The following is a 70,655-nucleotide window of genomic DNA, read 5'->3' as shown; positions in this document are numbered from 1 at the left end:
CAAGCTCGGAAAGCTAGCCCCCAACCATTCACTGAATCAGGTCTCTCAGGCAATTTGCCCAAGGTTATCCAAGAGTTATTTTGCTTGTCATACTTCCTAACCTCCTTTTCTGCATAATCAGCTGCGTATAATTCATCATTAACTACTGCAACGAGCGGAGGTGCCCCGCTAGGGCCGTTCAGCCCCTGAGACATATTGGGAATGATTCTCCAGGTGTGTTTCTCGATATCGTATTCTTCCCCACATGTTAGCAATTCTGTAGGGCTACTCATTCCGCCAATCACATAGAACTTGTTTTCCATGAACACACCTGAACACATCTTCCTCGGTTTATTCATGCTAGGAAGACTAACCCAAGTTTGTGTATCAGAATTGTAGAGTTCTGCAGAATCCAATATATTTCCTCGGGCATCTATGCCACCGGCTACGATAGCTCTCTCTCCGAAACTGGCAGATCCAAACAGACACCTAGGGGAGTTCATCTCAACACCTTGGGACCAAGAATTTGTCAAAATGCTATACCTCAGCACGATATGAGAAATACGAGATGTGTAGTCTCTTCCAAAAACAAGGAGCTCTGTGCCGACGGCCAACGATTCCTTATCAGAGCGCATGAAGAAATCATTAGGAGGCATTCTTGGCAAAGAAATCCATCTGCTACAATAAGGATCATATGCTTCCCATTCAAGTATGTTGCAAGAGAAATATACCCAATGTTCAATGATGCCTGCCTGCCTCCTCAGTTTGTAGAGCTCGCCGGTTCGTATGAGAGAGTTAAAAGCTCGGTTCAAGGAAGCAAGGATGCCATAGTTTGATCTGGAGCAATGAAGGAGGCACTTGATAGACATATCACGACCAATTTGACTAATGAGAGAAGTTGTATCAGAGAAACCATCATCATCACCACCACCACCGCCACCAATAGGGCAACTGGATTCATCAAGAGGCAATGTTGTCTCTTCCCTAAAGGGAGGAGGCTCAGTGGATCTTTCCCGTTTCACTTTAGCTTCTTGTAGCTCTAAGGATTCCACGGACGGCGGGCGTTTGTTGGTTTTAATCTCAAGGAGCTGGTAGGTCATGTAAGCCCACTCGGATTCTTGCTCAAGGGAGCTCCTCAATGTTCTTCTGGTCAAACAAGACTCATTCTCTATCATTTCCTTCCCCCCTTACCAAGAACGCCAGCCCTTCCTTAGGAACACGTTTGAGCAATCTGTCATCCGAAAGCTAAGAGCGAAATTCCTATTGCAGAGGAGATAAAGGAAGCAAAAATTAGCAACAATTTAAAAGGAACAGATAGTCAAAAGTTTGTTCTCAGCAACGAGTCAAATTCTTCGATCGATCAAAATAGAATTGGTCTTTCTTAGCAAAAATGGCGAATTCCCACTGAGAACTAATTTGGGGGAACTAACACAAGATCGCCACATACAAGAAAACACAGGAAGAGAACAACAGCATCCGATCAATCCAATTAAGCTATATAAGGAAAAAAAAACCACTAAGTAGAACAACAGCATCACGGGGAAAAGGGGGGAGACTTTGACGAGCTAAACCCTAGAATGAGCTTACCAGACCCAGATCCCCCAACTCCCACTGCAAGAAAACCATAATTACAAAGTATTTGCACGGAACCTAATCTATATTCAGAAATTCCAAGACTTTCCACCAGAATCCCACAAGCATAGATCACACAAACATGTAAACATCATAAAATCCCCCCTCAAAATTTCACCTTCACTGAATATCAGCACGGGAGCATGAGAACCAACACGGAAATAAGGATCGAAATTAAAATTTTGAACATACGTGAGCATAAACAGCGAGGAGGAGGAGGAGGAGACGAATCACGGACACGGAATAGCCAGAGACGGCAAGAAGAATCGAAATCAGCATGGCCGTTCCTCCGGCTCTGGCTCAAGTTTGGATGCGTCGATACCCTTGTTCTATCTCCTCCTCCTCAGGGCGGTTACCTCCTGCTTCTGCTTTGGCTTCGATTGGTGCCGGCGATCGACGAGGGGCCAAAATTCATAGCGATTGCTGTGGTGCGGGCAAATGTCTTCACGAGCTGCTCATTCTCTCTTCGCTCTCGCTACCCTTTTTCTTTTTTCCTTTTTGGCCCCGGGACGCCTCTCAAGTCTCAACTCCCCCACCGCCCCTTTTTATTCCTCCCATGGGCCTGGGTGTGTGCACCATGCCGGGCCGCTCATGATCCGACCTGGTTGGGTGGCGTCTAGCGCGGCTCGGTTCATATTCGGCACGACCTGAGTTGTCTCGCGCGCACCGTCCCGACACACCTAGTAGATCCGAGCTAGGCATCAGAGTCGCAGCCTGCGGACCCAGCTTGGTTGGACACAGATTAAGCATTCGGGCTCGTACCGAATGGAGCATGCTCTTTCTCCAAGCATACTAAGCGCAACCCATTCGGAGTTGTATCGGACCAAGCATAATATGATCTGACCAAGTTGGACAGGAGAGCAGATCTTCTGAATTACTTTTTACGATTCAGGAGATGATCTCTAAATATGTATTGATGGAATACATGGTCGTTACTTATAAAATAGGTGAGGGTCATTTATCTCCTTTAATACATGTTTAGAGATCATCTCCTGAACCATAAAAAAAATGATCCAGAGAATTCAGGCTCATTTGACAGTGCCTAACATGGTTCGGGCCATACTCGGCATGAACCGAATGGTCTCGTGCACACGATCCAACACACCTAGTAGATCTGAATTGGGAATTAGAGCCGAACCTACAGACCTAGCTTAGCCGGACAAAAATTAAGTCATGCTAGGTCACCATGTTCGGGCTCGTGCCGATTGGAGCATGCTTTTAAAACATCTTTTAAATTTCCTCTAAAAATTTTATAAGAATTAAGAAAAATCTTTAACACCTTTATTATATTATTAAAATATCCTTCTCTAAAATTTAAAATATCTGCTTTATTCTTTATATTATCATCCATATTGCTTAATGGATGTTTTAAAAATTACTCATAGAAAAATCTCATTCATTTTATTTTGTAAAATGCCCTTTAAAATTCTAAAATAATAAAAAAATATCTGGAATATCTACTAAGATGAACTTTATAAAGTGAAGATTAATTTGAGCCAAAATAGATATATTACTTTTTATAAAATATAAAATTAAGATTGACTCTCTTTGATTTTTTGTTTTTTTTTTCAAACAAGAGCTCATTTTGAATTTGAATTTTGTTCTTGTGAGATGTTGTCAAATGTCAAAGTTCTTTTTAGCCGACACATTATTTTAAATTTAAAAATCATAATAAATATTATATATATTTTTATTTTCGGTACAATTATGAGCAAAATAATTTTGTAGGGAAAAATATCTTTCCTCCCATTTTAAAAATAAATAATAGAGCCTTTTTTTTACTTTATATATTTTAATAAATTTATCGTGTGTTTTGTTTTGAAATTTAAGTAATTTATTATATGATTAAAATTCATTATAATCATTGAATAATAGAGCTTTTTCATATAAAAAAAACAGTAGTCTGAATTCATGAAAAAACAAACAAAATTTGATTAGGACTTTAAGTTTCGTGTCAAACCTTACTATTATCACCAAATTAGAATTTCTCAGTTTGACGAGGAGAATCGGGTCAACCAATTGAAATATTGGTAAGAAATTTGACTTTTGTAGCAGTCAACGTTAGATCTCGCCTTTTGACTACTTCTTTGGATGAGTTGCCATTCTAAAAATTTATTAATCATCTGGACGTGCTGTAAATCACATTAAAAACAATATTTGATATTTATTTTTTAAAATTTGAGATAAATAAATAAATAAATAAGATATCTCCTAAATACATTTTATATATAATAAATATTGAGTAAACATTAAATGACGTCTCAAATTACATTATAACAGCTATGCTTAAAATAATATTTCAATCAATAAATTAATACATATGATCTAAAATAATCTCAATTGTACCATGATCACTCGAAACACATGGAACGAGTTCAAACTAATTTGACATCCTAATCCTAGGTTAGCCTGAATACAAGTCACCCTAACTCAAGAGCAAAGTCACTTATGTCCTCTCAAAATAGTCTAGTGATTAACATATGAAGTGTTATTATCATGAGATCTAGGATTCGAAATTTGACATAGTCGAGATAAATGTCTCTTTACATGTTAGTCACTGTTCCAAAAGTTATCAGTCGTCCATGATTTACCTTCTTTATATTGATCCTGAAATAAATTAACGGAGATGTTAGAGGCGACAAACATATTCCTCTGGAGAGCTATTTTTTAAATTACCCCGGCTACAGCCTGAGGGATCCACGACTTGATAAAGGAGGATAAATCGAGTAGAAGTCAGTTGGAAGATTATTTTTTTCTATTAATCTGGATAGATTAGCTCGATCTATTTAGGGTCGCATCGAGCTCGTCATTCATGGAGAAAAAAGAACTTAATGACTCGCTTCCTAGTCATATTGACGTTACTACTTGACTCAAACACGTAGATACTTATCACTTGAATAATTTAAAAAATAATTTGTTATTTGAAAACGGACACTAGAAAAAACAAAAATTGCAAAGCAGTAAATAAATAAAAAAATAATTTAATATTCAGTGAAAAATAAGGGCTTCAAGTGTCGAAATCAAGTCAGATAAGAATTAAAGAGGGCCATCCACTTTTTTTTTAAATAATAAAAATAATTATTATTTATTATTTAGGGTATGTGTAATTGCTGTTATTGGGGAAATAATCAAAATTCCTTTTTGGAAATTAATTGGGAGAAGCACAAAAGTGGGGGAATTGATCGAGATGGTCAACAATGTACTAAAACGTAAATCATGGATTTATTTTGTTTGATTCAAATAAATTATAATATCTTGTAAGTATATCAGACTTTCACATGTGAATTTTTAGGTCACATCGGCTTCTGTCGAGTCATAGTTTATCGCAAACAAAGAGTTCGAAGGGTGAATAACTTTTTTTTCACTTATTCAATGATGATTTACAGTAAATACTTGAAATGAAAATCTTGACAATGGAAACATCGTTGATTTTATATGATATTATCTTCTTAAAGTGAGTAATCTAAATGCCCATTCATTACAAAAATTTCTTAGTTTACCAATGAAATTTTTTTATCTAAAATTCATTGATATATTTGTTATATCGATGGAATTTTGATGAAAAATTATTTGTTAGAATATTATTGGTCGAAATAGAGATTTCCGATGAAAATTAAAATTCTGTCATTATTTTTTTTGATGGAATATTTATTCCGTCGGTACACACCATCGGAAACACTGTTTGTCATAATCAGAATTACTGACGGAAAAGTGTTTCTTGTTGTAAATCAGTAGCCGACTAGAAGGGTTGAATAGCTAAGTCACTCCTAATTCGATTACTTATTTACAAGAAGGTTAGTGTGTAGTGGATTATACTAAAACAATGAAAACAATAAAAAAAGAATATAAACGCTAACAAGCTCGATGTAACGTGGTTCGAAGATTGTTTGCTCCTACTCCACGGCTTATCCTTGAGGTGGACGATCCCTTAATCCTTTGGTGGGTTAGTTCGTGACAATCTCCGGCTAGAGCTTTCTCTTTCTCGGTGGAACAAACCTCTCATAATGCTCTCTTTTATGAAACTTAGGTTTGGAGAGGAAGATAATACTTGGAAGCTTGGAGGGAAAGACTAGGAGTATGCAATTAGATCAGTAACTATTGGTGTAATTTGCACTAAAGGTCTAACTCAGATTTTGATTAATGACAAGTAAGTTAAATTAGGTTCTGTTGTGATCTAACCACTTGATTAAGTGTGCAGTATGAAGTTCAGATAAGTCGATGGGCTGACCGGATATCTAGCAGAAAATCTAGCTAGGTCAACGGGCCGATCGGATAGCTGGTATGAAGTCCAGATAGGTCGATAGGCTGATTGGATATCTGGCGAGAAGTCCATCTAGGTCAACGGGCCGACCGAATAGCTGTCATGAAGTCCAGACAAGTCGACGGGCTGACTGGATGTCTGACAAATTGGTAAGTTAAGGTAAGTCACTGGAGAAGAGTGACTAAGTGAGGACAGATCCCGGTTGAGGGGGCATTAGGCGTCGGTCTAGTTTAGGTCCATTTAGAATCCCTAAACTGAGACCTTGACTAGTTTATGGTCCCGAGAGGACATGAACTAATTACTACTCTTTATTATTAATTATTATTGTTCTAATACTTGTGTTGCAGGTTATTTGGATTAACGTTGTTTTACAGAAAAAGTGCAAAATTGCCTTCGGATGAACAGTGTCTGAAGGCGCCTTCAAGCAATGAAGGCGCCTTCGTACTATTCATAGAAAGCGTCTTCCATGGCTATAGAAGGCGCTTTCCATGGCTATATAAGGTGCCTTCCGCACGATAAATTTTTGACTTCGCCGCGGATGAGTGTTTCAGCTATTTGGGATCAAGTTTCACAGGTTGGAGGTGCCTTCCAAGCCTATGGAAGGCGCCTTCCATGCCTTATATAAGTGGGTCTTGAGAAGGCTTCAAAATAGAATAGATATATGAACTACTACGCATTCGATTGGGCTTTCGATTGTTTATGCTTTCTACTGCTACTCTAGAAAGTCTGTTTGCCTTCGAGCTATGCTTCCGGGACGTCTGATCATCTCCGGCAGACCAACAGCAACATACCAAACTCTCCAACTTGTTGGTAACCTGTTATTAATGTTGCATTTTTTTAATTCTACTGCTTTAATTCTTGTACTTGATTCTCTCTTCCAGAGGTACTGGAAGAGGCTTATAGTGAATTACCCATTGATAGGTCTGCGGACCTGGGTCTTAGAGTTGGAGTCGCCGAAGGCTCTGAACCAAGTAAACTGTTCGTGTTTTTTTTTGTGCTATTTTTTCTTTTTCGCTGTGTTCATATACTTTAAATTTTAAAAAGATAAGAAGAGCTTCTGAAAACCACGTGATTCATCCCCCCCCCTCCCTTCACGTGCGTATCGGTCCAACAAGTGGTATCAGAGCGACGTTTTGCTCTGAATTGGTGCAACCACCAATCAAGCCGGGGGAATCATCTTTAGATTTTTCTTTTCGCATTTTATTTCAATTGGTAAAACTTTACCTATTCAGATAATTTTTTTGTTCGATTTTAACTTGAAGTTGGTGCAACACCTCTCAAATTGTTTTATATTTTTTTTATATCTCAAACTTTGCTAATCCAAGACTAAGTCTTGGCATCTTTTTTTTAGTTTTCTATCTACAGTTGTGAAATGACCCAAAATGAAGGATGCAGTACCGTTCGTCCCTCACTCTTCAACAGGACGATTTCCTATACTGGAAGAAATGGATGGAGGTATACCTGAAAACGGAGTTTGACTAGTAGTTCAGCGTCACCAAAGGGTACAAGGCACCAATGGACAACGTTGGAATTCCAATGAACCCGGAAAATTAGAATCCGAAAATGAAGAAAAAAGTACAAATTGACTTCAAGGCCCTTAACACAATCCAGTGCGGGCTAACAAAAGAAGAGCTGAACCGCGCCAAACCTCACCAAAACGCCAAAGAGTTATGAGACAAACTCATAGAACTACATGAGGGGGCCAACGACGCAAAGGTAACAAAAAGAGACTTATATCTAAATAAATTATTTAATATAAAAATACAAGAATGTGAGACTGCTAGTCAGCTGCACGCGAGGATAAAGGATATCCTCAACGGATTTCACACCATCGGCCACCATATGGAGGACCGGGATCTAATCAGGTATGCTCTAAATGTGTTTCCTCGAAATTCACTATGGGCATCCATCGTGGATGCCTATAAGACTTCGAGAAATTTATCAAAATTAAAATTAGATGAACTCTTTTATGAATTAGAGCTACATGAATAGACTAATGCCAAAATTGATAAAAGTATTGCTCTTGTTGCAGGAACGTCAAAAGAAAAATCCAAGACCAAGCTGGAACCTGAAGTCGAGTCTAACCCAGAGTCAAATGATGAAGAATACTTGTTGAACTTGGTAAGGACAATGTTCACTAGGAGAAATAAGAACTTCACTAACAAGGATCTGCAGAAGATCAACTCCACCTCCAACTCGAATAGCAAGAACGTGACATGCTTTGGATGCAATAAGAAGGGGCACTATAAGACCGACTGCCCAAGTCTCAAGAAGAAGAAAGCTCTAAACGTGACTTGGGACGAATCGTCCTCAGAGGAATCGGACAACGACGAGCCAAGACACAACAACTACCTCGCACTGATGGCGTATGGACCAAAATCGGAGAGTGAATCGGAAGACGGGTCCGAAGCCGAGTCAAGCCATGAGTCCGTACTCATTTCAGAAGGTTCTGATGGGGTATATTTTGATTTAACTAAAAAGTTTTTAAATCATTTCATGTTTAAATAAGAAATTAACTACTTCTGAAACTAAAATAATTGAACTAACCCCAAAAAATAAAATACTTAAAGAACAAATAAAATCAAGTTCAACAACTGAACCAATTCAACCTGAAATCCCAACTCAAGTTGCAAAACTTGAGGAGGATAATTTCAGACTGAAAAATGAAATAATTGAATTAAAAGAATTACTATAAAAATTCATAACTAGATTCAAGTACCTTGACATGATACTTGGATCACAAAGAGCTGTGTACAATAAGTCCGGACTCGGATACAAGTCCAACTCAACCAACAAAACCTTTATTTCTTTAGTTAACCAAAATAAAAATCAAATTAAGGATTGAGTTCCAAAAGCGTGCCTAATCACGTAAGTAGGACTCAATCAATATTATATACCTAAAGATAAAATTCATTACATAAATCAAAATAAATCAAATGACCCTCCCTTAAATTCTAAAATTAAAACTTCAAAAATAAATATAAATTAAAAGAAAAACCTTAAGTTAATTAAACCTAACTTAAATGAATACAATATAAACACAAACTATAACTGTATACTATAACTATAAAACAAATCGACGTAAACCTAAAACTTAAACCCAAATGTTCAATAATTCAGGGGAGGCTCCAAATTAGTTGACATCTCCAAAAATCAATAACTTACCTAGGTGGGTAATTAGGACTAGTTTAAATATGGACAAAAGTTTAACTTGACCAACATTATTAGTGAAGTTTTGGATGATAGTAAGTTAGAGAAATTCTGTCTATGCATATCTAGGAAGATATGCTTCGACTTGGTGCATTTGGCTTAGTGGAATTAACTGAAGCTACCCCTTATGGATCCTAACTAGTTAAACCAAAGTTTTGTACTAAGTTCAGTGGATAGGACTATTTGAAAAAGCTCGAAGGCATGATTACTTTAATGATGTCCAGGTGACTCACCATAACCCAGAAGTTTATCCAAAGAATGCCTATTTGGTGAACTCAAAGCTAAACTTAAATTTAACACAAAGTTAAATTAAATCCTGAAATTGAACTTAACTCATCTCATAAAATTATACGATTTCCTGATTGAAAACATAGATAGGGTGCGATTAATAAGGATCCAAATTAAATTTTATTACATCAAAACAAATATCAATATCAATCTAATTAAACCCTAAATCAAAATTGAAATTACTTTAAAAGTCATTTTACTTTAATTTTTTTTTAAAAAAAATATTTTAGAAATTACTTTAAAAATCATTTTACTTTAAAATTTATTTTAAAAATTCTTTAAAAAATTATTTTAGAAATTACTTTAAAAATTATTTTAAAAAATTCTTTGAAATATTATTTTTAAAAAATTACTTTAAAATTTATTTTACTTTAAAAATTATTTTAAAAAATCTTTAAAAATTATTACTTTAAAAATTATTTTACTTTAAAAATTATTGTTTTAAAAATTAATTTAAAAAATTATTTCAAAAATAACTCCACTGGGACTTTCAAATTAAATTAATAAATAAACTAAACTAAGTTAAGACTTGAAACTAAATCTAAAACTTAAAATTCAAATTCAAATTCAAGATAATCTATCCAATTGATAAATAAATTTCTATTTTTTTTTAGGAAACAAAGTGAATATTGGATAGTGGATATTCCAGACACATGACTGGAGATCACACCAAGTTTACCCCAATTAACTTACAAAAGCTTAGGAACAGTTACCTTTGAGAACAACGACAAACTCAAGATAATTGGGATAGGTAATATCGAACTCAAAACTAACTTTATTGTTAAAAAAGTGTTATTAGTTGATGACTTCAAATATAATCTACTTAGCATTAGTCAACTGTATGATTCTGAATATAAGGTTAGATTCTTATCTTCTGAATGCTTAATCAAACACTTAGATAACCTTAATATAAATCTAAAAGGGTTTAGGAAGGGCAACATCTATGCAATTAATCTAACTATCTCTTCACTCAAGTGTCACCTGACACAAAAAGAAGAAACTTGGCTATGACATAGAAGAACGCTCCACACAAACTTTAATAACCTAACAAAATTAAATGGTTTAGTTAGAGACTTACCAAAATTACCCAACTTAGACGCAACAATCTGTAATGCTTGTCAACAAAGAAAACAAACCAAATCAACTCATAAATCAATTAATCAAACTCAAACTAACTCAATACTATAATTACTGCACTTGGACCTTTTTGACTCTCATGGAATCAAATCCATAAATAAGAGTCTCTATTGCCTAGTAATAATAGATGATTACTCAAGATTTATCTGGGTAAAATTTATTAAGAATAAAGATGAAACGTTTGAAGTATTCAATAAATTTTGCAAACTAACTGAAAATGAAAAGGATCTAAAAATCAAAAGAATCAAAAGTGATAATGAAGGTGAATTTAGAAATCGCAACTTTAATCAATTCTGTCTTGAAAATGGTTATCATCACGAATTTTCATGCCCTAAAACTCCCCAATAAAATGGAATAGTAGAAAGAAAGAGCAGAACTCTACTTGAAGCATCTAGGACAATGCTAAATGAGTATAAACTACCAAAATATTTTTGGACAGAAGCTATTAGCACAGCCTGCTATGTACAAAACAGAACCATAATAAATAAAATATATAATAAAATCTCATTTGAACTCTATTAAAATAAACAACCTAATATTAAATTCTTTAAAGTATTTGGATGGCCAGCCTGCATACTAAACACAAGAGAATACTTAGGAAAATTCTCCTCAAAAGTAGAAAAATAAAATCTTTATAGGCTATTCATTAAACAGTAGAGGTTACAAAGTATATAACAAAGTTACACTAAAAATTGAAGAAACCTCAAATGTAAAATTTGAAGAGACCAACCAAAACTTAGAACAAACTCAAACTCAAACAATTGATTTTGTTCGAGGTAACAGTAGTCAAGGGGGAGCCAGTGACAACCTAAGTCACAAATACGAAGAAGAAGATCAACCTCAAGTAAACCTACTAGAACTGTAAGAGTTAACCCAAACCATTCAATTGACTAAATAATTGGTGACCCAGATCTAAGAGTTCAGACTAGATCATCCTTTAAAAATTTAAGTCAAATATCTTTGATCTCAAAAATAGAACCCAAACTAATAGAAGAATCCTTACTTGACCTACACTTGATTATAGCAATGTAGGAAGAACTAGCCCAATTTAATCGATTACCACATCGACCAGCTGTCTAACAACTTGCATAACGACTATTTTTTAAACCCGTAATCGATTGGTGAGTCATACTAATCGATTCGGCAACTTCTAATCGGTTGCCCTAATCGATTCAAAAGCTTTCTGTTCACGAGAGAAAGTACCTAATCGATTGCTCAATCGATTCTAAATCTCTCTATTATCTTGCGACAAAGGCCCCAATCGATTGGGAAAGAATGAACCAATTGCCACATGTGATTCACCAAGCCTTCGTTTTCTCGCGAATCTTTCATGAGAAACCCTGTCTAATTAATTGACCAAATCAATTGGGTGATTCCCCAATCGATTCCAACTCTCATTGTATTTTCGCAAAACACTCCCAATCGATTAGGCACTCTGTCTAATTGATTGACCTTTGGCTATTTCGATTGATCTAGTTGATTACCCAACCTTAACTCAATTGATCTGAGTCTAGGGTTCCTTTACCCAACATCCAATCAACTGCAACTTGTTGGGACTTCCCGTTGCCTAGTATCCGGTCAACTTTGACCTACCAAGATTTATTCACCAAGTGTCCGACCCTCCATCACTCACTTGAACTTTCCCTTGTTAACTCCCATTGGACTTCCAATCATCAAGTGTCCGGTCAACCTTTGATCCACTTAGATGACCTACTTAGACTTTCTCTATGTCAACTTTCTATTAGACTTCTGATCACCAAAATGCAGTCTTCCTTCACTCACTTGGATTTTCCTCTTGCATAACCTCCAGTTATGACTAGTCACTCAGTAGACTTCCACCCTACCTAACTTCAATTAGGGCTTTTCCTTGCCTAACTGTAGTTAGGGCTTTCCTTTGCCAACGTGTGATCTTTCTTGACCCACTTAGACTTTCCTTTGCCAACGTGTAATCTTTCTTGACCCACTTAGATTTTCCTTTGCCTAATCTTAGTTAGGAATAGGCACTCGGTAGACTTCCACCCTGCTTAACCTCAGTTAGACTTTTCTCTTGTGTAACCGCAGTTATAACTTTTCTTTGCTAACGTACGATCCTCCTTCACCCACTTAGACTTTCCTTTGCCTAACCCCGCTAGAACTTTCAATGTCTAGCCCCGTTAGGACTTCCACTGTCTAGTTCCCAACTAAGGCTTTACTGTCGCCTAACCTCCCGTTAGGACTTTTCGTTGCCTAACTTTCAGCTAGGATTTTCCCAAACAAGTATTCGGTCACCCTTTGACCTACTTTACTTCTCTTTCACATGTTGTCAAACATTGAAACTCAAGCTTAAGTCAATTTCAAACTTAGTCAAACTAGTCAACCTTGACCTGACGATGATTACACCAACATTATCAAGTTGGTGAGCGATCAGACTGCCTTTGAGTCAAGCAATGAGAAGCGGGGATTGTTTGGTGCCAACCTAAGTTGCAAAGGGATGACCCTCGAAAGGAAGTTTAGCTCTAGTGAAAATAAATGAAAATGTGATTATCGGACGAGCAAGCAAGAACCTGCAAGGACCAAGTAGAATTAGAAAGGGGGGGGGGGGGCGGGGGCTAAAGTAGACCTTGATGAAATCAATCCGAAGTTGAAGTCAAACACATAAAAAAAACAAAAAAAAAAAAAGAGAACTTAAGAGAAAATGAAGTCGATAGCTAGTAGAAAATAGTTTCATGTATCTACGCCTGCTTATACGCGTATTCTTTTATAACACACACTCAAGACACTCCTCGTACGTCAGTCCACATTGTCAAAAAGTGTCTTAACTACTCCCCCCCTCACCCATCGACCCAACTGAGCCCTTTTTCATGCTCAATTTAGTTTAGACTATAGTTAGGTGATTCCACCTTTAGGTCCGCCGATTTGACCCTATGTAAGTAATATAATACATCTAAACAAAATCATAGTCAATGCAACAAATTGAAACCAAAACATTGACAACAAAAGGATTGATCTGGATCCAAAATCAATGTTATTGATTCCCCTACTTGTTGCTAAAGAAGGTGATCCTGCCCAGAATTTGAGAAGATGAAACTGCCAAAATGATGTAGCTGGAATGTTGATCGTATCTCCATGACCCGGAGCGAAGCGAGGTGATGAATTGTCTTCTTTGTTGACCAAGTCGTCATAAGTCTTCTGGTCGACATCACCTGCAGCCAGTGACCGGGTTGCCCCGATCCCCGTACCCCGATACTCGAGGTAAACCCAACAAATATATAAGAGACCGAATGCATAGTAGAGTAGTGAAATGCATATAGAATAAGAATGGAGAATGTACCCTGGCCCCGGGGGGCACCCTCTAGTAGATGGTGAGCTGATCATGCCGTTGGATTTGACTGCGCGGAGTCGGACAAGGCATGGATCAGGAAGACAACATGCAAGACAGGATATGACGTTGGCATGTAGGCCGAAATATAATGACACACAGGTCGGAATACAACGCACAATAATGACTCATAGGTCGACTAGTAACAACATCTCACAATCATAATAGTGGTACGAAGGGCAAAACACAGCGACTCAATGGCTGGAAACACAACAGATGGTTGGAAACACGGCGGTGAATCAGATGCCAGATCTGCGTCGAAAGCAAATTATAGTGCGAACGCCTAGGAGGACGGCAGCTGCTGCCCACAAGGGCTACGAAGAAGAGGGGTAGATCGGAGATCTGCCCAGCGCTAGTCGGAGTCTAGGAGGCAGTGCGGCGTCTGAGGTCGGAAGGAAGAGGTGGCAGTAGGCGGGGAAGGAGAGACCACCAGTAGGCGGTTGTGGGCGCTGGAAAAGATGGAGTTAGAGGTGGCGCTTGGCTGTTGATAATCGTTGGAAGTTGCGGCCGTTGGAAGCGATGTCTCGGAGAGCAGTGGCCGCCGAAGGCGACGATGGTGACAGTGTACAGGGGGGAAGGGGTGGCAGCACCAGAGGTGATGCGTGGGTTGCCGGGGCCTGTAGGGCGGCGGATGCTAGAGTTAGTGCGAGCCTAACCTCGCGACGACGGCGTGTGTCTGAGAGGGAGAAGTCGGCGGCGTCATCGTCGAGGTTGTGTGATGTGCGTGAGGTTGAGACGGCGCGGTGGCATTGGCCTGGAGCGACTTGGAGGGATAGAGGCCGCTGATGTACCAGCGAATCCAGGCGGAGGTGGCAACGCCAGCGCCCAGCGAGCGACGGCAGCAGAAAAGCACGAAGGAAAGAAGACCTCTCTCTGGCATGAACAGTTCCCCCTCCTTAAAACCAAAGCCTACTAATGTCAAATGACCAAAATACCCTCCCTTCCACCTGTCCTCATCTCATCACCGCATCACAAGCCTCTCCTTTAAATCTAGTTGAAGGAGACACAAGTCCGACTGACTAGATAGTCTGTCGCAAAGGTTGAATCACTCTCGATAATAGATTCAAATCGCTGAACCCATCATATAATGCCACACAAGCAGTCGCTATAGTAATGGTGTCCCATGAGAGATGGTAGCGATGCCGAGCATACTATGAAAAAAGTACCAAGTCGATAACCGGGCAGATGCCAAGCATGCGACAAAAACATCAAATGAGCGATGAGTAAAATGATAGTCAACAGAGCAACATGCGGGATGCCGAGCTGAGTGATCGACCGAGCGAGCGATGCCGATCGGGCATCCGAGAAAATGCTGACCTGTCAATCAGAAGGATGCCGATCAGGTGAAGACATTGGGCGAGCGGTACAAATCGCGCGACCGCGAAGATGCCGATCGAAGGATCGAGAGAATGCCAATCGGGCCACCAAAAATTGTTAACTGGATAGCCGTAAAATACCGTCCGGGAGACCATAAGGATGTCGAACGATACAAGCAAGTGGTTGAGCGAACGGTCGAGCGATAAGGATCAGGTGGCTACAAAAATACCGACCGAGAGGTCGAGAGAATGTCAGCTAGTCGATCGTAAAATGCTGACCAGACAATCTAGAGAATGTCGAGCGTTCGACCGAGTAGTTCAAGTGTGTGGTCGAGTGGACGACCAAGTAATGTCGGTCGGACAACTACGAAAGTGCTAACCTAGCGGCCTAGAGAATGCCGATCAAACGATCGTAAAATGCTGGCCCGACAATCAAGTAGTACCGAATGGGACGATGCTGAGTGGGATACCATCCCGAGAGATCGAAAAGCACAACATCAGTGTCCTGGTGGGTGCCAGGCTCATGCGACCGAAGGGCATGGAACCCGTGGGATACCCTGATCTGAGACCAGTGAAGGTACTCCGGTTTGACACCAATGGCGATGCTATGATAAGTTGGTCTGTGACCAGTGGAGACTGCTCGACCCTTAACGGGGGAGATAAGAGATCCGATATGCTGGTTCGAGACCAGTGAGGACCGTTCGACTCCGAATAAGGGAGATGAGAGATAAGGGATTTAATATGCTGGTCCGAGACCAGTGAACACTGCTCGACCCCGAACGAGGGAGATAAGAGATCCGATATGTTGGTCCGAGACTAGTGAAGAAGGTTCGACCCCTAACAGGGGAGATAAGGGATCCATTATGTTGGTCTGAGACCAGTGAAGACTGCTCGACCCCAAACGGGGGGAGATAATTAAGAGACCCGATATGTTGGTCCGAGACTAGTGAATACCCCTCGACCCCGAACAGGGAAGATAAGGGATCCGATATGTTGGTCCGAGACCAGTGAAGACCGCTTGACACCGAACGGGGAGATAAGAGATCCGATATGCTAGTCTATGACCAGTGAATACCGACCCCGAACGGGGGAGATGAATGCTTTGATATGCTGGTCCATGACCAGTGAAGGCTGCTCGACACCGAACGGGGGAGATGAATGCACTGATATGCTGGTCCGTAACCAGTGAAGACTACTCGACTCCGAACGGGAAAGATTGATGCTTTGATAAGCTGGTCCGAACCAATGGAGATGTCTCGACTCCGAACAGGGGAGATAGATACATCAAGCTAGTCCGAGACCAGTGGAGATGGCGTAGATATGGATTTATAGTCGTCGCTCGACTTCTAGAGCCTATGGCTCTAATATAACTCAAACCTGACCGATCGACACGAGAGTCTCTGACTCAAAGGTTTATAGTCGCTGCTCGACTTCTAGAGCCTGTGACTCTAATATAACTCAAACCCAGCCGATCAACACGGGAGTCTTTGACTCGAGGGTTTATAGTCGTCGCTCGACTTCTAGAGCCAGTGATTCTAATATAACTCAAACTCGGCCAATCGACACGGGAGTCTTTGACTAAAGGGTTTATAGTCGCCGCTCGACTTCTAAAGCCCGTGGCTCTAATATAACTCAAACCTGGTCGATCAGCACGGAAGTCTCTGACTCAAGCATTTATAGTCGCTGCTCGACTTTTAGAGCCCATTGCTCTAATATAACTCAAACCCGGCCGATCGGCATGAGAGTCTCTGACTCGAGGGTTTATAGTCGCCACTCGATTTCTAGAGCCCATGACTCTAATATAGCTTTATAGTCGCCGCTCGACTTCTAGAGCCCGTGACTCTAATATAACTCAAACCTGCCTGATTGACATGAGAGTCTCTGACTCAAGGGTTTATAGTCGCTGCTCGCCTTCTAGAGCTCGTGACTCTAATATAACTTAAACCCGATCGATCGGTACGGGAGTCTTCGACATTGAGCCCGTGACTCATATATAACTCAAATTCGGCCGATCGACTTGGGAGTCTTCAACATTGAGCTCGTGGCTCAGATATAACTTAAATCCGGTTGATTGATGCAGGAATCTCTGATCGGGGAACTATGACAGATCCTATGACCGAAAGAAAAACTATAACGGAAAAACTATGACTGGATTTGACCCTATGTAAGTAATACATCTAAATTAAATCATAATCAACGCGATTGAAACCAAAACATTGACAACAAAAGATCTGGATCCAAAATCAATGTCATTGATTCCCGTGCTTGGTGCTGAACAAGGTTTTTGCAATCATAGTGAAGAGTCTTCGGTAGGAGCTCGAACAACAACCTTACTTTTAACTCAATTGGGAGAGGAGAGACACGAGGAAGAAGAGGAGTCAACAATTTAACATCACGCCCATAGGGAATTTTGACTTCCTCTTCTTATAGAATCCCATATCTCATACCTCGTTAAACCATCCATACGTTAACGAATTGGATTATTGAATCTACATAGCATTATACATTTGATAACTTAAACCCTTTGATTATTTGACAAAGTTAAATTTTTTATGACAATGATGTGTAATAATAATTAATCCTCCAAATGGAGACTTAATCAATCATTCAGAACTCTATATTGGTAAGACCCTGCTGTCTTTACTCTATCAATCTCAATCATTGCCAAACGTAAAACAGAAATAATAAAAAAATAAAAATATAATGAGTTGTTTTAATTTTATTTTTATGCAAGTTATATATATATTTTGTTTTTGTTTTCATCTGCTCATTGTGTTGTAGCCACGCGGAAGGAATATTTTTTTTTCCAAAATATTGACCACGTGGTCGAAACGTATAACTGTTCAACTGTGGGAGGTGACGTTTTGTTGGATGCGTGAAGGGCATTTTAATTGTTTTAATATTTTCTTTGTTTATTCCCGTTTTTATTTTTTTGTTATAAAAAGAAAGGCTCGTAAAAGAATTTACAAACTAACTTACCCAACGCCTGACGATCTTATTCTTAAGCCACATTAAATGTGAAGCACCGTTTTGTTTGGTATTAAATCTCAACATCTAAACAAGTTCATCATTGGGCTTATATTATGCTCAACTCGATTCATCATTTTGCTACAATTATATTATGCTCAACTTGATTGATTATTCATCGGTTCAACTAATTGAATCAATTTGAACATAAAAATATGTTGATTTTGTATATGGTCGACTTCACTCTGACAAGTCTAACATATTAAAATTGGACATGATCCACACATGACCCACAATCTTTGAGATCTAATAATTAGTTAGGATTTGAAATAACAATCCTCTATAAATATTAAAGTCTATCGTATGAGCTGGAGAATTCCCGATATTTAACCTTAATCATAGCTTTTTCTTATTTATATTTCTACAATTCTATTTTTTTATGGCATTCATAGGGACCTCGTTGAGATGACTCCCGCGACACCTCTGACATGTGTTTATTCATGTAGAGAGGGTACTTCATCATCAATCTCCAACGAAGCAGCATATTTTGCCGCATCATTCAGCTATGAATTTTGAATGGAGAAGGCGGCCAAATGAACAACACAATGAACCTAGCCATAATTATGGCTTGAATGGAAGATAAGGAATCCAAATCTATTGACCTTACCTTTCCTCCATGTATGTCAAAATCTTCTACCAGATTTCATTCCTCCATCATCCAAGTGCCTAGTGTTGCTGCTCAAATTGTAGCGATAAGAATTCCATTACCTCCACATCAAAATGAGAATCAGCTCCTACCATGGAAATACATTACAAGGACACTTGAGCACATTGAAAATGGCCTCTTGAGAACATCGAAAGGACTTTACCTACAACAACAAAGATCGTGAGACTCGAAAGTGTCTAGTTTCAATGAATGTAGTAAAGATTCAATTAGAAACTTAAACTCTATTAATCTTAACCTGTAGAAAATAGTTCAAACAAACAGGCTTAGCTGAAGAGAATCAACACTTTTTTAAAAAAGTAAACAATATCCATGGTCAATACTCTAATTTGATGTCGAAAGTCAGTAGGTTAAGATGTATTAGTAAATGCTCTTGAAGAAATGAGTAAGAGGCCTGCCTATAAATAAGTCCTAGGAACTGGACAGATGATAACAAGAACAGTTGGATGTCCTCTGGAGTCCCTCAAACACTTCAGAAGGGCTTCTTGAGCCCAAACCTGTAAGTAGGATAAGCTGGCCTTCACTGAAGTGTTTGGGGGAACTCTGGGTGTCACTCAACAATGAGCTCTCAAGCAACAGTTCTTTATCATATTGCTTATTTCACAGTACTCATCTTCCATATTTAATAGCTAGTTCTTGGGAAAGTCAAGGGAAATTATTTAAGTATTTACACATCTCTCTTCTTGATATAATCATCACTGCTCGTGCTCAATTGCTCCAGCATATCTATCTACAGATAATAGTGCTGCTACTTGTTACTTAAATTCATGAGCTCTTGAAGTCTTACTTCGAGTATTTGTCACCTGCTTTGATGGTGAAAGTGTATGTAGATTGAGGGACGTTTGCTTTTTTATATCTACTTTATTGCTTCTTTGCATCCTGGAACTAAATGATGTTAAAAATGTAATAACAGGTTACAAGGAAAAAAGAAATTCAAGCTCTGGTGGGGAAATCTACAACTGATGCACAGAATTGAATTGAGCACCATGTCAACACCTCAAATACGAGTCAAACATACAACAGTCCTTAGTATTAGCTGTTTGATACATTTCCCAGTAAACATTGTATATCCGCTACTGATTATTGCAGGATACTCAAACGAGTAATAAAGAAAATTAGGATTAATAGATCAGGCTAAAATCAGGAGACCTAAGGATTGCATGGAGTGAGGATTAAACTAAAGATGCTGCATGTAGATGAAGTTTCAATGTTGCGGCAAAAGCATTCAGTAATGTCATGAAGATTTCGAATTACCAAATAATGTTGGATCAGAGAAGATTGTTGGATGGCTAAATAGACTTGGAGGATGTCATGAAATTGCTCCAGTGGCCCAGGTACATTTTTCAGCATTACAAGATATCATCATCAACTATGATTCATTCAATGATGTCCAGATTGTAATGTTATGGTCATTTGATGGCATATAGGCTATGAGTCTATTACTGCTGAATCTGAATTTGCAGACGCCCTTTGGCACCTGCTAAAGGATCAAGTGACCATGTGGCAAGGCAACAATGCTGCTGTGGGAATATACCTAGATTATCATGAACAATTTATCTGATGGATGAAATATAGGGATGGTGGTGTTAACGTAAAAGCCAGACGAAGAAGTAAATCCCTCCATTTGGACTCAGCATTACAAGGTGAGCCCCCTCATGGGCAAGTTGAACTTTCAAAGTGACCCCTACCAAGTGCCTTGGCATTTAGGGATGAATTCAATCTTCCATTTCTGCTTCCATGTTGCAGCAAAGCCAGCCCCTCACCTCAAACAATGTCTGGACTGATGGTGCAAATTAAAGGAGTAAAAGGAAGTGCAAAAACTGCTATAATCTCATGTTGCTAAGTGAGGCACTCTCGAGTATGCTAAGTATCAAATAGACTCCTGCCTAAGTGACTTGGCGTAATGAGTTGGATTAGGGAGGAGAGCTACATGTAGTATCATTCTAGCTATGAAAATGTAGGAAAGGGAAAAGAACATTGATGATAACTATATGGAATATGGTGCAAAAAGAGTGGAAAAAAAAAGAGTAGAGGGAGGGAGGATTAATTGGCTTTGATACTAAATTGGTAGTAAAAATACTTTATAATGTTCCGAAACACTTCATCAGGCATTGGGTTTAGTGCTCTATCACACACAGGCACAAATTAGTGGTAGCTAGAGAATCCTACTAATAGAGCGTACAATCATTGCTAAGTTCCAAGCTAACTAATCCTGCCATTGGTGGCACCCAGATTTTCCCAAACACTTGGTTGGTCTATCACTGAATTTTAAAGCCTTAATGAAGCGTCTGAAGCACTGAAGGAAACAGTTAGTTCTTTCACAAGCTAAAGGTTCATTAAGTTGGCCTCCAAATAAACTTCCCTAACATAACTTGAGTTAAGGACACTCTTAACCAACTTCCTATATATGAAGCTGGACTGAACATGAGGCAAAAATATAGCTAGGATGTAAATGAACTATGCAGCCAAAATAAACAATACATTGAACGTAGCCATAATTCTGGCTTGTGTGGAGGATAGGGAATCCAAATATCTTGGCCATACCTTTCTTCCGTCTCTGTCAAAATCTAGCACAAGATCCCATTCCCCCGAAAGGTAGGGTGTATTGCCGGATATTCCTCCATCATCCAAATGTCCTTTGCTGCTGCTCAACTTGCAGGAACGCAGATTACCTGTCTTGCACATCAAAACAAGCAAGAATTACCTTCTAAATTCATGCATACTCCATCAAATCTAGGTTTTTCTATGCATTAAAGGGTCTTGCATGGAAACCAAGGTTGAAAGGAGATAAAGACTCAGGCCGAAACGATAGCAAGAAGTCAATGTCCTTTTGATCACATTAAAAGTTCTATTCTCATGAAAACCATGAGACTCCAAAGTGTCTAGTTTCAATGAATGTAGTTTAAGAATAAGAAAAAGAATATTGGGCAAAAATTAAAAGGGTGCCCCATGTTTCCAAAATATCAAAAAGACACCATGACCTATTTCATAATTTTGATAAATTATGAATTTGAATTTAGATAATAAAAAAGTTTTTGTACAATATGAATTTTCTAATACACTCACAGAAATTATGATTCTAAATATTTATAATAAATTAAATGTTGATATTATAAATGTGTTTTTCTATAACTAAAATCTGAATTGTAATTTTAGAAAATTCAATTTTTATAGTTCAGATTTCATAAATTTGACAAAAATGGATTAAATTATTGGGACAATTGGATCATCAAACACAGCGTACTGTTAAGGAAATAAGCAGACTCCAAGCCTATATATAGATAGGTCATAGGAACTGGACAGAGGATAAGAAGAAGAGTTGGATGTCCTCTGGAGTTTCTTATCAAACACTTCAGAAAGGATTCTCGCGTCTAAACCTACAAGTGTGATAAACTCATCCTTACTGAAGTGTTTGGGGGAACTCCGGGTGTCACTCGACAGTTAGCTCTCATTTACCAATTCTTATATTGTTTCTATCCCTGTAGCTCATCTTCCATCTCTGCTAGCAAATTCTTGGTTAAGTTTTGTAAGAAGTAACACAGTTCTCCTCTTATTTTTATCTTAGTTACAAGTCACGTTCAGTTTTGCCAACTTATCTATCCACAGAAACCCCCCTCAATCATCAAATTGCATTGCCTATAGAGTAGTCATCTACCTAATACAAATCATGAATGTGATGCTTCACTCCCCATCATTTATTTAGTTGCAGTTCTATAGTTATTGCTTATCATTTTTTTTCATAATTTTTTAAAGAGAATATCAACACATCGAAATAATACTGCCATTTTTATTTTAATTCATTAGGTCTTGCTGTTATGAGTTAACTACGGTATGAGGAAACTACCATTGCCTTTTTGTATGACACTAGTAAACTACGGTATGAGGAAAGTAGTTTTTCTCTTTAAGTTTCTATTTTACATCATGGAAATTAAACTACAATAGGATGCCAATATGTGAAACAGAAAATTATTCATAATCATCATCAACCAAGCTATGTTTGTCAGAACTATTTGGGTCAGTTACATAGGTTCTCCACTGCACTCAACACCACTGTTAAATTTTTTATTAATTAAACAATTTGTTAGTATACTTACTAATGCTTTCTTTGGTTTCCTCTACCTAATAATCCCTAGCTTCCACTCTAATAGATATTACGAGCCATTGTTTAGGAAATACTATTATTTTGAAAATTCAATTAATAAATTAATGGGCTTGGAAAAAGGAGGAGAAAAGTCAAATGCAAGTGATCATCAAAGTTAAGTAGTTATTTCTTCTTTTACTATTTACATTGCAGCATTTCATTCTTGACATAATTTACAAATGCCCCATTTGTGTTCCTTTTATGGAATGTTAGTAGTTTCTGTCAATGCCTATGAAAGTTACATTTTTCCTACGAGGAGACTGGACATATGATCTTTGAAGATACTTAACCATTCTATGACAAAGAATCTTTTGGTATGATCCTAATAAGCCTAAATATGTCTTCTGGCCAAAATTTGGATTCTGATTTCTGAAAGTAGGCATGCATCTGATCAGAAGTTATTCAGCTTCCCACAGGTATCTGCCATTTTAGTCCTATGTTTTGAATTGTGGCATTAAATAACATGAGAAAACTTTAAATTATTTTTTTTAAAACAATGTAAAACTGAAAGGAAACATGATAACTTGAGAGTTGAAGACGCTGATCATAGAGAAAGTGATCAAATTATATACATAAATATATATAGAGAAAGAATGGTTATAATTCTAGACTGAAAATATTTTTCAAACAATTTCCAAGGCACTTTGATATCATCAATACAGTACTTTCTGTTGACAATTCAAAGTTACCCTCTTCAAAATTAGTAGACTCCGTGTTTTGCTACATTAGTAAAGCCTACATTAAGCTTCATATATTACAAGTAGAAACCACAAGATAAGAACATGTCTAATTCGTCATCTAACAAAACTAGCTACTTTGTATGGCTAGAAAAGTGCATATGTAATGTAGTTAAAAGGCTAAAAGCTCTGTTAATAAACCAAATTACCATCATTAGCTTGTCACAGATTGAATCTTGCTTTTGAACCTACATACAGACTTCAACTAATAGAAACGTGAGAGGAAACTTGTCCCTGCCATCATGACTGCCAAGTGCACATTTGTGAGCAAACTTAAAGAAGAATTCAATCCATTGATTATAAAACCAAATTGCATATGGCATGACCAATCTTGACCTTGGAGTAGACGTGGCAGTATAAGAACTTGTTCTAATGTGCATATCCATGCATAAAGTATTTCCAATGTCCACTATGAACATGGCCAATTAGCATCTGGATGAGTTGGATAGATATGGATGGTTGAATTAAGTCTCAAAACCAGTGTGCTTCACTTCATAGTAATCTGAAGGTAATATCACAGAACAAGAAGTATATGAGATCGCAGCAGAGAAAAAAATATTCAGATTGTAAAGACACTAACAATGAGACACACTTATTGGAGCCGACAATATTACTACTAACTATGCCCATGTCCCTCAACTAACTAGTACTTATATCAAAAGAAATGCAACATAAACTATTGAGATGCATTACTATGAGGCAAAAGCCACAGCTTCAAATTTAAAATTCACTGATCAGCTTTGCATACATGTTAGCAAGAAAGGAGAAACTAAATCCGTTTTGTGTTAACGAACCTAAGTAAAGATTGACAATCTAACTAATAACAACAGAAAGGCCTAGGATCATGTAAAAGGCAATGACCTCACATCAACCACATTCATCATATATTCATATTCTCATAGAATTAAAAGTCAAATTTTGATGTTGGTTATCCAAGCGAAAGAGAACATTTAACCTTTTTCTAGGCTTGGGACCGGCTTAGGTTTCCAGAAGACTAATGATAACTAGAAATTGTAAAACCAGAAGAATTGCATTCACTGGAAATTGTCAGGCATTTCATGCTGTGATAAAGAAAAGAAAATGAACATCATTAGATGAAACTCATTAATCATTTTTGCTCATAAATAAACGCACATGTACAGAAGCAGAAGTGCAGATCAACTCAACGCTTATCCGACCTTCCAATGGTACCATTTTGGTCCAAATATGTTGCAAAAGGCGGGTCCCGCCGCCCAGCGGCCCCCTCACCCCTGCCCCACGAGTATGAGAGGGAGTAAATCACGGTGAATACGGGCCTTCGACCTCCCGACCCATGTTGCAAGAATACCATGTCATAACCGGTTGATCCCGCCCGTGGGGGAGAGAGAGAAATCTATTCTGAGGCAGATCAGTGCTCCATTTACTTCGCAAAAAGAATCCAACACCTCGAGTCAATCAAACTGTAACTAAATTACTGCACAAACTGACCATCTAATGCCAGACTCGGGCAACGAAGTGAGAACATTACGGCGCCCTAATCGTGTCTATGCAGGACGCCCCAAAGAGACCCCACAACCGAACAAGGTCAAAGCTTTACGATCTCATGGATTGATTAAAGAAATGAGAGGAAGAAAGATCAAAACCCGACGATCAACCAGATGACTTGATCCAGGAAGCTTCCGAGAGCCTTCCGCGCCTTTTCCTTCTTCACGATCGCGAGACCATACAAAACAAAGTCAATCGGCGGAAAGCAAAAGTTTATATACTAGGGCCAAATTATCAAATATCACCCTTAATTTGGCGGAATCTGCCTCCTAAATTACTAGGAGAAAATTTCATTTCATTTCATCTCATCTCGTCTCCTCTCGTCTCGTCTCATCTCGTCTATACTTTTTATTTATTTATTTATTTAATATTTTATTTTTCAAACTTTTACCTATTAATTGTCGAATCACTAATGCACTTTTAATTTGTTACCATTTTAAGTCAAACGACATTAAAATAAATATTCACTGAATTTATTGGAAGTAGATAAAAGAAATTATATTTTCTTTTCTCTCTTTTTCCGAGAAGACGTGCTTTTGGAAAAATTCAAAACCACGTATTTGGAAATATCTCAATTTTAGGTTGACGAGTCTATTTAAAAAATTATACATATTGTGGCAATCAGCACTCCTCACATTCAGGCCAACCAACGTCGTCCACGTCAGATTTGCCAAGTTGTGGGAACGACCTGTGCCTATGAAAAGCGTACGTGTCGCAATTCTATTGGTCGTATAACATTTCGGGGTTTCCACCGAGTCAGTTAATCCCAGAATCCCGACTTGCTCTCTCTTGAATGCTTGAGTATTCCGCTGTGGAGCCTACTCGTTATGGCCTTGTCAGTGCTGCATAGCTTATCATTGACTCGTGTACTTATCAAGTGAAATTATAAGTACAATGACATATACGTGATAATTCGATGTCTTTTATAGATAACTTGAACTACCTATCACCTCTACTTTGCCTTTAAATACAACCATGTTGTGTCGACAATGTTGATAGATTTCTTATTCTTTTCTTATTTCCGCCTTCTTTTCCTGTCCGGTTAAGGGATCAGACGGCGATCTAAATTATTGGTGGTTTCCGCTTCGCTTGGATCGATCACCTGTCGTCGCCGCCGCCGCCCTCGGTTCTCTTCCAGTCAGAGGTGAGCTTGGATCGTCGTCAGATCTTTCCTTTTTTGTATGTGTTGGAATCGTCGTAGAAGTCTCACTTATTATTTCTCCGCACAATTTCCCCCCTTTCGCCTGCTTTTCTCTCTCTCCTCCCCTATTTTCTTCTTCTCCTTGGATTTGAGCTTTCTGGAGCGCTGCCGTCGATCTGTTGGAACCCTAGGCGTTGGGTCCTTTTTGTCGCTGCTGGACTTAGATCTTGTTTGAAGCAAAAGGAGGGTTTTGCCGGCTCAGAAACGTCAGTTTCGTGGACAACAGCTTTTGATCTACTAAGAGGCTCCACTCTGGCCTCGTCTTGACTTTGCACTTTCGGATTAGCTCCAAAGCTGCTTTTTTTTTTGTTTGACGATACCGTTGGGAAGATCTGATTGTCTTGTTTGCTTTTTATGGGATGATTAGGGTTTGGAGGTGGAGGCGAGCGGGCGATGTCATCACTTAGTAGAGAGCTGGTGTTTCTGATTCTCCAGTTCCTCGATGAGGAGAAGTTCAAGGAAACAGTTCACAAGTCGGTGTCTTGTCATAAAGTTCAATTTGTTGTATGATGGATTGACTTTTCCAAGTGTTGTATTGTGACTTATTTTGTAATCTTTGTGTGGTTTGGGTACAGACTTGAGCAAGAATCTGGCTTCTATTTTAATATGAAATATTTTGAGGATGAGGTGCACAACGGGAACTGGGATAATGTTGAAAAGTATCTCTCTGGCTTTACAAAGGTCGATGACAACCGGTACTCTATGAAGATATTCTTTGAAATACGGAAGCAGAAGTATCTAGAAGCATTGGACAAGTAAGCTCCAGTATTTCAGCCTTTTGTTTTCATATTTATGGCCACTATTTTTCACAAACTTGTTTTCCCTCCTAGGCATGACCGACCAAAGGCTGTTGAAATCCTTGTGAAGGATTTGAAGGTCTTTGCTTCATTTAATGAGGAGCTATTTAAGGAAATCACTCAGCTTTTAACATTGGAGAACTTCAGGTTTTAGGTTTTAACCTTTTATATTCAATTTAATTAAACTTTTGTCCAATTTCTTGCTTGTTTCTTATACGTTCAGCATCCTTCTTTATAGGGAAAATGAGCAACTATCAAAGTATGGAGATACCAAATCAGCACGTTCAATCATGCTTATTGAACTCAAAAAGCTCATTGAAGCAAACCCCCTGTTCCGAGATAAATTGCAGTTACCAAACCTAAAAAATTCTAGGTTGCGCACCTTAATTAACCAGAGGTAAGATTGTAGGTGTTTATGATAAGTTTGCTGTACAGTTCAGAATGTTTCCATACATATAACTTACAGAAGATAGAGAAATAATCTATTTTTTTTTAGCTTGACTTAGTGAAGCTCAAAATTGCTTCCCCTTCATAATTGAGGTCCCTATTTATTAAAGTTTACTGTATTTCTTACGATGGAAAGTACTCCTGTGATTACCTATAGAAGTTTGCCCCATATAATTATAGTTTGCTTTTAGTGAGTTCAATTGACTTTTGGATCTCTGCATTTGAGTTTTGAATTCACTATTATACGTTAGCATAATGTCATCCGCAAATAGGTGATTTCGAATATGATTGATATAGCTTACGCTTGATGTAAACCTACAACTATCACAAACTCATTTGTGAACTCCCAGTAGCTATAACACTTATAACAACATTTGCATACATAATATCTTTTTCTATGTATTTTTTCCATTAGTCATCTTGTTAAAGTAAAAAGCCTCATGATTGATTTTTCAGATATGAAACCAAATTGATTCTCATAATCATTTGTCTAATCCCTAATTCTCTTCTCAATATTCTTTTACAAAGCTTCATGGTATCACATTCGCTTGACTCTCTGTAATTAGAACAGTATTATATATCACCTTTATTATTTAAAAAAAAAAGTCCTCCATTCCTTGGGCATCTTTGTTATCAAATTTTTATTGAATAACTTAGCTAACCAAATTATACCTTGATCTCTGAAATTGTTCATAGCAAATATAAATATGTCTAAAAATTAACATGGTCAATATATTTCATGAGCCATTCTTCAGTGGATGATTCACTTGCAACTTTCATCTCTTGGATTATCTAGGTTATATTAATTATTCGTCCACTAATTATTTTACGGTTGGCAGTTTAAACTGGCAACATCAGCTTTGCAAAAATCCTAGGCCGAATCCAGATATTAAAACTCTTTTCGTTGATCATTCATGTGGGCAACCAAATGGTGCTCTTGCTCCATCACCAGTAAACAATCCGTTGTTGGGGGTCATGCCCAAAGCAGGAAGTTTTCCTCCATTGGGTGCTCATGGGGTAATTTATCATTTGTTGATTTTTGAATCATATTCTATTACTGTGACTTTTGTTACATTCTCTACAAATTTCTTCTCCAGCCATTTCAACCTGCTCCAACACCAGTTCCGACACCCCTTGCTGGTTGGATGTCTAGTCCTGCTGCTGTAACCCATCCAGCTGTCTCAGGTGGACCTATTGGGCTCAACGCACCTACAAATCCTGGTAGGATGATGGGATGTGCTAATTAGTACTGGAAGATTGTTGTGAGTGATAAGATTAACAATGGTTTTTTGTTCAATACAGTTGCAATTCTAAAGCACCCTAGGACTCCACCAACAGCCAACCCTTCTATCGAGTATGCATCTGCTGATTCTGAGCATGTATCAAAAAGAACAAGACCTCTTGGAATATCTGAAGAAGTATGCTGTATTTTCTGATCTAAGCAAATTTCCTTTTGGTTTTGGTTGTTAGATGATCCCAAACTCTAGCATAATACTGACTGTATGATTCAGGTAAATTTGCCTGTCAATATACTGCCAGTTTCCTATCCTCAGAATCATAATCAGGCTACATTCTCCCTGGAGGATTTGCCAAAAACAGTTGTGCGGACACTGAGCCAAGGATCAAACCCTATGAGCATGGATTTTCATCCAGTCCAGCAGACTATTCTCCTTGGTATTGCTTTTCAGTAGATTTTTATTTACCATTCTTGTATTAGTTTTTTGATGTATTAGCAATTTCTGTCATTGGTTTCTGATTTTTTTTCCTGTTCTTGTATCATAGTCGGTACCAATGTTGGCGATGTTGCGTTATGGGATGTCGGCAATAGGGAGAGATTAATTCTGAAGAATTTCAAGGTTTGGGAACTTGGAACTTGCTCCATGTCTCTTCAGGTTTGGTTCTCATGTACTGAATTATACACTGCAGTATGGTTCTGTCTATGGTTCATTTTTTATTTTGTTTGACATTCTTCCTTGTGCGACCAGGCTTCTTTGGTCAAGGATCCTGCTGTATCAGTTAATCGCATAATATGGAGCCCAGATGGCTCTTTGTTTGGTAAGCTAATTCTATGTGCAAACATAAAGATTATTAGTGATTTCTATAGAAAGATTACCAAGTTATGGTGCAGGTGTTGCTTACTCAAGGCACATTGTTCAAATATATGCTTATCATGGTGGTGAGGATATCAGGCAACACTTGGAGGTTGGAAGGACAATACACGCATTTCTTGAGTAATTCATTGCTTCTTTCAGTCTTATTTATGTTTTCTTTTGACATCCAAATGGCAGATTGATGCTCATGTTGGTGGTGTCAATGATATCGCATTTGCTCATCCTAATAAGCAGCTTTCTATAATCACATGTGGAGATGACAAGACAATAAGGGTTGGTAGCGAACTTTGAATTTAAATTGTATATACCTTTCTTTCTAAGAACTTATCGAAGTTTCTGGTGCATTAGGTGTGGGATGCAACTAGTGGCACAAAACAGCATACTTTTGAAGGCCATGAAGCACCTGTTTACTCTGTTTGCCCGCATCACAAGGAGAACATTCAGGTAGTTTGATGGTTTGATGTTTTTTTTGTCAAATCACTGGGCACATTGGATTAGATTTTTACGTAGTTATTTTAAAATGCTTTATTAACCTTTAGCTTCTTATACTTGCAGTTCATCTTTTCGACTGCGTTAGATGGAAAAATAAAGGCATGGTTGTATGACAATCTGGGATCCAGGGTAGATTATGATGCTCCAGGGCACTGGTGTACAACAATGGCTTATAGTGCTGATGGTTCAAGGTCTATTTCCAGCTACTAAACTTTTGCACAAACAAATATATGTTTGTTCTCTGTTCCTCACTAAATGTTATAGTATTTCTTTATTTTTGCAGGCTCTTCTCATGTGGAACCAGTAAAGAAGGGGAGACATTCATTGTGGAGTGGAACGAAAGTGAAGGAGCTGTGAAGAGGACATATCAAGGTTTCCGAAAACGTTCACTGGGAGTAGTGCAATTTGATACCACAAGGAACAGATTTTTGGCTGCTGGTGATGAATTTGTGATCAAGTTTTGGGATATGGATAATATCAATCTACTAACTACTGTTGATGCTGATGGTGGCCTACCAGTAATCTTTCGTTCTTTTTGGTTAAATATTAATAAATTCGAGTAGAATACCTACTTATGTCTCTACTTATAACGTCAGGCAAGTCCGAGGATTAGATTCAACAAGGAAGGAACACTATTGGCTATTTCTACACATGATAATGGAATTAAAATTTTGGCAAATGGTGATGGACTTCGTCTGTTGCGCACACTTGAAAATCGTTCATTTGATGCTTCTAGGGCCGTCTCAGAGACTCCAACAAAAGTACCCTATTTTGGACAGTACAAATTGTTTGTTTTAACATGAAATTAAAAGAATTTTCTGATGTTTATGCTGTGTGTTACAGCCTATAATAAGCCCACTAACTGCTGCTTCAGTTGCGACAACTTCTGGAATAGCTGAGAGAACTGCTCCACCTATGGCAATAGCTTCTGGAATGGTCAGATTTTTTTCAATGTTCTAATCTATATTCTCGCTGAAATAAAAGACTGCTACAGTTTGACCTTGTTCATTTTATGAATTTCAACAATTTTTTATGTGGTAACATTGACTTTGATATTCATAGAATGGAGAAGGCAGAAACATGGTGGATGTCAAACCTAGAATTGTTGATGAATCAACCGAAAAATCAAAAATCTGGAAGCTTACCGAAGTCAATGAACCAGCTCAATGTCGATCTTTAAGGCTCCCAGACAGTCTTAGAACAAGCAAGGTTAGATCTTTGTAGCTTAGGACTTCATTTGTTGAAAAATTATAGTTATACACATCTATTCAGGTAAATATTATAAATATTTGCATGAAGTCCTTTTCATTGTACTAGTTTCTCTGATATGTTCAAGTTATCGTAAAACAGACATTTTTTTCCTGTTATCTTTCTCTTCACAGTATATATTAGATATTGCTTCACACGAGAATGTTGTGGAAGCATGCTAGGCTTGATGGATTCTTGCATATTTTTCTTTGAAGATCTCTCTTTTGGTGATGCAGATATTGCTTTTTTTTCCTTGCCTGAATACATTCTTTTTATCACTCCTCGGAGGAGTCCTGCCCAATAAATGGGCATCTCTCCCCCTTATGATAATATACGAAACCTGGATACATAGTCACACAGCTGTACAAGTATAATAACTACAACCCACACGATTGAAAACATACATACTATGCAGGATAATAAGCAGCCCACACGGCTGAAATAAAAACATAGCGGAAGACATAAGATAAGTCATATAAACCAAAAGCGACTAGCTGCGGATAGGGAATCCAAATATCTTGGCCATACCTTTCTTCCGTCTCTGTCAAAATCTAGCACAAGATCCCATTCCCCCAAAAGGTAGGGTGTATTGCCGGATATTCCTCCATCATCCAAATGTCCTTTGCTGCTGCTCAACTTGCAGGAACGCAGATTACCTGTCTTGCACATCAAAACAAGCAAGAATTACCTTCTAAATTCATGCATACTCCATCAAATCTAGGTTTTTCTATGCATTAAAGGGTCTTGCATGGAAACCAAGGTTGAAAGGAGATAAAGACTCAGGCCGAAACGATAGCAAGAAGTCAATGTCCTTTTGATCACATTAAAAGTTCTATTCTCATGAAAACCATGAGACTCCAAAGTGTCTAGTTTCAATGAATGTAGTTTAAGAATAAGAAAAAGAATATTGGGCAAAAATTAAAAGGGTGCCCCATGTTTCCAAAATATCAAAAAGACACCATGACCTATTTCATAATTTTGATAAATTATGAATTTGAATTTAGATAATAAAAAAGTTTTTGTACAATATGAATTTTCTAATACACTCACAGAAATTATGATTCTAAATATTTATAATAAATTAAATGTTGATATTATAAATGTGTTTTTCTATAACTAAAATCTGAATTGTAATTTTAGAAAATTCAATTTTTATAGTTCAGATTTCGTCCTCTGGGTTTCTTATCAAACACTTCAGAAAGGATTCTCGCGTCTAAACCTACAAGTGTGATAAACTCATCCTTACTGAAGTGTTTGGGGGAACTCCGGGTGTCACTCGACAGTTAGCTCTCATTTACCAATTCTTATATTGTTTCTATCCCTGTAGCTCATCTTCCATCTCTGCTAGCAAATTCTTGGTTAAGTTTTGTAAGAAGTAACACAGTTCTCCTCTTATTTTTATCTTAGTTACAAGTCACGTTCAGTTTTGCCAACTTATCTATCCACAGAAACCCCCCTCAATCATCAAATTGCATTGCCTATAGAGTAGTCATCTACCTAATACAAATCATGAATGTGATGCTTCACTCCCCATCATTTATTTAGTTGCAGTTCTATAGTTATTGCTTATCATTTTTTTCATAATTTTTTAAAGAGAATATCAACACATCGAAATAATACTGCCATTTTTATTTTAATTCATTAGGTCTTGCTGTTATGAGTTAACTACGGTATGAGGAAACTACCATTGCCTTTTTGTATGACACTAGTAAACTACGGTATGAGGAAAGTAGTTTTTCTCTTTAAGTTTCTATTTTACATCATGGAAATTAAACTACAATAGGATGCCAATATGTGAAACAGAAAATTATTCATAATCATCATCAACCAAGCTATGTTTGTCAGAACTATTTGGGTCAGTTACATAGGTTCTCCACTGCACTCAACACCACTGTTAAATTTTTTATTAATTAAACAATTTGTTAGTATACTTACTAATGCTTTCTTTGGTTTCCTCTACCTAATAATCCCTAGCTTCCACTCTAATAGATATTACGAGCCATTGTTTAGGAAATACTATTATTTTGAAAATTCAATTAATAAATTAATGGGCTTGGAAAAAGGAGGAGAAAAGTCAAATGCAAGTGATCATCAAAGTTAAGTAGTTATTTCTTCTTTTACTATTTACATTGCAGCATTTCATTCTTGACATAATTTACAAATGCCCCATTTGTGTTCCTTTTATGGAATGTTAGTAGTTTCTGTCAATGCCTATGAAAGTTACATTTTTCCTACGAGGAGACTGGACATATGATCTTTGAAGATACTTAACCATTCTATGACAAAGAATCTTTTGGTATGATCCTAATAAGCCTAAATATGTCTTCTGGCCAAAATTTGGATTCTGATTTCTGAAAGTAGGCATGCATCTGATCAGAAGTTATTCAGCTTCCCACAGGTATCTGCCATTTTAGTCCTATGTTTTGAATTGTGGCATTAAATAACATGAGAAAACTTTAAATTATTTTTTTTAAAACAATGTAAAACTGAAAGGAAACATGATAACTTGAGAGTTGAAGACGCTGATCATAGAGAAAGTGATCAAATTATATACATAAATATATATAGAGAAAGAATGGTTATAATTCTAGACTGAAAATATTTTTCAAACAATTTCCAAGGCACTTTGATATCATCAATACAGTACTTTCTGTTGACAATTCAAAGTTACCCTCTTCAAAATTAGTAGACTCCGTGTTTTGCTACATTAGTAAAGCCTACATTAAGCTTCATATATTACAAGTAGAAACCACAAGATAAGAACATGTCTAATTCGTCATCTAACAAAACTAGCTACTTTGTATGGCTAGAAAAGTGCATATGTAATGTAGTTAAAAGGCTAAAAGCTCTGTTAATAAACCAAATTACCATCATTAGCTTGTCACAGATTGAATCTTGCTTTTGAACCTACATACAGACTTCAACTAATAGAAACGTGAGAGGAAACTTGTCCCTGCCATCATGACTGCCAAGTGCACATTTGTGAGCAAACTTAAAGAAGAATTCAATCCATTGATTATAAAACCAAATTGCATATGGCATGACCAATCTTGACCTTGGAGTAGACGTGGCAGTATAAGAACTTGTTCTAATGTGCATATCCATGCATAAAGTATTTCCAATGTCCACTATGAACATGGCCAATTAGCATCTGGATGAGTTGGATAGATATGGATGGTTGAATTAAGTCTCAAAACCAGTGTGCTTCACTTCATAGTAATCTGAAGGTAATATCACAGAACAAGAAGTATATGAGATCGCAGCAGAGAAAAAAATATTCAGATTGTAAAGACACTAACAATGAGACACACTTATTGGAGCCGACAATATTACTACTAACTATGCCCATGTCCCTCAACTAACTAGTACTTATATCAAAAGAAATGCAACATAAACTATTGAGATGCATTACTATGAGGCAAAAGCCACAGCTTCAAATTTAAAATTCACTGATCAGCTTTGCATACATGTTAGCAAGAAAGGAGAAACTAAATCCGTTTTGTGTTAACGAACCTAAGTAAAGATTGACAATCTAACTAATAACAACAGAAAGGCCTAGGATCATGTAAAAGGCAATGACCTCACATCAACCACATTCATCATATATTCATATTCTCATAGAATTAAAAGTCAAATTTTGATGTTGGTTATCCAAGCGAAAGAGAACATTTAACCTTTTTCTAGGCTTGGGACCGGCTTAGGTTTCCAGAAGACTAATGATAACTAGAAATTGTAAAACCAGAAGAATTGCATTCACTGGAAATTGTCAGGCATTTCATGCTGTGATAAAGAAAAGAAAATGAACATCATTAGATGAAACTCATTAATCATTTTTGCTCATAAATAAACGCACATGTACAGAAGCAGAAGTGCAGATCAACTCAACGCTTATCCGACCTTCCAATGGTACCATTTTGGTCCAAATATGTTGCAAAAGGCGGGTCCCGCCGCCCAGCGGCCCCCTCACCCCTGCCCCACGAGTAACTGTTCGTCGGCGATGACATGGCGGTCGAAGGTGTTTAGCACGGACAGATATTGATGTTATCGCAATTGCTGCCGCAGACCTTCGACCTCCCGACCCATGTTGCAAGAATACCATGTCATAACCGGTTGATCCCGCCCGTGGGGGAGAGAGAGAAATCTATTCTGAGGCAGATCAGTGCTCCATTTACTTCGCAAAAAGAATCCAACACCTCGAGTCAATCAAACTGTAACTAAATTACTGCACAAACTGACCATCTAATGCCAGACTCGGGCAACGAAGTGAGAACATTACGGCGCCCTAATCGTGTCTATGCAGGACGCCCCAAAGAGACCCCACAACCGAACAAGGTCAAAGCTTTACGATCTCATGGATTGATTAAAGAAATGAGAGGAAGAAAGATCAAAACCCGACGATCAACCAGATGACTTGATCCAGGAAGCTTCCGAGAGCCTTCCGCGCCTTTTCCTTCTTCACGATCGCGAGACCATACAAAACAAAGTCAATCGGCGGAAAGCAAAAGTTTATATACTAGGGCCAAATTATCAAATATCACCCTTAATTTGGCGGAATCTGCCTCCTAAATTACTAGGAGAAAATTTCATTTCATTTCATCTCATCTCGTCTCCTCTCGTCTCGTCTCATCTCGTCTATACTTTTTATTTATTTATTTATTTAATATTTTATTTTTCAAACTTTTACCTATTAATTGTCGAATCACTAATGCACTTTTAATTTGTTACCATTTTAAGTCAAACGACATTAAAATAAATATTCACTGAATTTATTGGAAGTAGATAAAAGAAATTATATTTTCTTTTCTCTCTTTTTCCGAGAAGACGTGCTTTTGGAAAAATTCAAAACCACGTATTTGGAAATATCTCAATTTTAGGTTGACGAGTCTATTTAAAAAATTATACATATTGTGGCAATCAGCACTCCTCACATTCAGGCCAACCAACGTCGTCCACGTCAGATTTGCCAAGTTGTGGGAACGACCTGTGCCTATGAAAAGCGTACGTGTCGCAATTCTATTGGTCGTATAACATTTCGGGGTTTCCACCGAGTCAGTTAATCCCAGAATCCCGACTTGCTCTCTCTTGAATGCTTGAGTATTCCGCTGTGGAGCCTACTCGTTATGGCCTTGTCAGTGCTGCATAGCTTATCATTGACTCGTGTACTTATCAAGTGAAATTATAAGTACAATGACATATACGTGATAATTCGATGTCTTTTATAGATAACTTGAACTACCTATCACCTCTACTTTGCCTTTAAATACAACCATGTTGTGTCGACAATGTTGATAGATTTCTTATTCTTTTCTTATTTCCGCCTTCTTTTCCTGTCCGGTTAAGGGATCAGACGGCGATCTAAATTATTGGTGGTTTCCGCTTCGCTTGGATCGATCACCTGTCGTCGCCGCCGCCGCCCTCGGTTCTCTTCCAGTCAGAGGTGAGCTTGGATCGTCGTCAGATCTTTCCTTTTTTGTATGTGTTGGAATCGTCGTAGAAGTCTCACTTATTATTTCTCCGCACAATTTCCCCCCTTTCGCCTGCTTTTCTCTCTCTCCTCCCCTATTTTCTTCTTCTCCTTGGATTTGAGCTTTCTGGAGCGCTGCCGTCGATCTGTTGGAACCCTAGGCGTTGGGTCCTTTTTGTCGCTGCTGGACTTAGATCTTGTTTGAAGCAAAAGGAGGGTTTTGCCGGCTCAGAAACGTCAGTTTCGTGGACAACAGCTTTTGATCTACTAAGAGGCTCCACTCTGGCCTCGTCTTGACTTTGCACTTTCGGATTAGCTCCAAAGCTGCTTTTTTTTTGGTTTGACGATACCGTTGGGAAGATCTGATTGTCTTGTTTGCTTTTTATGGGATGATTAGGGTTTGGAGGTGGAGGCGAGCGGGCGATGTCATCACTTAGTAGAGAGCTGGTGTTTCTGATTCTCCAGTTCCTCGATGAGGAGAAGTTCAAGGAAACAGTTCACAAGTCGGTGTCTTGTCATAAAGTTCAATTTGTTGTATGATGGATTGACTTTTCCAAGTGTTGTATTGTGACTTATTTTGTAATCTTTGTGTGGTTTGGGTACAGACTTGAGCAAGAATCTGGCTTCTATTTTAATATGAAATATTTTGAGGATGAGGTGCACAACGGGAACTGGGATAATGTTGAAAAGTATCTCTCTGGCTTTACAAAGGTCGATGACAACCGGTACTCTATGAAGATATTCTTTGAAATACGGAAGCAGAAGTATCTAGAAGCATTGGACAAGTAAGCTCCAGTATTTCAGCCTTTTGTTTTCATATTTATGGCCACTATTTTTCACAAACTTGTTTTCCCTCCTAGGCATGACCGACCAAAGGCTGTTGAAATCCTTGTGAAGGATTTGAAGGTCTTTGCTTCATTTAATGAGGAGCTATTTAAGGAAATCACTCAGCTTTTAACATTGGAGAACTTCAGGTTTTAGGTTTTAACCTTTTATATTCAATTTAATTAAACTTTTGTCCAATTTCTTGCTTGTTTCTTATACGTTCAGCATCCTTCTTTATAGGGAAAATGAGCAACTATCAAAGTATGGAGATACCAAATCAGCACGTTCAATCATGCTTATTGAACTCAAAAAGCTCATTGAAGCAAACCCCCTGTTCCGAGATAAATTGCAGTTACCAAACCTAAAAAATTCTAGGTTGCGCACCTTAATTAACCAGAGGTAAGATTGTAGGTGTTTATGATAAGTTTGCTGTACAGTTCAGAATGTTTCCATACATATAACTTACAGAAGATAGAGAAATAATCTATTTTTTTTTAGCTTGACTTAGTGAAGCTCAAAATTGCTTCCCCTTCATAATTGAGGTCCCTATTTATTAAAGTTTACTGTATTTCTTACGATGGAAAGTACTCCTGTGATTACCTATAGAAGTTTGCCCCATATAATTATAGTTTGCTTTTAGTGAGTTCAATTGACTTTTGGATCTCTGCATTTGAGTTTTGAATTCACTATTATACGTTAGCATAATGTCATCCGCAAATAGGTGATTTCGAATATGATTGATATAGCTTACGCTTGATGTAAACCTACAACTATCACAAACTCATTTGTGAACTCCCAGTAGCTATAACACTTATAACAACATTTGCATACATAATATCTTTTTCTATGTATTTTTTCCATTAGTCATCTTGTTAAAGTAAAAAGCCTCATGATTGATTTTTCAGATATGAAACCAAATTGATTCTCATAATCATTTGTCTAATCCCTAATTCTCTTCTCAATATTCTTTTACAAAGCTTCATGGTATCACATTCGCTTGACTCTCTGTAATTAGAACAGTATTATATATCACCTTTATTATTTAAAAAAAAAAGTCCTCCATTCCTTGGGCATCTTTGTTATCAAATTTTTATTGAATAACTTAGCTAACCAAATTATACCTTGATCTCTGAAATTGTTCATAGCAAATATAAATATGTCTAAAAATTAACATGGTCAATATATTTCATGAGCCATTCTTCAGTGGATGATTCACTTGCAACTTTCATCTCTTGGATTATCTAGGTTATATTAATTATTCGTCCACTAATTATTTTACGGTTGGCAGTTTAAACTGGCAACATCAGCTTTGCAAAAATCCTAGGCCGAATCCAGATATTAAAACTCTTTTCGTTGATCATTCATGTGGGCAACCAAATGGTGCTCTTGCTCCATCACCAGTAAACAATCCGTTGTTGGGGGTCATGCCCAAAGCAGGAAGTTTTCCTCCATTGGGTGCTCATGGGGTAATTTATCATTTGTTGATTTTTGAATCATATTCTATTACTGTGACTTTTGTTACATTCTCTACAAATTTCTTCTCCAGCCATTTCAACCTGCTCCAACACCAGTTCCGACACCCCTTGCTGGTTGGATGTCTAGTCCTGCTGCTGTAACCCATCCAGCTGTCTCAGGTGGACCTATTGGGCTCAACGCACCTACAAATCCTGGTAGGATGATGGGATGTGCTAATTAGTACTGGAAGATTGTTGTGAGTGATAAGATTAACAATGGTTTTTTGTTCAATACAGTTGCAATTCTAAAGCACCCTAGGACTCCACCAACAGCCAACCCTTCTATCGAGTATGCATCTGCTGATTCTGAGCATGTATCAAAAAGAACAAGACCTCTTGGAATATCTGAAGAAGTATGCTGTATTTTCTGATCTAAGCAAATTTCCTTTTGGTTTTGGTTGTTAGATGATCCCAAACTCTAGCATAATACTGACTGTATGATTCAGGTAAATTTGCCTGTCAATATACTGCCAGTTTCCTATCCTCAGAATCATAATCAGGCTACATTCTCCCTGGAGGATTTGCCAAAAACAGTTGTGCGGACACTGAGCCAAGGATCAAACCCTATGAGCATGGATTTTCATCCAGTCCAGCAGACTATTCTCCTTGGTATTGCTTTTCAGTAGATTTTTATTTACCATTCTTGTATTAGTTTTTTGATGTATTAGCAATTTCTGTCATTGGTTTCTGATTTTTTTTCCTGTTCTTGTATCATAGTCGGTACCAATGTTGGCGATGTTGCGTTATGGGATGTCGGCAATAGGGAGAGATTAATTCTGAAGAATTTCAAGGTTTGGGAACTTGGAACTTGCTCCATGTCTCTTCAGGTTTGGTTCCCATGTACTGAATTATACACTGCAGTATGGTTCTGTCTATGGTTCATTTTTTATTTTGTTTGACATTCTTCCTTGTGCGACCAGGCTTCTTTGGTCAAGGATCCTGCTGTATCAGTTAATCGCATAATATGGAGCCCAGATGGCTCTTTGTTTGGTAAGCTAATTCTATGTGCAAACATAAAGATTATTAGTGATTTCTATAGAAAGATTACCAAGTTATGGTGCAGGTGTTGCTTACTCAAGGCACATTGTTCAAATATATGCTTATCATGGTGGTGAGGATATCAGGCAACACTTGGAGGTTGGAAGGACAATACACGCATTTCTTGAGTAATTCATTGCTTCTTTCAGTCTTATTTATGTTTTCTTTTGACATCCAAATGGCAGATTGATGCTCATGTTGGTGGTGTCAATGATATCGCATTTGCTCATCCTAATAAGCAGCTTTCTATAATCACATGTGGAGATGACAAGACAATAAGGGTTGGTAGCGAACTTTGAATTTAAATTGTATATACCTTTCTTTCTAAGAACTTATCGAAGTTTCTGGTGCATTAGGTGTGGGATGCAACTAGTGGCACAAAACAGCATACTTTTGAAGGCCATGAAGCACCTGTTTACTCTGTTTGCCCGCATCACAAGGAGAACATTCAGGTAGTTTGATGGTTTGATGTTTTTTTTGTCAAATCACTGGGCACATTGGATTAGATTTTTACGTAGTTATTTTAAAATGCTTTATTAACCTTTAGCTTCTTATACTTGCAGTTCATCTTTTCGACTGCGTTAGATGGAAAAATAAAGGCATGGTTGTATGACAATCTGGGATCCAGGGTAGATTATGATGCTCCAGGGCACTGGTGTACAACAATGGCTTATAGTGCTGATGGTTCAAGGTCTATTTCCAGCTACTAAACTTTTGCACAAACAAATATATGTTTGTTCTCTGTTCCTCACTAAATGTTATAGTATTTCTTTATTTTTGCAGGCTCTTCTCATGTGGAACCAGTAAAGAAGGGGAGACATTCATTGTGGAGTGGAACGAAAGTGAAGGAGCTGTGAAGAGGACATATCAAGGTTTCCGAAAACGTTCACTGGGAGTAGTGCAATTTGATACCACAAGGAACAGATTTTTGGCTGCTGGTGATGAATTTGTGATCAAGTTTTGGGATATGGATAATATCAATCTACTAACTACTGTTGATGCTGATGGTGGCCTACCAGTAATCTTTCGTTCTTTTTGGTTAAATATTAATAAATTCGAGTAGAATACCTACTTATGTCTCTACTTATAACGTCAGGCAAGTCCGAGGATTAGATTCAACAAGGAAGGAACACTATTGGCTATTTCTACACATGATAATGGAATTAAAATTTTGGCAAATGGTGATGGACTTCGTCTGTTGCGCACACTTGAAAATCGTTCATTTGATGCTTCTAGGGCCGTCTCAGAGACTCCAACAAAAGTACCCTATTTTGGACAGTACAAATTGTTTGTTTTAACATGAAATTAAAAGAATTTTCTGATGTTTATGCTGTGTGTTACAGCCTATAATAAGCCCACTAACTGCTGCTTCAGTTGCGACAACTTCTGGAATAGCTGAGAGAACTGCTCCACCTATGGCAATAGCTTCTGGAATGGTCAGATTTTTTTCAATGTTCTAATCTATATTCTCGCTGAAATAAAAGACTGCTACAGTTTGACCTTGTTCATTTTATGAATTTCAACAATTTTTTATGTGGTAACATTGACTTTGATATTCATAGAATGGAGAAGGCAGAAACATGGTGGATGTCAAACCTAGAATTGTTGATGAATCAACCGAAAAATCAAAAATCTGGAAGCTTACCGAAGTCAATGAACCAGCTCAATGTCGATCTTTAAGGCTCCCAGACAGTCTTAGAACAAGCAAGGTTAGATCTTTGTAGCTTAGGACTTCATTTGTTGAAAAATTATAGTTATACACATCTATTCAGGTAAATATTATAAATATTTGCATGAAGTCCTTTTCATTGTACTAGTTTCTCTGATATGTTCAAGTTATCGTAAAACAGACATTTTTTTCCTGTTATCTTTCTCTTCACAGTATATATTAGATATTGCTTCACACGAGAATGTTGTGGAAGCATGCTAGGCTTGATGGATTCTTGCATATTTTTCTTTGAAGATCTCTCTTTTGGTGATGCAGATATTGCTTTTTTTTCCTTGCCTGAATACATTCTTTTTATCACTCCTCGGAGGAGTCCTGCCCAATAAATGGGCATCTCTCCCCCTTATGATAATATACGAAACCTGGATACATAGTCACACAGCTGTACAAGTATAATAACTACAACCCACACGATTGAAAACATACATACTATGCAGGATAATAAGCAGCCCACACGGCTGAAATAAAAACATAGCGGAAGACATAAGATAAGTCATATAAACCAAAAACGACTAACTGCTAGCTAGCTAGGCTTTACACAACAACCACCAACCACCACAAAAGGAGTCATAAGGCTAAACACCAAGACCGAGTCAAATTATTACAACAACAAGTCTATAAAATCCAAAAATACGAGTAAAGCATAAAACAGAGTAAAAGACATCCTCAGATATGATGGGGGACCGGCAGACAGGCTACTCCAAGCGACTCCACAACATCTACATGTTACCTGAAAAACATAAAACATACATAGGGTGGTGAGTCGGGATGACTTAGCGGGTAATAGACAAGATACTGCATGGTCAATATAAAACATGGAGATCAAAGCATACCGCCTCGGTAGGGAAATAAGAACATGATTATATATGACATAATAAATACACATACCAATATCGGTCTAACACCCACGGTATAATGATCTGTAAATCACTAGGGATAACAATAGATATTTATAAGGGATCAACAATAGATTTGCTCATAATACCTGAGCAATATATATAATAACATATACATGTATGATAAATGAAGATGTATGAATCATGGCAGCCATATGCAACCATCATAGTTCAATCAAATGCAACATATCACAAGCATATGCAAATATATTTCCAAAGATCCACCGTGCATCATATGCATATGAACATATATGTGTCACTCCTACACTCCACTCCAGCTACCATGATATCTGTGTGGCCGAGTGGGTCGGACTGTGACGACTGCTTGCGTCTTCGGCTACCAATCGATATGGCCGAGACGGGCAAGATGCAGAGTAGCTATCTAGCTACATAACGAGGGGTGACTATCTGCACGACTCTAGCTACCACTATTCAGAGTGGTCGAGCGGGCACAACCAGGACAAACTGAACCCAACTTCAGCTACCACTTACACTGAGTAGTCGAATGGGCAGCAAATATAACTGACAACTCGCTCAACCACAAATGAGACATTGGTTGTCAGCATGCAGTTCAATGATGGGCATGATGTAAATAATCATGATATAGACATAGTCATCATTAATGCAGTAACTCCATCAACATAGGTATTGCTAGTACATGATGTATCTATCACCTAAGTCTATAGGTATAAATAGATCCAACAAGTGTCTACTAAGCAACAAAATACAGGAAGTAGCCACACCTATAATATACACCAGATACGTATGCACACTCTAACATAGGTATAATCAATATGATACCTCCAATATACACACCAGACACATGTGCTCATACAACATAGGTATAATCAACATGATTCCTCCAATATACACACCAGACACGTGTGCTCACACAACATAGGTATAATCAACATGATTCCTCCAATAGCCAATAGGATACACTAAACACATGTACACACACAACATGCAAATGTACAATCAACATAGTATCTATTATATTACATACCATACGTGTGTATACTCTATATCATATGCATAATTAACATATTAACTTCTATAGTGCACACCGTATATATGTACACACTATATGCATATAGTCAGTCAACATAGTATCACCTACAGTATAAACTCTACGTAGTATAGTTATCCAAAGCTTAGACTATATAAGCAATAAATAAATCATTTCAAAGACCAAGCACGTAAGTATTAAGCATGAATAAATACTAGTAGATTTAAGATAAAGCGACCTAATCTATCACTTAAAAATCATGCACTAAATCATGCACTAAGTTCAATGAACTATAGAGGCCAAGGAAAAGTACCCGTCGTAATTATAGTTTGTGCCAAAATAACTCCCACGTCGAGACGCTCATCCCGTAGTCAGAATCCTCAAACATATACAATTTAATTACTCTAACAAGTGTCATTTAGCTAAACTAAATATCAGGACCAAATAGATAACCCTACTCCCTTTCCGATCCAAGAAACCAAAATTGAATCAATCTAAAGTGGTTCACTGAGCTCCGATTGATCCAATTCATAATCAATTTCAAATATAATCCACTTTAACAATTCTCCAAATAAATGATTTACTAATAAGTCTAAATATGTAACTCAGTACCAAATTAATCCACAACTAAATTATCAAATCCATTCCTTCAATTCTGTCAACGAACAATTAATCAATTAATTACCAGTTTACCCAAATTAATCTAGCTACCATAGATTTACCAGTGCATAACTCGGATTAATTAACCCGTTACCTAATCCGGCAGCACTCAACTCCTCCAGTGACGACTAACGGCGACAAGCAATGAGCAAGATGGATCAGGTGGTCTGAACACGGCCTGCTTGCTGCTGGCTTCTAGTCCTGGCTATGGGCGGCGTGGCAATGAGGATTAAGGAAGGAGATCGAGGTGATAGACTCGCTTGTGGCAGCAACTGTTGCCCTGTTTGAGTCCGCAAGTGAGAGAGAGAGCACATCATCTACGATTGGCTCGGGAAGCAGGGAGAGAGTTGATGGCGATAAGAGGAGGAGAAAGGGAATCGGCGTAAATAGGAGAGGAAACCTAGGTTTTTGATTAATATAGTTAGGTTAATTAATCTTAACCTTAGGTTTATTAAATCAATCAACTCCCAACTTAAATGATATTCTAAATCAGGCTTTCTCTACGTCTAATCGGTTTATTCTCTTAAACGTGTTATACAGACTCCGTTTAAATTCCGAAATTTTTTTAAAAATTTTTAGAAAATTCTATAAGGTTATTTCTCTAATAGCACTTATTATTTAATTATCGTATTTTACACTTTTATTGCCGGCAATTGTTAGAAAGTACCATTTTATATCGTCATAACCAAAAAATAAGATTCTACTAATGCAAAAGGTTCTACTAATGCAAAAGGATCCATATGAGCAGTATCCAAGCTGGAACTCTTTCACTTCTATTTTCCCTTTTCTACAATGGAGACCATTCCTACTTCAAGCAAGTATAGAACAAGCCATAATGTCCCAACTATATAGGATCAGTATCATAAATCCCCTTTTAATGAAGCGATAACAATGATTAGTTTTATAAATCTTCCTTTTACTAGCCATAGCAGACTGGTAAAATTTTAGTTTCTAACCTAGTTAGACTATTTTAGGAGCCTGGTATTGTTGTTGGGCCTATAAAAGGGATTCCCCCATCTCCCCTAATTTAAATCATCTCAGTTTTTAATAAAATTTAGCCTCTTTGAGACCCCTGGTCCCACATAACCTTCCAAAGAAACAATTTTGATTATCAACGATCCAAGAGTAATTTACAACTATGTGCAGGGAATTCCATGTGTTGATAATTATTACTTGTGGTCGATGGATCTTCTATAGAATACGCAGTTGTCCTCAAAATTGTTTAGTTATTTGTAGAATTGAATACTCACCATGTATTCTTGATAGTGAGTTAAATATCATCTATCAAGTCAGAAAAACAGTGACAGCAAAGAAGAGTTCAGCCAAATGCCTTATTACCTGTTGTCTATCTGACTCTGCTTGAGAAATCCACCCAGACCAGAAAAGGGATTCAACATTTAACAGGTGTTTGACTTTAAATGTGTTGCATGATAAAATTTGTTTGTGACAGGTGTTTCAATGTCTATGTACGCATCTTGTTTATATTTCTAGTGCTTGATGAGAGAGCTGCTTACTTGAAATTATCTACACTGAGATAACTGAATAGAATAATGAAGTCTCTATTTCTCATAAGTTGCAGACTGCTGGAATTAACATGGTAGATGAGTGTCTTTCGCCATTAGAGATTCATGTTAAATTGTTTTGCATGTCTTGTAAGAAAAAGTAATTGAAGGTCCTGAGTCTCCTGACTAGATCTTGTTTTTGCAGATTTCAAGGCTGATCTACACCAATTCTGGTGTTGCCATCTTGGCTTTAGCATCAAATGCAATTCACCTGCTCTGGAAGTGGCCTCGTAATGAACGTCATTCAAGTGGAAAGGTGAAGGATATTATAAACACTTTGTCAAAGTGTCATCCTTTCTGTGAAATTGCACATTAAGTTATACAATTTGTTAATTATATACCCTTTTTTTAGGCAACAACAAGTGTTGCTCCCCAGTTGTGGCAACCACCAAGTGGAATATTGATGACTAACGAGATAACTGACACAAATCCTGAAGAAGCAGTCCACTGCTTTGCACTTTCAAAGAATGATTCTTATGTTATGTCTGCATCGGGAGGGAAAATATCCCTATTCAACATGATGACATTTAAGGTTAGCCAATGACCATACATCACAATTTAGCTTAAGTTACATTTGGGATTCATCATTTTGTTTTTCACTGCAGACTATGACGACGTTCATGTCACCTCCACCTGCAGCAACTGTTCTTGCATTTCATCCACAAGATAACAATATAATTGCCATAGGAATGGAAGACTCCACTATTCAGATATATAATGTCCGAGTTGACGAGGTATTTCACTACTACATCAGCATGTGATAGGTGGTTAAGGAATCTTGTAACTTACAGAATCATGCTTATGCAGGTCAAGAGCAAACTCAGAGGCCACTCTAAGAGAATTACTGGTCTTGCCTTCTCAAATGTTTTGAATGTGCTGGTCTCATCCGGAGCTGATGCTCAGGTTATCTTTTGCCCTCTTCTTACTATGAATAATAAACAATGCATACAATTTGACAATTCTGAATTGTGTTCAATGGGGATCTGGGAGATAGATAATGAGATCCATGCTGTAGTCTAACCTCTTAGTGGATAGATAATGAGATGCGAGATGTGGTCCAATCTCTTAGTTGTTATGCTTACTGTTCCATTTTGGCTTTTCCGTTGCAGCTTTGTGTGTTTGGAACTGATGGATGGGAGAAACAGAAAAGCAGATTTCTGCAAATTCCTTCCGGGCGTACTCCTCCAGCCAGTTCAGATACACGTGTTCAGTTCCATCAAGATCAAATACACTTCCTAGCTGTGCATGAAACTCAGATTGCTTTATATGAAACTACTAAATTAGAATGTGTGAAGCAGGTGCGTGCCAGATTGTGAACGCTATAGCTAATAGGTCTTGATACACAATTACAACGAACTTTTTTTCTCTCGCAGTGGTCTCCTCGTGAGGGATCTGCCCCCATTTCACATGCAACATTCTCATGTGACAGTCAGTTGATATATGCTACCTTCTTAGATGCAACCATAAGTATATTCAATGCTGCCAATCTCACTCTACGTTGTCGTGTCCTACCAGCTGCTTATCTTGTTGGCAATGCCAGGTACACTGTTGCACTCTTTCATGTTATGTACTTTTTCATTCTGTTGCCGCAACTTGTTAGTTTGCACAGACCTAGGCGATAATCATTATTAAGCAGGCATATGTACCAAGTTGTTAATTTTCTTATATCACTTTGTTCTCAGCATCCCAAAGGGTTGCTGTTATTGTCCTACACCAATATTTATACTCAGTTCTTTTAATTGTCACTTGTATTGAGGTTACCATCTTCTTTTTAATTTCGGCAGCACTACTGTATATCCCCTCGTGGTCGCTGCACATCCATCAGAACCAAATCAATTTGCCGTAGGCATGACTGACGGCGGTGTCTACGTATTAGAGCCGCTAGAATCAGAAGGAAAATGGGGCGCCAATCCACCTGCTGAGAATGGGTCAGCAAGCAGTATGTCCATCACACCCCCTTCTGGAGCCTCTAACTCCGATCAACCGCAGAGGTGAAGGAAGATCGCAAGCACAGAACTTAACCCTTTTCCTCTAACTGAGGTACACAGCAGAGTCTGTACCATTTCCGCAAACCTTCTAACTAAACGCTAACAATCTTACAGTCTGCCTTCTTCCATTGCAGTCATGGAGTGTGTAGTTCCAAAGAGCTTTAGAGGGGTAGGTCTACAAGAAGAAAGCCAAGGGGGGTTTCTGCAACAGACTTCACTTTTATATGTTGTCTTATTTGTATGTAGGAAAGAAATTTCCCTTGGTAGAATTTCATTATGTTGCTTATGTGATGTGAGTTTTTTATTTTTATTTTTTATTTTTATTTTAATATGGTGTTAGAACCTGGTTATGTGATGCATGTTTGACTTGCTAGTTACAACTGCTCCATTCTTTAGTTGCTGCAGTTAATCTGTCTGTTAATCTAGAATTAGTGGGAAAAGAACAGTCTAACAGTTAATCATATTGTGTACTTGTGCCTCAAGTGGTTTGGATTAATGTGATCTGATTATGGTGATAAAGATATGTTGAGATTAATTTTGTTTAAGGAATGCATTTTCATTAATCATGCCTCAAACCTCAAACTATTAAACTAAGCATTGTCGAGTGTCGTCGCAAGTGGAAAATTAGTTGCTTCATCTTTGAATGGTTGATGGCGCGAACGAGAAATCTAGTTAAACTTGACAATCATTTATTAAACTCGTGAAAAAGAAATCAACTTCAACTTAACAACCGTTTTAATAGTTTAGTTCATTTTAAATTTAACTTGGGTTTGATTCAGTTAGGGAAAGATCACGTAGATCATGTTCTCTATATTTTCACAAGATTGGATAGACATTATCGACATCTAAATAAAGTTTTATTAACTATTTTTATTATTTGAGTAAAATTATTTCAATAAAATGAGAGGATTTTTAATTTTAATATTTGCCTAATTTTAAAACAGACAGTTTGACAATTCAAAATTTTAGGTGCCTTTTTACAAGAAAAATAATAAAAGGGGTAAATTGAAAGTTTCTCTTCTCGTAGCGATGGAGCGAGTTCATTTTCTGCGCTGACCTTATTCTCCTCTTCTCTCCTCCCGCTTGCTTTCCTAAAGAACGGGACCGAGATCGACAGAGGAGAGAGATAGGGAGACCGCTTTGAAGATCTGCATCCACGGGAGATGCCCCCGAAGAGCGTGCTGCTGCCGGTGTCAGATCCGCCGCCGCCGTCATTACGGGGCGTGGATGACAGCGCCCCCGTTTTCCGAGGATCGGCCATGACCAAGCGGGGTGCCTTTGCAGCCATCTCCTACATGTCCTGCGCAGGTCCTCGTCTTTTTTATCATCTGTTCTTCTGTTCGAGCTTGGATTCCTCTGCCTTATATGTTATCTTTTATTTTCGGTATATGGAGGAGGTTTTATATACTTGACGTTTAACTCTCCTTCAGTAGGTTAATTTTAGTGAATCCTTGTTTTTTCTCAATCTGTGGTAAAAATGGACCCTTTTTAGTTATCCTCTTAGTATGCATAAATTTGAGGCTCAACAAAAATTGTGTGGTTTTAGGAGTCTCGAGTAAGTTATCTCACATACAGAGGAAATCATTGTCTTAGTCCTGAAACACAAACAGGTAAATTATAATGAAGGATTCATTTCTTATTGTTGTAAAGTTGTGTAACAAAATTGGACTATATTATGCTAGCAAAGTATTGATTTGCTGAAGTTCTGTTCTGGATTAAGACATACTTTTCCTTGCTAATTATTTGAGGGAGTTAGGTTTAAGTTTACTGGCAAGTACTTTGGAGATTTTTGGGAAGATATGTAAAGGAAATAAGTTTCAAGTTGCTTATGAGTGAGGCGCCAAATATATTACTGCCCGTCTAGAGTAGTTCAATCCAACTAGGTTCATGGAAGAATTCAATTGCTATGAGTTCCTTCTGATTTAGGAGATGCATTTTTATTTGATGAAGGATAAAAGCATAGATTTGCTTTCCATTGATGAATTATTTTGGATCAATATACAAAAGTCCAAAAACAACTAATCTATTTGTTGGTAACATGAACCCTTTCTGAAAAAGACCAAGAAGCAAAACAAAACACAAATTACAAAAATAAACAGTTAAGAAATACGCAAGAAGGATAAGTATATAGGACATTGTTTTCCAATGTAATATTTTTTATTTTCATACCTCTTGCCTTTTTTGTTTATCATCTCTACTTATTTTGCTTTTTTCTTGTTTCGCAGTTCTTCTAATTATGTTCAATAAAGCAGCTCTATCTTCATATAATTTCCCTTCTGCTAATGTTATTACTCTTTTCCAGGTATGTCATGAGTTCTGTATGTTTGGCTGCAGGTGACTTTAGTATCTCATATTTTTGGAAATTGGAATCTAATGAATAATTGTCTATAAAAGAAGAGTTATCATATTGGCTGACCTTGAGGTTGCTTGATGAGAATATGAATAGATTTAATATAAGATTCTCTGTCTGGAAAGAGTAGGTTGATGATATCATCTTGGCTGGTCTTGAGACTGCTTGATAACTATAAGAAAATGAATACAAGATTCTCCCATCTGAAAGATCAATAATTGTCCATATTTTTTAGGATGAGACACCCCCCATACTCTTACTATATCCATCTTATTCTCAATTAACCTTATAACTAGTTTCTTTTATCAACCTTAGATTTCTCAGCAGCTGGGCTTCTAATGCTTTATTTAGTTTGCACTACGGCATCTTATGGACTTCTCATTTTGCATGGTTTAGTGTTGAACTTAATTTGAGTGTCTTCATGCACCATTTTTTTTCTTGTACTTAGTCATTGTTTCTTTGGCTGGATTTGGACCCTCTTCATTTCAGCTTGTAATGAGAGTTTAGCGAGAATGTGTTCCTTCTAGTCTATGTTCTTTTTCCCAGATGAAGTTTTTGTAATTTGCAGATGATCAGTTCAACATGCCTTCTTTACGCAATGAGGCGAAGGAGAATTATTTCTTTTGCAAATGGTGAATCACATAAATCAGGCTTTGTGCCACTTCAAACCATGTTGCATACACTTCCTCTGTCTATTGCATACTTACTTTACATGGTACATAAGCTACATGGTTTAACAATGTACTTGTCTATCTTTTTGAATCCCCTGGTACTAATTGTATCATCTACTCTTTCTTTTTTTGTATAGCTGGCTACAATGGAATCTGTACGTGGAGTAAATGTTCCAATGTATACCACACTTAGACGTACAACTGTTGTATTTACAATGATTGTGGAGTACCTATTGACTAGGCAAAAATATACATATCCCGTAATTGGAAGGTAACTTAGTTTTTATTTCCTTTTTTTTTTTCATTTTTTTTTGTTCTTAAAGCTGGGACTTCTCCATCACTGGATACAAGTTTCAAATTTTTTAATGTACCTAGGACAATCTATGAGATCAAACTTAGAGTAATTACTAATTCATGATTGAGACTGCATAGCTATCAAAATCAAAATATTGGGATCGGGATTGGATAGCCAAAGAATTCAAGTATCAATTGCATCGAATCAGTAGGGTTGGTGAAATCAGAATTGCAAAAATTTTAAAAATGAAAGATGTAAAATTATTTCTTTTATGAGATTAACATGGACATTTTAATTTTTTTTAAGAAGATTGTCTATTTTATGTCATTATATATCCCATTATTGATAATTAAATATACAAATAATGTTATGTAATTATTAATCTAAAAATAATAAATAATAAAAATAGATTATAGTCAATAATAAAATCTTAATTTTAGTATAGAATATAGGTTATCTTGATTGTTTAGTTTTTCAATAAAATTATTGTTATTTAATATCCAATCATTAGTGAGGTCTCTAATTACATTAAAGTTTTTAGTTGAAGGGCAGTTTTAGGATCATTGTTGATCAAAAGAAGACTACAGGTTGTCTTCTAAAATCAGCTCAATTTGACAATTTTTACTTGATTACATCTATTTTAGTTGTCAATTTGACTAAAAGTTTAATGAATTATACCAAATTCTAATGTAATCTAACTAATTTCTTGCTATTTTTTAAAAATCTCTAGCTTCTTCTAAATATCTCCACTATCTATGTGATTTGTGAATTTCTTAGAAAAAAATTGGATAAGTTATTGCCAATTGATGGTGTACTTTTTGCTTGCTCGGGCTCCTCTCCTGAAAGTTAGATCCGAGACCCGATGGCTTCAGAGACAAAGAACATTAGGTTTGGTCGGGTCTACTGGTGCGGGCAGTCCGATGCTCAAGTCAATCACCAAGTAGAAGATGGAGCTTGCTCAAAACACAAGAAGAAGGAGGAGGAGGTAAGCTTCATGGAGAAGAGATGCCTCCGCGCACGAGAAGAAAACCCTACCTTCACCTTACCCTCTGTCATGCTTATATAACTTGTAGAAAAGCATCTCCAGGTAGGCTGTTGCATGCTCCCCCACCATTCCTGTAAGAGTCAGTAAGGGAACTAGATCTTATGGTTGTTAAAGCTCCCTACACTCACAAGATGCCACGTATTCACTAGAAGGCAATTAGGGAACCATCTAACAACCACTATGGGCCTCTCCATACATAAGATGCCATGTATTTCTTGGCAGGTGATTAGGGAATCAGATCCGACCACCATTAACGGGAACCTCCATGTAAGTCACTGGGAGTTGAAATCTGAACACTAGCTTACCCGAGCACCTAGTCTTCGAATGAGACTTTGTTGTTGGATGAGCATTAAGTACTCTGGGATTAAGTCCTGAACGATCTTGATGAGGCCTATTAAGATGTGGCTAGGCCAAGTACTTTGGTATTCGGGCTAATCGATTCAGAAGATGATACTCGGTGTTTGGGAATATTGATCCTTAGTGCTCGGGAATATCCATATGAAGCCTATATTTGGTGCTCAGGAACACCAACCCTTAGCGCTCAAGAATACCCATCTAGGGCTGTCAATTTGGGTTCGGCCCGTCGGGTTAACCTGCCTCGTTAAACAATTTATGCAAATTCGGTTAAAATTTTATCAATCCAAGCTCGTCGTGGCCCGACCCGCCTAGGCTCGCGACCCGCACAAGTTGGCCCGCGGGTTGAACATGTAAGCTAAGTTTTATGTCAATTTATTATCTTTCTTTGTTATAATTTTGAAATAAAAATAATACTTTTTATCAAATATGTGTACTTGTTTGTGTACATTCACATTTAAAATATTTGTTTTTGGATATATTTGATTGATGAAATCTTTCCGAAGTAAAACGTTAAACGTTGAAGATATGAAACTTTTTTTTTTTTTAAAAATTTTTGATAGGCCCGCGGGTTGACCCGCTTAACCCGCAACCCGCCTTGAATTGGGTTGGGTTGGGGATTTCCCAACCCGCCAAGATGACGAGCCGATCCGTCCTGCCTCGTCTCGCCAAATGGTTGGCTCGCCACGGGCCGACCCACCCCACTATGGGTTGACCCGTCTGATAGCTCTATACCCATCATTAGTGCTTTGGACACCCACCCTTAGCTACTCGGGAATATCCATCTAAACCTCACATTTGGTGCTTGGGAACACCAAATCATTAATGTTCGGGAATGCCCATCTAAAGCCCATATTTGGTGTTTGGGAACACCAAATCTTTAATGTTTGGGAATGTCAATCCTTAACGCTCGGGGATGTCCAGTGCTCGAGAATTGAGCTTGGGGTCAAGATATTCGGAGATGTCCTACTCTTGAACAGTCACTTCAGGAAATAACCCGGGTACCATCACCAATCAATATAAAAAAATTGTGAACCCAGGGCGAATTTTGCCAACTCCCAATTTGAGGGTTTAGGATCTCATACGTGACATAGGTTGTTCTTTAAGATCAACCATGCAATGCCCTTTCATGCATAAACATGTGCACTCTTGGTTCCGGCTGATTATTTATATCATCATTACGTTTTCCAATCTTATTTCATTTTTAATGGCTAGACCATTGGTTTTATCAGTGTTGTGATGATTGTCCTTGGAGCATTTGTTGCTGGAGCTCGAGACCTATCCTTTGATTTTTATGGCTATGGCATGGTCTTCATTGCTAACATGGCAACTGCAATTTATCTAGCAACGATAAACCGCGTTGGTATACCTGCATTTTCTTTTTGTTCTTTTTATTGTTTGTTGGATTTATCTTGACAGTCAGCTTCATGTTTTTCCCAGGAAAATCCAGTGGACTAAACAGCTTTGGGCTCATGTGGTGTAATGGTAATACCCTGAGGGGGGGTCTATTGTGTAGATAGAACCGTAGTTGACTGAAATAATTCAGCATTTTATGCAGCAGTTGAAATTTAAATTTTTATATATTTATGATATTCAGGAATTGTATGCGGGCCAGTATTGTTATTCGGGACATATCTTCATGGTGATTTGGAGCTTACAATGAATTTTCCCTATCTTTATTCGCTTGGTTTTCAGGTAATTTCTTTTCTGCCCGTGTGCCCAATATTTTGTGTTCCTTTTTTTTTAGCCGACCCCAACTAGTGGGATAAGGCTTGTTGTTGTTGTTCCTTTCTATTTTGTCTTTGACTATGTGGAAGAAAAGAGTGGCACTGACAAACTAGAAAACCTCAGGGCGGATGCTAGAATGACGAAATGGAAATTTTCTATTTATGATGCAGGTTGTGATGATATTTTCCTGTATCTTGGCATTTTTATTGAACTACTGCATTTTCTTGAACACAACCTTGAACTCTGCTTTGACACAAACAATGTGCGGCAATCTGAAGGTTGGTTTTTTGTGTTTGACACTCTTCTGGCGATCCTGCATTCTTCATGCACTTGTGTTGAAGTTAACCTCCAAATTTCTGTAGGATCTGTTTACCATAGGACTTGGCTGGTTGTTATTTGGTGGTCTTCCATTCGATACGGTAATTCAACAAGTTTCTTCCTCTTCAATGCTTTTCCCTTTATTCAATTAATGAAGTGCCATTCTGCTTTTTGTCCCCCTGCCCAGTTGAATGTTATTGGCCAAGCTCTTGGGTTCGTGGGCTCTGGATTTTATGCGTATTGCAAAATCAAGGGGAAGTAGAATCTCATTGGCAAAATGGGCTCTGAATTTGCAATGGAGTTCTGAAGATCTAACAAGTCTCACCCATGCAACTTAAATTCAAGTAATCCTTGTTTGCACTAATTTTCAATGGCAGGCCCGAACCTTTCGTGTATGTTTCTCCTGATCCACTTGATATATGGTAGTATTGGATCCCAAAGATATATATACTACTTGCATAGGTTCCAGGATCTCATTAGTTGTGCAGGTTTTGTTCTTGAACAATGTTAAATCCTTCATAATGTAGACCTCCTATTACAATTCCTATTATAATTTATAGGCGATTGTGGATTTTTCGTTTGTGTATCTCCAAAATTCCAACTTGTACTCTGACTGATTACAATTTTCTTTTTTCCATGGTTCTTACACAAATATTCAAAGATCGATCTATCTCTTTGTTAGATTATACAAGTCACAAGCTGGCATACCTGAGAGCCATAGCTGGCTCAGACATTGAGAAGAAGACCAGGAAGAGGTACAAAACTTAAATCTAACTCTGGCCTTTAAATTTTGGTGTTATTTGGCATCTGAAATTATAATTTAAACTTTAGTATTTTTTTTGTTAATCTTAGAGTTTAAAGTTTATCTGGAGCAACCTTACCTAAGAATTTACTCTGAGATTTTTTATAAAAAAAATTAAATATGCACTTTTTATATCCTAAGATCATGGTGTTGAAAGAGAAGTCTAATAGGAACGGAGCCAATTAAAGATCCTAATAAAGAGGACAGATGTGACAGCAGAATTTTTTGGGTTATTTTTTAGATAAAAATTAGGACTCTCAAATTATATAAATTGTCTTTAAAAAAATATCTTTTAAAAAAAATAATAAAAGGGTTTCTCATCGGATGTTATATCTCGAGAATACTATTTCAGTGCTATTATACTATTGTAATATTTTCTATAAAGTTTTAAAGTCATTTTGTTTAATTTAAAGTGATTTTAATTAAATTTAAATAATTTTAAGTAAGTTGGTAAACATGATTTTGATATAATAGTGTTTTTTTTGTATTTAGGATTTAAATTTTAAGGTTTAACTATAAAACTATATTGCGGTTATTTAAGTAATTGTAATCGTTATTTTTAGGTGATTTGATTTATGTAAAATGATTTTAATGAAGTTTAAGTAATTTTAGAATATTTTAATATAATAATATATTATGAGCATCTATTTGGACTTTAGATAATCCATGCTAATATATTATTAATGGGTGTTAGATTTTAAATTGAATAGTATTTCACCTCTATATTGTTATGAATGTTTGGCGGCAACATACTCAGAAAAAAAAAATTCTTCTTGTGGTCGGCTATAAGATATAGTCTATTTTATAATTTATCTTTCTTTATGGGATGAATATTTGAGAGGGACGTAATTATCTTTTATTACAATTGATACAAATTGGTACGAAGGAGAAGTTATTTGTAATTATTTTATAGAAAATAAGAAATCATGAAAAATGAGCTGTCACACAAACAGAAAAGAATTGTATGCGGAAGGCCAAAGCCAAAAGGTAATCAATGGGAATTGACTCCGTTTGTTTCTTCCGGAGATCAGTCCTGATCCTATCACTGCCCACTTGTTTCCTTTACCCAATGTGATCTAACCTAGATTTGATGCCTATTCATTGCTGCCTTCATAGTGCATTGCACAGTTCAATAGAACATGAAAATAATTCCACACTCCAATTTAATATTTGGAGTCTAGAAGTTGTAGGACTCATTAATTGCAATTATTAGAAGAGAGGTGAGCCATGAAAGAATTCAAAAAGGAGAGAGCTTTCTCTCTTCTGTTTCTTTGCATCAATGCAGTCGTTTATTAGTGTACCTCCCGGTCAAGTGGAACACCATCTACAGCTAGAAAGTTCAAAGTAGGAGAAAGATCAGTAGCACCAAATAAATTTGCACTGTCTTTTTACTAATTCTATATCGTCGGCAAGGGCTCTCGTCGACGGCTCAAGAGCTATCGGATGAGGGTTGATTCGACAAAGTTTCTGTTAATACGGATTGTAAGAGGTTATTTTCGTGATTTAAATTCATGATTTTCAAGTTATACGATAGTAATTTTATTAATGTGTCAGGCTTCCTTGTTATAATCGAAAGGATAATTTAAGAAATAAAATAAAATGAGATGCATTTTAGAATAAATAAATAAATAAACATCAAAAGAAATTAAAAGCAGTGGCTTAATTGTTATATGGTGAAAGAAAGGGGTGTTTTAGAATAATTGTCTCCGTTCAAATCCACTCGGAGTGGAGCCGCGTAGATGTATGACTCGATCTTTGAGTCCTTTTTCACGGCGCCATCACGTGACGAGGTAGACCCCGTTGTCGGACCGGTCCCGCTCTTCCCTTGTCTCCCTTTAACGATCGCCCGTCTACGACCCAAACAGGCCCCAGCATTCTAAACTTGTATCACATGAATTAATATTTAAAATTATTTAGAAATTCGACCTGCAGTTTTAAATAGTAAATCTCTAATTTTAAAATCATTAACTGATTTTGATACTCAATAATAATATGTGATTAAAAGATCATAAGACCCAAGAAGTCTAGAGGTACGTGGGTCGGAGTGAACTAGTTCAATTGAATTATGTCAGTAAGAAAAGGATTGAAGGAAGTTATTGAGCTTGATATTCAGGCCTCGAATATAGTAGGACTTTAGAGACATAATTTTAATACGTATTTAAAAATTCATTCGTTAATTTATCAAATTAGGGACAAACAAGCAGTTGTACATTACGTATTCAAATTTCACCGTATCACATTCAAAATTCAAATGGGCAGGCGATGGCATTGAATCGTGAAAGTCATTTAATATCGTGACCAGTGCGGAAGTCAGATCCTGTCTCGTTCTGGCCAGCTGATCGCTAGGCCGTTCGCCAACAGATTACTGTAAAGTTTTATTTCGCACCTCCGTATTTTTTTTAATTTTTATTTTTCTTATAAAGTCCATGTTGTTAATTATTGAGTAAAATAAACAATTTAAATTGCGGCGGCTAATTAAAAAAAAGGAAAGATGGGGGGTAATAAAGAGAACTGATCGAGAAAGGATGAGGCCACTCCAAGCGTAGAAGCAGCAGCAGAGGCAGAAGAGAAGCCGTTGGCTTTCGTCGCCCCCATCACAATGCTCGACGGCGCTGCTTACGGCGTTCTGCTTCTCCTCTTCTGCGCTGCCGCCGCCGGCCCGGTCGGCTCGGCCGTCGCTGGCGGTTCCTCCGACGCCGCCGCTCTCCTCGCCTTCAAGTCCGCCGCCGACCCCGGCAACCGCCTCGCCTTCCCCGCTCCCCCCTCCAATGACTCCGCCTCCCACTGCCGCTGGCCTGGCGTCTCCTGCTCCCCCGCCGGTCGCGTCGTACGCCTCGTGCTCGTTAGCTCCGACATCACCGGCTTCTTCACCCCCGGCACCCTAGACCGCCTAGACCAGCTCCGCATACTCAGCCTCCAGGACAATTCCCTCGCCGGCCCCATCCCGGACCTCTCCCCGCTGATTAACCTCCGGGCCATCTTCCTTGGCCATAACCGCTTCGGCGGTCGCTTCCCGCCCTCGATACTCTCCCTCCACCGCCTCCGCGTCCTCGATCTCTCCAGCAACCACCTAGCCGGCCCCGTCCCGCAGGCCCTTGCCTCCCTAGACCGCCTCGTCGCTCTCCGCCTGGACTCCAACCGCTTCAACGGCTCCCTCCCTGCCTTCAACCAAACCTCCCTTAAAACCCTCAATGTCTCCTTCAATAACTTCTCCGGCGAGATCCCCACCACCTCCATCTTGTCTTCCTTCTCCGCCTCCTCTTTCGCTGCAAATCCAGCGCTCTGCGGTAAGATTCTAGGAAAGGAGTGCCGCGTCGACGCCCATATACTCTTCCCCCACCGCGGTAGTGACTCTCACAATTCGTCGTCGCCGGCCGGAGCTAACTTAGGGCAAAATAGCAGGTTCAATCTACCGGCATCTTCGCCGTCTCAAAAGATGCATAAGAGAGCCGTCGTCGCCATAGGGTTCTTGGCCATCTCGATGCTGGCGATTGGAATCTTGGGCGCGTTGCTGGTGATGCAGAGACGGAGGAAGAGAATGAAGCAGGGGGAGATTCTAATCCCAGTGAAGCGCAACACCGAGGCGGCGGAACCGGCCACTGCGGCCGTGGATAGCTACACCGAAGAGATCGAGAGTGGGAACAACGAGCTCATCGCTGCGGCGGCGATGGCGGTGTCGGAGGAGAAGGTAAAGAAGTTGGCAAAGAGTGGGTGTTTGGTGTTCTGCTCTGGGGAGGCGCAGGTGTACACGCTTGAGCAGCTGATGAAGTCGTCAGCGGAAATGCTAGGGAGGGGGAAGCTTGGCACAACGTACAAGGCGGTGCTGGAGAACAGGCTCAATGTGACAGTGAAGAGGCTCGACGCGGCAAAGCTGGCAGCGACCGGGAAGGAGGCATTCGACCGACACATGGAGGTGGTGGGGAGGCTGCGCCACCCCAATTTGGTGTCATTGCGGGCATTCTTCCAATCTAAGGAGGAGAGGCTGCTGGTGTATGATTACAAGCCCAATGGAAGCCTTCATTCATTGATTCATGGTATTGATTTCTCTTATCTCACTGCTTTACAATGCTTTTTAATAGATACAACTTCATAAGAGTATCATCTAATAGTGTTTCAGTGCTTGTCTCTCTTATCTCACTGCTTTACAGTGCTTTTTAATAGATACAACTTCATAAGAGTATCATCTAATAGTTTTTCAGTGGATCAAATTTGTTTTACACAAAGCAAATTACCTAAAGATTTTAAAGATTTATCTTTTAGAATCCTGAAAGAAGTAGATTTGATAGTTGATACATGAATTTAAATGGTACTTCTGGTTCTTTTGTTTTACATTTTTTTAGCAATCTTTTGCTGCTATTAGAATTCAGATTAGTATTCTGATTTATCTCTTGTTTTGGTCTTGTGAGCATTTTAGATATCGAAGATGAAAACACTACAGAAAGAATGTCTATGGATTATCACATAGAGCAATTCGATAACTATTAATTGCTTTGTTGCTAGATAGGTGATAATCATGAAAGCAATAAACATTGTGATCAGTGTTCTTAAGATGCAACACTAGTGACCAAAATGTATATTTCCTAAGAATATCTGGATCATTGAGTTTGTGCAACTAGATCTTGCATTTGTCTTTTCTTGCTTCGATATAGTAGAGCATTGTTTCAACATAGTAGAAATGCTAAGAAAGTTGTGTCAAAAATCAAGCTACATTGTCTGTAATAAAGTTGATTTCTGTTGTTGGACTGGTGCTGGATTTCAATTCATTCGTGCTGAAATCCATGTTCTTTTTGCTATATAGGCTCAAGATCCACGAGGTCGAAGCCCCTTCACTGGACTTCATGTCTTAAGATAGCAGAAGATGTTGCACAAGGACTTGCATACATTCACCAAGCTTCTCCATTAGTTCATGGCAACATCAAATCGGCCAACATCCTTCTTGGTTCTGATTTTGAGGCTTGCCTAACCGACTATTGTCTCTCATTTCTCGTGGAGTCATCAGACAGCGAAGATGTCTCAGGATATCAAGCTCCCGAAACTCAAAGATCTAACGATCCTTTAACTCCCAAATCGGACATCTACTGTTTTGGTGTGCTATTGTTGGAGCTTCTCACTGGCAAATCTCCATCACAACATCCGGTCCTAATGGAAACCGATATACCTGCTTGGGTTCAATCGACACGGGAAGATGGTGGAGACGATGAGCGCTTAATGATGATCGTCAACATCGCAGCAGCCTGCGTCCATCCATTTCCAGACAGTAGGCCAACCACATGGCAGGTTCTGAAAATGATTCAGGAAGTGAAGGAGGCCGATAACGGCGACAATGACAGTGATTCTGCATCACTTTCTTAAAACTTAAAACCTCGGATGCAACTTCAAACCATCCTTGTGGTAAGATCCATCAGTAACTATGGCAGTTTGCTCACATCTCCCTCAGTTCACAAGTCCATTTCTGATGTACTTTTTAGATCTTAACTGTGTTATACAAGCTATAACATGCAATGAATAAGGATCAAGTTGGAACTTCCAGGTGTGCCAAAGAGATAATATTGTAAGACTGTTCTTAGCATTATAATAGATTTTTTATTGAATGTCTTATGTTCTCTTTATTTTTGGAATTTGGATTGATAAGATGTCTTACATATATTATTGAAAGGCATTCTATCATATATTTTGTACTAAAAATATCCTCTGTTTTTTCCAATGTTACATTGTGGTATCAGTAATTTGATAGTTGTTACTTGAAAAATTAATTATTTTAATTAAAATTAATATACATAAAGTATTACTATATCAAAACATTTGTTTATACGGTTAAAATTATTTAAACTTCACAAAAATACTTTAAATTTACCAAATTTATTGTTTAAAATAATTGTAAAAACTATTAAGTAACTATTATACAGTAATAAGTAAATTATAAATCCTAAATTTTAAAATTTTGAATCTTAAATTCTAAATTCTGAATACTCAAAATATTTTTTACCAACTAAATTAAAATTATTTAAACTTCATCAAAATTAGTGGTAGAAACTAGTAAGTAATAATTATTACACAGGGAAATCCTAAAATTTTAAATTCTTAATAATATTATATCAAAATACTCTATTAATTTGATCAAAATTATTTAAACTTAATCAAAATCACTTAAAAATAATTGTAAAAGCTTTTAAATAGTTGCTACATAGTTCTGGAAGTTACTAAGTAGCTGCTACACAGTTACAAGTAAATCATATATTCTAAATCTTAAACTTAATATCTTGAACCATAAATTCTAAATTTTTAACACTATTATATCAAAATACTCTTTATCAATCTGATCAAAATTATTTAAATTTTATCAAAATTACTTTAAATTAATCTAATCTTGTCCGAATGAAGGAAGCTAGAAAGCTAGAAATGGGGTGACCACTGACAAGAAGAAGACTTCGATGATCCTGCAAAACAAAACCAAGACTAGGGAAGGAGTCCCTAGCGTTGGCCCTTCGACGATCAAGTTAGAATAGGGGATAGTAAGAAGATAGAGAATCGTAGAACTCAGAAATATTTTTCTTGTCTGTTCCTCATACCTGTAGACCTTTTTTATACCTTTCTGGATGACTTTTCGTCTTTTCTTATTTAATGGTATGGTTTAATGACAAACCAAAGGCATGTTTGTCTTGTCTTCTACACATTTATTAACAGATGTCATGTTTCCCTTTGTTTTTTCTTCTCCTTATTAATTGTCTTTTTCTCCTGTGTACTATTATTCCTTGCATCGGTCGGACGGTCCGTTTATGAGTACAATGCCAATGCCGTACTCAGAACCGATCGAACGCCCCAATCGGCCCATATTACAAGCCTGTTTGACACGGGCTCCTAGTCCATTCGACGGGTCGATTAATTAGAGTATTGACTGCCAACCGTCTGGCTGACCGGACGGTAATCCCTCCGATCGGCGAGGCACCCACACTGTACCTTGCTTACCCTTACGCGTTGACCTCTTTGACTTTCCTTCGACGTGACAATTGACTTGTGCGAGGTAGGCTCTTCTTATCGCCGCATCACAAGCTTCCCCTTTAAGTTTAGTTGAAGGAAGTCGTAAGTCCGACTGACTGGACAAAATGTGTTTGGTCCGCTCATCCCAAACGCTCCATTGTCTGATTGGACTATGCCTGATCTGCAATCATAGATTGGACCAATAGCCGACATCGCTCGACATTCACTATGTTGATGCAGGGTTCAATCCTGTGGCTCATTCCTTGCATTGATCGGGAGAATGAGTATGCACACTTGAAAAAATTCTTTTCCTTGAGTGAGCACGGAGTATGCTGATGTCATCCAAATATCTTGAAAATCGTGCAAATCCTTGATGATATGGTCGAGCATGAGACCATACATTTTGTAATTAAGCTCATTAAATGCGTCTGATAACTGAATGCCACGTGTCGACTATTGCCGCCGCACGCTTGATGTGGCAGGCGGATATTCACCATGCGCCATTTCAAAATCAATGATTAGATCATTATCTCGGTTTTCGTGAAGCTAGATCAGACGACTGAGGTTGATCGGCTGCAAGGCTTTTGAGCGCGCTTGCTTTGCCGTTTTCCACACTTGGCGTTTTCGTGAAGGAGCATCAATGCCACCGCCCCCTGTGTTTTCTCTGACAATCCTAGTAAGCTTTCACCTTCCCTCCATCGAATCTGTCCAGTGTCCGTGTCGTTTTTTGTTTCTTTCAATTGAACTCCTTGATTTCTTGCCATTGCTCTGATGGCAAGCTTTTCCCAGCCTACTGCCTCCATGTTTGGACTCTGGTATACATCCATTGAGTCCAGGTTTGATGGAGACGATGTTGAGAGTTTAAGAGATGTTTTTGAAATTCCCTCTGGCTATCAAATTGGCCTTCCTTCAGCTTTTGATCGCTCGAACTAGCCACCTCCGGGTTCCGTTTGTTTCTTCCAAGACCAATTTACTATCGATCTGTGATTCTCGATCCACCCTTTTTTCATGGCAGTTTGTAAATATTTTCGTATTTCCTTGCATCAATTGGAGTTGAATTCCTTTCGGCTGCTATGCGGGGTTATTGTTCTATTCTGCCTGCACAGGATTTCCCTTACTCCTCGGCTCTTCCATTATTTCTACTATCCCAAGTTGTCCAAGCCGAGGACTTTTCTCTTCCAAGCCTGAGTGTGACTTGTTTTCTTTGATAAGATGACATCCTCCAATAAACATTGGAAGGAATATTACTTTTTTGTTCGCTTTCCCGAGCGACCGGACTTCCCGACCAGATGGCAAATAGAGGTGTCGAATCCTCCAGAGCTCAAGAAATATAAGAGCCACTCGGACTACCTTCGCGCAACACAGCTTCCTGTTTGACCGGTCAGAAGTATCATATGCAGAAGTTGCTGCTGGAGGGTGTCCTATACGTGTTCGGTCTGAGTCCGATCCGCACAAGGCTCCCGTGCAGCCTAGGTATGCTCTTTCTTGGCTTAATTTTTGAATCTAACTGATTTCTTCCTTTCTTTTGCAGCCGAAGTTATGTTGCGCGCTCGTCTAGCCGGCAAAGTCAAGCTCGCAGACGCTGAGATCAACGTTGCGACCGTAGTTGAGTTGGACCTCCGTGGTCTGTCGCCGATCGTCTCACTAGAAGACCCGCTCGGGGAGAGCGCGGAGACCGCAACCCAAGGAAGCGGAGCGGACAACCATACGATTGGCGGTCAGGCAACAATTATAGTGAGTCCTCCACCCGAGCATCCTCTGGTAATAGTCGTAGGTGAGGGCTCGGAATCGGCTTCTTCTGGGGAGCCATTAATAAGACGAAAGAGACGTCGAGCGGAGATGACTGCCTGCTCTACTGCGTCAACTTCACAAACTCCGTCGAGGACCAATCCGGGTCCTACATCCGAGTGGGCCGCAACCTCCACGCCAGTGCCCGACCAAGTTATGGCAACCACACATACATCGCCTTCGTCCGATCGCACGCCATCCTTATCCGGGCTGCCCCAAGGGACAATCGTTGTGCAACCCATGTCCTTTATACCACCGAAGATTTAGAAATCGTTCATCTGGTCGACGCAAACGTCCCAGTCAACTGGTGGGGCAACCTCAGCCCTAATTGTTCCGAGTGGCCAGCGCCACATAACTGCAATCAGCCACCTGCCCTCGGATTAGTGGTGTGACACTGCAAGCGCTGAGTCTCGAGCTCCAGAGCATCAAATAATTATCTGGGGGCCACTTGCACAAATCTGGACCGACGCTCGTGCCCGTGCGAGGGCACTCGCTGATAGTCATACCTAGATATCTACTAGGGTAAGTACTTTATATTTATTATTGTCGCCGCTCGGCTCTTAATAAATGCCTTCGCTTTTTTTTAGTACTGGGTGGAGAGCTTAGTCATGTGCCAGCGACTTGCCTTTTTGGAGGAGGAAGTTAAAAAGTTGTGTGCTCCGAGCGACCAGGCATCGGCTTCCCAGGCGCAGTTGGAACAATTGAACGCCGAACTAGCTCAATTAAGAGCCGATCTGGATACAAGCTCCAAGCAGCTAAAGGCTGAGAAAAAGAAAAACTCTGAGCAGGCTACCCAACTGGCTCGACTAGAGAAATAGGTTAGCTCTTCTGAGACAAAGTTGAGTTTGGCTAACACCAAGAAGCTCCGGATTATCGAGGACTTGGAGATTAAAAACAAGGAGTTCAAGGTGTTGCCCGAAAACCTAAAAGAGGTTAATACCACACTGCAGGCCGAGCGGGATGGACTACTAGCCGAGAGGGATGCAGCAAAGGCCCAGCTTGATGTCAAGGATGAGGAGATGACCAAATTGAAGGAAGAGTTGGCGGCCTCCCAAGCGGCCCTAGAGACTTATCAGGCAGCTGAGTCGAGTAGGTTTGAGCTTATGAAACAAGACTACATTCGCTCGAATGCTTTTAATGACAAGGTCGTCGATCGGGCTCTTCGTCTGTTCGACCTAGCGATCGAAGGGACGTTTGGCCAACTCCGGAAAGGCGAGTATCTCCCTATTGCTCTATCAAGCAAAGTCATCAATCAGAACCAGCTGACTATATTGCTGTCTGATGATGTATTAGATTATTTGGAGTGAGCCAGTTGAGAGTATTGCCTCTAAATATTTTTGGAGTTTCAATGAATACTTTGTCCGTCCGGATAGCCTTTATTTTCTTGTATTTTAATTCTGCAACTCGCTTTTCGAGCGTCGTGTAGACTCATGCGGCCTCATGTTGGCTTTCGATCAACAACGGTTTACCTATTTGGTCGATCGATCCATTTTGTTTGAACGTTTAGCGTAGGTGAGAGTTTAAGGTTGCCGCTCGACTACTATTGGAGACAAGGGGTTAAGGTTGTCGCTCGATCACTATTGGTGACAAGGGTTTAAGGTCGCCGCTCGACCGCTGATGATGATAAGAGTTTAAGGTCGTCGGTCGACCGCTGATGACGACAAGGATTTAAGGTCACCGTTCGACTGCTAATGACGACAAGGGTTTAAGGTCGCCGCTCGACTGCTGATGACGACAAGAGTTTAACGTCGTTGTTTGACCGTTGACGACGACATGGGTTTAAGGTCACCGTTTGACCGCTGACGACGACAAGGGTTTAAGGTCATCACTCGACTTTTATCTTTGACGATCTGCTAAATCGTCCGGAGAACTTTGTTTTTTTATTTCATGTCCGTCCTGAAACCAGCACATACATGCAAAAAATACATTCATGTTTTCTTGCGCACCTCTCATCCGGGCCGGTAGGATTGGAGATAAGTCGCGCTCCATGACCAATCAAGCCGTTTTCTGTTTTCGTCATCCAATTGTAGTATGCCCCCGAGTGGAGTTTCTGCACAACCTTGTATAGTCCCGCTCATGGTGCTTCGAGCTTGGTAGCATCGCCGACCGACTTGATTTTCTTCCACACCAAATCATCGACTTGGAAGGACCTCAGGATCACCCTCTTGTTGTAATTCTGCTTCATCCGTTGTCGATAGACTATTAGCTGAATAGCTGCTTTATCCAGCGCCTTATCCACCAAGTCGAGCTCCATTAATCTTCTCTCATCGTTTTTATTATCATAGAGTCGTACCCAGTCGAATTCCACTCCTACCTCTATAGGAATCATAACTTCTCCTCCGTACACCAACTGGAATGGTGTTATGTCGATCATCTCCTTTGGAGTCGTGCAAAGTGCCCACAAGACACTTGAGAGCTGATCGATCTAGCTACCCCCTGTGTGGTCGAGTCGAGTTTGTAAACCTCTAAGGATCTCTCGGTTTGTAACCTCCACCTAGCTGTTGCTCTGGGGGTAGGCGACTGAGGTGAAGGTCTGCTGGATATTATAGTCTTCGCATCATTCCCTGAGCTTCTGACCTGCGAACCGCCTCCCGTTATCCGAGACGAGCCGATGAGGGATGTCGAATCAATAGAGGATGTTCTGCCAGATGAACTTGATGACCATCTGCTCACTTATCTTGGCCAAGGGCTCAACCTCCACCTATTTTGAAAAATAGTCCACAACAATGAGCAAGAACCTTCGCTGACCCATTGCCATGGGAAACGATCCCACTATGTCCATACCTCACTGGTCGAACGGGTAAACTACCGTAGATGACTTCATCTCTTTGGTCTGTCGATGCGAAAGATTGTGACACTTTTGGTAGGGCGGACGGACGGTTGTCATCCGAGGGGCATCCTCTTAGAGAGTTTGCCAGAAGTACCTGGCCAGGAGAATCTTCCGAGCTAGCGATCGGCCGCTCGGATGGCTTTCGCAGGAGCCTTGGTGAACTTCTTGCAAGATGTACGTTGCATCCTCTAGTCCCACACACTTGAGCAAAGGCTTAGAGAAGACTCTTTTATACAGCTGATCTCCTACCAAGGTGAACCATCCGACCCTCTTCTTTAATAGACGCGTCGCTTCCTGGTCGATCGACGTACTACCCGATCGAAAAAAATTCGATTAGCGGTGTTCTCCAGTCGCTCGGAAAGACAACTCCCTCCATCCAGTCAATATGCGCTACTAAGGAAACATGTTCAATCGGCTGACTTATCACGACCGATGATAATGAACTATCTAATTTAGCTAGCTCATCTGCTGCTTGATTGTCCGATCGAGGGATCTTCTGTACAGTGACTTCTTGGAAATTTGTCTTCAATTTCTCAAAGGCTTCTTTACATAACTTGAGTCGAGGATTGCTAATCTCGAACATTCTCAACAACTGCTGGGTGGCCAACTGGGAGTCCAAGTGGATGATGACTCTTGTGGCTCTGATATATCGCGTTGCTTGCAAGCCGACTATCAAGGCTTCATACTCGGCTTCGTTGTTGGTGGTGTGATAATCTAACCGAACAGACAGTTACATCCGGTCTTCTCTTGGAGAAATGAGCAGGATGTCAATCCCGCTGCCTTGCCAGGTGGAAGAGCCATCAACATATATTTCTCTAGGTTGCTTCTAGATTGTCGCTCTGGACTTCTGTGATGAAATCAGCCAAGGCCTGAGCTTTTATCGTCGTTCGAGAATTGATGAGCATCTGCAGTATCCGTGCGGAACTGACCTACCATCTGCTAGGTCGTAGCAATCCCTAGTGTTATGCGTCGTTGACCGGTGGAAGGTGCAAAACATCGGCACCTGCCTTTTGCTTCCTGGACAAGTGGCCGTCACCTGTTGTACGACATGTGTCTTAGGCTCCTAGTGTGAAGGGGCTCCTATCCGGGGCCCTTTTAGTGGTTGATGATTGCTTAATTGACGTCACTCGGATGTTGCTGCGGCATCGACGATCATCTTTTTCTTGCTTGCTGCCTGAGTTTCTTCTACATTAATGTACTCATTGGCCTTTTTTTGGAGGTGCCCAAAGTCTTTAGGTGGTCGCCGAATAAGTGTCCAAAAGAACTCTCCCTCGGTGAGTCCTTGAGTGAAGGCGCTCACCAGTACATCTGAGGAGACTGCCGGAATATCCATCGCCACTTGATTAAACCACTGGATATAGGCCCTTAGGGCCTCTCGGGGCTCTTACTTTAGCGAGAATAGACTTACGCTAGTTTTCTAGTGGTGGCGGGTACTAGCAAAGTGGTGTAGAAATGCCACTCGAAAATCCTTGAAGCTATAGATAGAGTTGTTCAGCAACTGTTTGAACCATCGTTGCGTCGATCCAGACAAAGTAGTAAGGAAGACTCTGCATTTCACCTTGTTCGTTTACTAATGAAGGGTGACCGCATTGTCAAACTTGGTCAAGTGGTCATCGGGGTCGATTCTTTCGTTATATTCTTCGATCGTTAATGGGGTATAGTGCTTTGGCAGGGGGTCACTTAGGATTCCCTCCGAAAATTATTGATTGACCCGCTCAGGCGAGTTATCTTCCCTAGGTGCTTTTCCCCTTCGTTCTGTTAGAGTGTATACTAAAAGCCTAGCTTTTGATATAAACATTTATCTAGAAATAAGAATCACATTGGTCAAATATCTACATTTAAGATAAATGTAGTTGTTCAATTAATTTATATTGTAGATAACATGGTGTATGGTGTCACACACAGAAGATCATGTTATCAGTTCTTTAATTATAAATTATAAACAGTTGCTCACGACTAAGATGGAAAGGAACAAACCATTGAAATAGTCATAGTGTAATTAGGTATTAGTTTATCTTGACTAATAAATTACACTAGTACACTCTAAGTGTATTGAGTAGGACCATTTTAGGTAAGTTCTTTTTATACTGACTTGATAAAAGAACTAGACCCTAGTTATTATGGAAGTGTGTGCTCTTAATCCTAATATAATAACAAGCACATATATTTGATATTTATTTCTTTAATTTATCAATGGGTGAGATTTAGTTCGATAAATCAATAAGTCCGATAAGTTAGGAAATGATATCACTTATAGTGTGTGTTGTTGATTATAGAAGGAATCTGTGTCCTAGTAATCTAGGTTGGGAATGACCCCAAGAGGAGCTCATAAGGATTGTCATGTTAAACCCTGCAGGTGGACTTAGTCCGACATGACGATAAGGTTGAGTGGTACTACTCTTGGACTAAGATATTAATTGAGTGAGTTGTCAGTAACTCATTTAATTAGTGGACATTCGATATCTTAAACACAGGGAGACTAACACACTCATAATAAGAAGGAGCCCAAAATGTAATTTGGGATTGGTGCGGTAGTTCAATAATAGTTCTTTAGTGGAATGAATTATTATTGATGAAATTAAGTTATGTGTTCGGGGCGAACACGGGATACTTAATTTCATCGGGAGACCAAAATCAATTCCTCCTCTCGGTCCCTATCGTAGCCTCTTGTATATAGAGATTTATACCCACCACATACCCACCTTCTTACCCAACCATTAGGGGTCGGCCAAGCCAAGCTTGAAGCTCAAGCTTAGGGCCGGCCAAGACCCAAAGGTTGAGCTAAGTTAATTGGCCGGCCATAGCTTGGAGCCCAAGCTTGATTGGCCGGCCATATTAAAAGGGAATTTATTTTTAATTAAAATTATTTCTTATGTGGATATCATGGTTTTAAAAGAGAGTTTAAAATTTAAATCTTTCCTTTTAAAGCTTTCTACAAAAGATTAAGAAAAAATTTGAAATCTTTCCTTATTTGTAGAATGAAAGGTAGATTTTAAATTTTGAGAAAACTTTTCTTTTTTAACCATGTTCATGATTTAAAAGAGAATTTAAAAATTAAATATTCTCTTTTATTAGTTTCTACAAAAGATTAAGAAAAGATTTGATATCTTTCCTTATTTGTAGATTGAAAAGATATTTTAATTTTTAGAGATAACTTTCCTTTTTGAAAATTATCCACATATTTAAAAGAAAGATTTTAATTTATAAAATTTCCTTTTTATAATCCACCATGAAGGGATAAATT

General features: G+C 38.6%; 5 protein-coding genes and 1 long non-coding RNA gene across 8 annotated transcripts in view; 4 read left to right on the top strand and 2 right to left on the bottom strand.

Moving 5' to 3' along the window:
- LOC122008885 (F-box/kelch-repeat protein SKIP11-like) overlaps positions 1–2,123 on the bottom strand; it is a 2,728-nt gene extending 605 nt beyond the window's left edge. Inside the window, exons 1-2 of one of the 2 annotated variants that reach the window (XM_042564784.1) lie at positions 1,804–2,123; positions 1–1,239 (exon numbers count right to left, since the gene is read on the bottom strand). The exon at positions 1–1,239 is cut by the window's left edge and continues 605 nt beyond it. In XM_042564784.1, the coding sequence (XP_042420718.1) occupies positions 1–1,154 (1,154 nt within the window). In that variant the 5' untranslated portion in view covers positions 1,155–1,239; positions 1,804–2,123. The remainder of the gene's footprint in view (positions 1,240–1,803) is intronic. The other variant, XM_042564785.1, reaches the window with a different exon arrangement.
- A 16,305-nt stretch (positions 2,124–18,428) lies between these two features.
- On the bottom strand, positions 18,429–35,517 carry LOC122008884. Of its 2 annotated transcripts, none has more exons than XR_006119419.1 (5): positions 35,424–35,517; positions 34,626–34,791; positions 34,439–34,535; positions 32,099–32,226; positions 18,429–19,017 (listed from the first exon to the last, which is right to left on the bottom strand). It is a non-coding gene; the product is annotated as an uncharacterized LOC122008884 (long non-coding RNA). The 2 variants fall into 2 exon arrangements; XR_006119418.1 differs by lacking the exons at positions 32,099–32,226; positions 34,439–34,535; positions 34,626–34,791; positions 35,424–35,517 and adding exons at positions 21,417–21,544; positions 23,900–23,996; positions 24,087–24,252; positions 24,885–25,040 and having other exon boundaries at positions 18,430–19,017.
- On the top strand, positions 26,269–31,561 carry LOC122008883 (protein TPR3-like). The gene is made up of 19 exons (XM_042564783.1): positions 26,269–26,418; positions 26,843–26,948; positions 27,051–27,230; positions 27,306–27,419; positions 27,511–27,669; positions 28,559–28,736; positions 28,817–28,940; positions 29,022–29,137; positions 29,231–29,393; positions 29,502–29,611; positions 29,705–29,774; positions 29,848–29,921; positions 30,008–30,103; positions 30,179–30,274; positions 30,386–30,513; positions 30,606–30,840; positions 30,919–31,083; positions 31,166–31,258; positions 31,385–31,561. Exons 2-19 carry the CDS (start codon positions 26,869–26,871, stop codon positions 31,544–31,546), a joined length of 2,343 nt encoding a protein of 780 aa, XP_042420717.1. The 5' UTR covers positions 26,269–26,418; positions 26,843–26,868; the 3' UTR covers positions 31,547–31,561.
- Positions 35,518–36,857: 1,340 nt separating the features above from the next.
- On the top strand, positions 36,858–48,771 carry LOC122008882 (protein TPR3-like). Its single transcript, XM_042564782.1, has 27 exons — positions 36,858–37,007; positions 37,432–37,537; positions 37,640–37,819; positions 37,895–38,008; positions 38,100–38,258; positions 39,148–39,325; positions 39,406–39,529; positions 39,611–39,726; positions 39,820–39,982; positions 40,091–40,200; positions 40,294–40,363; positions 40,437–40,510; positions 40,597–40,692; positions 40,768–40,863; positions 40,975–41,102; positions 41,195–41,429; positions 41,508–41,672; positions 41,755–41,847; positions 41,974–42,120; positions 46,410–46,520; positions 46,617–46,796; positions 46,870–46,998; positions 47,072–47,167; positions 47,374–47,562; positions 47,638–47,804; positions 48,049–48,304; positions 48,387–48,771. Exons 2-26 carry the CDS (start codon positions 37,458–37,460, stop codon positions 48,257–48,259), a joined length of 3,411 nt encoding a protein of 1,136 aa, XP_042420716.1. The 5' UTR covers positions 36,858–37,007; positions 37,432–37,457; the 3' UTR covers positions 48,260–48,304; positions 48,387–48,771.
- Positions 48,772–49,281: 510 nt separating this feature from the next.
- LOC122008881 (UDP-N-acetylglucosamine transporter UGNT1-like) lies at positions 49,282–55,599 on the top strand. Its single transcript, XM_042564781.1, has 10 exons — positions 49,282–49,560; positions 50,478–50,554; positions 51,171–51,317; positions 51,411–51,544; positions 54,200–54,330; positions 54,408–54,452; positions 54,565–54,662; positions 54,866–54,973; positions 55,058–55,114; positions 55,201–55,599. The coding sequence occupies exons 1-10, from the start codon at positions 49,416–49,418 to the stop codon at positions 55,273–55,275; spliced, it is 1,017 nt and encodes a 338-aa protein (XP_042420715.1). The 5' UTR covers positions 49,282–49,415; the 3' UTR covers positions 55,276–55,599.
- A 2,721-nt stretch (positions 55,600–58,320) lies between these two features.
- Positions 58,321–61,406, top strand: LOC122008880 (probable inactive receptor kinase At5g67200). Its single transcript, XM_042564780.1, has 2 exons — positions 58,321–59,849; positions 60,614–61,406. Exons 1-2 carry the CDS (start codon positions 58,415–58,417, stop codon positions 61,165–61,167), a joined length of 1,989 nt encoding a protein of 662 aa, XP_042420714.1. The 5' UTR covers positions 58,321–58,414; the 3' UTR covers positions 61,168–61,406.
- Positions 61,407–70,655: the final 9,249 nt, after the last annotated feature.

This window comes from Zingiber officinale, chromosome 8A, assembly GCF_018446385.1.
Source record: "Zingiber officinale cultivar Zhangliang chromosome 8A, Zo_v1.1, whole genome shotgun sequence".
Classification (NCBI taxonomy): domain Eukaryota; kingdom Viridiplantae; phylum Streptophyta; class Magnoliopsida; order Zingiberales; family Zingiberaceae; genus Zingiber; species Zingiber officinale.
This window is presented reverse-complemented; position numbering and strand designations above follow the sequence as displayed.

Coding starts and splice junctions, on each gene's coding strand:
- LOC122008883 (XM_042564783.1), top strand. CDS start 26,869: ATGTCATCACTTAGTAGAGAGCTGGTGTTTCTGATTCTCCAGTTCCTC. Junction 30,104..30,178: donor GAGATGACAAGACAATAAGG/GTTGGTAGCGAA, acceptor CTGGTGCATTAG/GTGTGGGATGCAACTAGTGG. Junction 30,514..30,605: donor TATAGTGCTGATGGTTCAAG/GTCTATTTCCAG, acceptor TTATTTTTGCAG/GCTCTTCTCATGTGGAACCA.
- LOC122008882 (XM_042564782.1), top strand. CDS start 37,458: ATGTCATCACTTAGTAGAGAGCTGGTGTTTCTGATTCTCCAGTTCCTC. Junction 40,693..40,767: donor GAGATGACAAGACAATAAGG/GTTGGTAGCGAA, acceptor CTGGTGCATTAG/GTGTGGGATGCAACTAGTGG. Junction 47,168..47,373: donor CATCCGGAGCTGATGCTCAG/GTTATCTTTTGC, acceptor TTTCCGTTGCAG/CTTTGTGTGTTTGGAACTGA.
- LOC122008881 (XM_042564781.1), top strand. CDS start 49,416: ATGCCCCCGAAGAGCGTGCTGCTGCCGGTGTCAGATCCGCCGCCGCCG. Junction 49,561..50,477: donor CTCCTACATGTCCTGCGCAG/GTCCTCGTCTTT, acceptor CTTGTTTCGCAG/TTCTTCTAATTATGTTCAAT. Junction 54,974..55,057: donor CAATGTGCGGCAATCTGAAG/GTTGGTTTTTTG, acceptor AAATTTCTGTAG/GATCTGTTTACCATAGGACT.
- LOC122008880 (XM_042564780.1), top strand. CDS start 58,415: ATGCTCGACGGCGCTGCTTACGGCGTTCTGCTTCTCCTCTTCTGCGCT. Junction 59,850..60,613: donor CCTTCATTCATTGATTCATG/GTATTGATTTCT, acceptor TTTGCTATATAG/GCTCAAGATCCACGAGGTCG.